The sequence below is a fragment of the Protopterus annectens genome, chromosome 6.part0, assembly GCF_019279795.1.
Source record: "Protopterus annectens isolate FY-2018-M chromosome 6.part0, PAN1.0, whole genome shotgun sequence".
Lineage (NCBI taxonomy): Eukaryota > Metazoa > Chordata > Ceratodontiformes > Protopteridae > Protopterus > Protopterus annectens.
This window is the reverse complement of record NC_056737.1, coordinates 1,421,130,424-1,421,202,512: the sequence shown is the minus strand read 5'-3', so window position 1 is coordinate 1,421,202,512 and position 72,089 is coordinate 1,421,130,424.

The following is a 72,089-nucleotide window of genomic DNA, read 5'->3' as shown; positions in this document are numbered from 1 at the left end:
GTTACTGTTATGGCACAAACCAGCATAGACTGCTCTTCTAGGGTGAGTAAATGTGAGTTGCTGTTATGATACGAACAAGAATGGACTGTTCTTTTGGGGGAGCAAAGATAGGTTACTGCTATGGCACAAATAAGGATATGCTGCTCTTGTTACTCTACTTGTTTTGCATCCTGCCTGTTGTTTGATCTTGTGAAAGTTGTAAAGTCAGAAAATGCAATGTGTATCTTTACTTTCTAACTTCTCTAATGATTTTCCAGTACAAACTTATAGTGCAAAAGCATTAAATTCTGGGCAGCAGAACGGCCTTCTGATATCAGAGGTATAGGATTTTGTGTCTGCCTATTGAATTTTTTGTTAGGTTAAATAGCCAATGGCAGTGACAGACTGCTGCCTAACTGTCCTAACATTCTCTTTGATATTCATAACTTTGTTGAGTTCCGGTAGGAGATACTTCTGAAAGTCACAAACAGAGCTGAATCACATGCAAGCAAGGAAAAGTGGTTATTTTCCAAGGAACATAAAATCATTAACATCCTAGTAAATAGAGTCCACATCCTAACCATTTAATATGAATCTCCAAGCTCATTCTATAAAGACAACGAGACCTGTCATTAATTTCTTATAGCTTGTTGTAGATAGGTAGCAACTTATTAATTAAAAAAAAAAACAGATTGATTGCCAGAAAGATACTTGCATATCAAATATGTGTGTTATGCCACACACATACACACACACACACACACACACACACACACACACACACACACACACACACACACACACACACACACACACACATATATATAGGGTCTATATTATATATTCAAAGCTTCAACATTTCAAACCTCATATGTTCGACAACATATGATCAAAACAATAAAAAAGTAAAAAAAAAAAACTTACCTTAACGCTTTTTGCAGGGGGGCAAGCCCCCTGCACCGCCACAGACTCCCACTTAAATATACCAACTCCAAGACCGCATTTCAGTGCAGAAAAGGGAAATTTTCCCATTCTGTACGTATGGACCTGTTGCCTTTCACCTTCTAACTTTTCAAAGTTCGATCATATGGTGTCGACCATATGACATTCAAACTTTGAAACGTTCAGCAATTTAATAGGGACCCATATATATATATATATATATATATATATATATATATATATATATATATATAGTACAGAAACCTGGGCAGTAAAGGCAGAGAAGATGAAGAAGCTAGAGGTGATGGAAATGAAGTGACTGAGAAAGGTGACAAGATGCACACTGTGGGACAGATGAAGAAATGATGACATAAGAGCAGAAGCCAAAGTAGTTCCAATTGCAGAAAAGGTCAAAGAGAACATATTACAGTGGTTTGGGCACATGTAAGAAAAGCAGAAGACAATCTGGTGAGGAAGACTTGGGACAGACAGGAAGAAGGTAAGAGGAAGTGAGGATGTCCAGCAAAAAGGTAAAGAGGTGGATGGATTGTGTAAAAGATCTGCGACAGTTAACATGAGTGTTGAAGTAGGCAGAAGTGTGGCATTGAATCTAGAAAGTTGGCAACAGTTAACACGATACCCCGACCCCATGTGGAAAAATGGGAAAAAGGGAGCTGATGATGATGATATATATATATATATATATATATATACAGACACACACGCATATATATATATATATATATATATATATATATATATATTTATACATACACAACACACACACATGTATATATATATGTGTGTGTGTGTGTGTGTGTGTGTATATATATATATATATATATATATATATATATATATATACATACACACACACATATATATATATATATATATATATATATATATATATATATATTTATTTATTTATATATGGGATCCATACTATTTAATGAACGACCATTTTGCTGAAAGTGAAATGGCCAAGCACAGTTTTGCAAAAGTGGTTTTCATCGAAAAAGCACTTTCGTGACAGTGCACTAAAAAAAGATAAAAATGTGGGTATATGGCTGTTGCTGAGATCCGTATACACACACACACACACACACACACACACACACACACACACACACACACACTCACACACCAGATATATATATATATATATATATATATATATATATATATATATATATGTGTGTGTGTGTGTGTGTGTGTGTATGTATATGTATAGGGAAAGTGCTACTTTTGTCAAATGGCACTTTTGTTCCCATGGTCGACAGCTGTCATCAAAAGTAGCATATTGGATGATTCTCAGGTGGGAGAATTTGTCCTTTCCCTTAGAACTGTGTAATCTAGGCATTATATATATAACTAGCAGCGGGTGTGTTTGTGTGAGTGTGTGTGTGTGTGAGGGGGGTTGCAGCCTCCTACCTGCAAAAAACAAACAGTAGAATTCAATAAAGCCTACACAGTGGTTCTCCACCATGTATGTGTCATGAAGCAATGCACACATAGGCATGGAACCTTTTAAATTCACTAATCGCCGTGTAGCTGTACTCACCCCTGCTCAAACATGGTAAACAGCATGGCATACTAATTAATAAATACGCAGTTGACTTGCATGATTATCAGCCAAGGCAGCACAATGGACTTATTCAACAAGGTATAAAGCAACTGTGCAAACTCCATGTTAGTGCTACCCATGAATTCCACAACGTTTGAAACACAGCCATGGACAGGAGTCTACACAGACAGAATAAAAAGTAAAATGTGTCAGATTTGTACAGAACTGACCTTAATATGTGACAGTAGGCTGGATGCACCAAAAGGAGAGTAACAATAGCAATGTAAACCCGTTTTGGTGCAATAACACAAATGTAATTTTGGTCCCCCACTCCCAAATAAATAGTACACTTTTAAGTAATGAAGCAGAAGTGTAAAAGTGTGTGCTAATCAAAATAATTATAAAAAACATTAAACAAACTAGACATAGTTACATGTCAGCATATGCAATATGTAGCTGATGAAATGCAGGCATATCATCTTAAAATCAGTGTTCTTGTGAATAACTTGGCTCCCCTTCAGTTTCCCTAGCTACACAGCTGCCTTCTGGTGCAGATTCAGAGCTGTCAGCATGGTGAAGATGCAAATGAGGTCTGAACTCATTAGAATTGCTGAATCCCCAAAATAAAATAACATCCATGGAGGGATGTAAATATAGTGTAGGCACTCCTTCAATATTTGTGTTTAATGGATGGCAACTGCGACTCCTTACATCAGGTGGGTGTGTCAGGTTAGACTTACAAAGTGTTACATGTATGTCTGTGCAGATTGGAAATGCAAGTAAGCAGGTAACAATTCACAGGTTCTGTTTCATTAACGTCCAACTTCCTCTTCATTTGTGTGCAAATTGTGTTGTCTCTGTCACTTTCTTCTTATTATTTTATTATTTTTTGGCCATTGTTTGCGAGATGCTGCACTTAACCCAATCATGGGCAATGGTGGAATAATGGAAGATCTGACTATGCTTATCTTGTTTGCGAGGCACTGTGTGAAGGCAAAAGGGAAACCTTAACAATGACTTATACAAAAGGGAATGTCATGTGACCCTTCCAGTGGCAGCATTGCTAAACTCTGACAGTATTGAGTCAGCGGAATACACCTGTTACTTAACTGACTTTGTGGCAGTGGGTGTTAATGAAGTGATGCATTCCTTTTTGAAGTCAGATGATACTGGGTTTGAATACAGCTGTATCTAATACTTTTAACTACTTTTGCTTTGCAGTTGGTGTACTGTTGTGATCGATGTACACCATCATGACAAAATGCATTAAAGAAAACAAATGGGGAAGCTAGGACAGTGGTTAAATAGGGATGCTAAAGTCTGACAGTTAGTACAGAGTCTCTGGAATACACCCAATACTTAAATGATGCTGTTGCAGCAGGTGTTAATGCAGTGATATGTTCCTTCTTGGGGACAGATGGTACTGGGTTTGAATACAGCTATATCTAATACTTTTCACTACTCTTGCTTTACTGTTGGTGTGCATTGGTGCACAATGTGCAGCATTATGCAATAGTGCATTAAAGAAAAGAAATGGGGAAGATAGGACAGTGGTAAAATGGAGAGCAAGCAGGGGGAAGAAGAAATGGAAAGCAATACAGGAATGTCCAGGAAGGAGGTAGGACAGAACAATAGTAAAAACTGATAATATATGCAGAATGTTAACTGAATTTGGACTGTCACCTCCAGAGGGAGTGGTGACCACAACACAATCATGTTGTATGTCCAACTGGATCTAATCAAGTGTGTCAAGAAGACACTTGTGCAAAAATGGGGAGCTATGTATGGGATATTTTTTTTGGAGGGGGGGAAGGGGTGCTCATTTATTTATTTATTTATTTAATCTGTTTGCGTATTTATTTATTTATTTATTTATTTATTTATTTATTTATTTATTTTGGGAGAGAGAGAGAAAGAGATAGAGAGAGTGAAGAATGCTGGGGAAGGGATGTAGGTATATCTGGGCCTAGCAAGCTGGCTAGATGAGGAAGCAATTGCAAACAAACAATGCAAACAAAACAAGACGCAGGGATGGTGATGGACACAAGAGGTCGGTGGATACCATGGATGGGGTGAGAGTGGAGACATCGAGGACTCATGGATGTCTAGCTGGTTGACAGTGAGAATCGAGTCTTCATTGACAGGACTATAATTACTGTCACCTCACTCCACCACTGGCTGGAACACTTGACATCTCCTACTTCTTCTACTGGTCCTACGTAAAATGAGATAGAGCAGCCCTCCATCCTTCATAGGTGTGCACCAGCAGTGTGGCGCACAAACCAATGTGCCATCCTTGGCAGTTCATCACAGGTGATAAACTCACCTCCCCTGACACTGCTCCTGGAGGGAAGTACTGGCCTATCCTCTGGGGCAAAACTATCTGAGGATGCAGGTTGTGAGGGGGCAACAGAGGTGGTGCTGCCAGGTTGGCTATCAGACATGGTGGCAATGATGGCGAGGCCAGTGGAGTAGGAGCAGGTGAATCCTGTGGGATAGGCCTACCTTGCTGTGTTGTGGAGAATTCCGTGATGTTGTACAGATGGATGACATGGACACATTTTGACAACACATAATAAAATAAAACAAAAAAAGAAAAAAAGAGGTAAGAGTTGAGGTAAGAGAAAAAAAAAGAGGGAAGATTAGCACCTTCATATGTAACATACAATGTGTTAATACATTTATTTGACTCTATTCTCTTAACCTTAACCATTACTCTTAAGAATACTACTCCCAACAGATAACCTGTTACTTTTAAGACTAGCATCTCCTAACAGATGCACAGTGTACTACTGATTGCAGCAAGTGCTCCTTTACATGTGAATATATTGCAAATATGTGTGTTCCAGTTATCCAGATTAGTTTACAGTAGGGGAAGTGTGCCACTGCTATAACAATTTTACTTTAAACCTTTAAGTTACACATAATTATTAACAGTTATTGTATAGTGGGGAAGTGTAGTATTTTAACCCACCAGTTCTAACTAAAGTCTAATATTGTACTCTTGGTTTGTGCTACAGACTAATGTATGCATACTTTCTTTTACAGTTGGAATATGCATAATAAATTTGATACAAATGTATAATATACCAAACAAGTTATATCTGTGCTTCAGACTAATGCATGCTTACTTGCTTTTACAGTCAAGATATGCACACTCAATTTGATACAAGTGTATAAAATACCAAAAAAAAACTATCCTTAACTTTTAATGCAACACTGACACTACTCTTCTGCTGCATACATACGACATACCTTCCCCATCCTCACCAATCTAGTGGCATGGGTCCTAACATTGCACTCACTCTCCATGGCAGCTGTGGAAAAAAACAGAACAGAACAGAATGCCATTATGAATACCAGTCTTGCCTATATTCAGCTTTTAAGCCTTACAAGTACTGTCTGTAGTTGATGCTTGCATATCTGTGCGATGTCCTGCATCCTATATTTCTCAATCCAAGCATCAAGGGTACCCCACTACCTCCTATGGAGGTCATTGTAGTGCTGCCTACATTGTTTTGCGGGGGATATTGGTGGCACTGGTCACAGCCCAGGCCAAACTATCCCAAGCCTCTGACTTATACTGGGAGCCTTAATAGTCCCCTTGCAGCAACCTGGCAATGTGGAGTTTCACTAGGCGCCCAACAAAAATCTTGGACTCCTGGACACCCCATCTCTGAGCCCTAAATCTCACACCCTCTACACGAATGCCTACCATGTCTATCACAGATAAAAATCAATGGAGAATGATGGTCTCTTGCCAATTCAGGTATCTCATTTACTGGGAGTGTGCACGCTGTTTAAAATTGTTGTGCACCACGTACCATCGCGTAAACATGGTGCTCCGGGGTGCACGATGGTAAGAGGTGCACAACAATGGCAATCAATGCAATTTCAAAGTTATTTTATTTCAAGACAGTTGCATATATGTTTGGCAAATGTGAAGATAATGGCAGTCCAGAAGGCAGAAATATCCTTACAAGAATATAGTACACAGTTTACCCACAGTCATACATTTGATAATAAATATGAGAATACATAGATAAATAAATATAGAAATAACTGACAAAGTATTTGTGTCTCAGTCCTCATACATATAAGTAATATCAGCTACTCTGTGCCAAATGCTATAAGTGAGAGAGACTATAATGGGAAGTGGAATAACAGTAAAAGTGTGTAGAATATGCAGTATTTGAATCCAGGACCATGTACATGACAGTTCTACACTAACACATGTTAGCACAAGAGAGTTGAAATAACAGCTGGTCATGTTTCAGTTCATTGTTATAACCTGCAGTGTCACAATAGTAAAACAAAGGTTGCACATGCTGTACTAGAACCCCAAACCATCTGTATTTCAGCCCTATACTTATACTTGCAGTCACAGGCAATAATATTCATTCAATGTATCCAGTTTCTATTTTTGTCTTTATACTTTCTGGGTGGTTTACTTATCCAGTAAAATAGGGAGAAATACTTGAAATGAGGAAAAGCAGTCTATGACATACACAGTAGAAAATGTTAGTACACATGAGATATTTCTACATAGGTCTGAATTTCAACTCTCACTCCAATGCATCTTCACAAAACAGGATGAGTGCCTTATCCCTCTCTGTCACAGAAGCAACTTTGCAGCAAAGAACTGAAGTAATTTTTCACACAACCAACTTCAAAATTATGTACACTGATATATCAAACCATAAACAGCTATTTGTACATTTTTAAATGTATTATATTTAGACGTAGTGTACTTCATGATTACACAACCTGTTACGATTATTACGTGCAAATATACAGTTCTGTCTTAATTTTATGTGTTTCTTGGTCATTCGTCAGTTATCTGACTAGTACACTGACACATGCAGTGTGTAAGACATTCTATATTATTGGTCTTAAAATGTGTGAGGATATTGACTGGGAATAATATGATATACAGTTGCCAATGACTAAAGGACAGATTGGATGGCACAAGCAAGCATAGACTTCTCTTTTGTGGGGGACAAAGGTGAGTTACTGTTATGGCACATACAAGGGTACTCTGTTCTTTTGAGGGTGGAAACAAAGATGAGTTACTGTTATGGCACAAACCAGCATAGACTGCTCTTTTAGGGTGAGCAAAAGTGAGTTACTGTTATGGCACAAACAAGAATGGACTGTTCTTTTGGGAGGGAGAAAAGGTAAGTTACTGCTATGGTGCAAATACGGATATGTTGCTCTTGTTACTCTCCTTGTTTTGCATTCTGCCTGTTGTTTGATCTTGTGAGGGTTGTAAAGTCAAAAACTGCAATGTGTATCATTACTTTCAAACTTCTCTCTTTAATGATTTTCCAGTACAAACATATGGTGCTAAACTGAGGGCATGCAGTGATCTTCAGTACTTTGAAGAAGTATGACTGTGTAAATATTTGATGCCTGAGGCCTACTACTTACTAATGGACACATGCAAGTCAAATAAGTCTCTGGTGTCACATGTTTTTTCTGTACTTGCTTACTGTACCAAGTGATGAAATACAATGACATACCATAATATTATTAAACAATACAATCCATCTTTAGGACTTACATTGTAAATGCAGAATTTGCTACAGTGTTACTCAAGGGCTGAATCTGTCTCATGCAAACAGTACATAGCCAATATGTAGGGAGGTAAAGGTTGTGTGAGTTGTCTGGCATCAATGTTAATATATGTATGCGAGTAGAAGGAAGGTTTTAGAACCCTAGGTGGTGAGTGAGTGTGCTATGCATTGTCTCTTAGCCAATGCAAGGGCATAGTGAGAGCACTTATGCCTGCCTATACCCACAACAGTTGGTGGTTCCACCTCTGACTCCTCATCTGACTGTGATTGTGGTAACCCTGCTATTTGTGGTGGGATGTGTGCCTCTTCCCCTTGCTCATCCTGCTGCAGCTGTTTCCTCAGGATTATGTTGTGTAACATGGCACATACTGTGAAGATTTTTGTACACGTCTATGGATTGTACTGCAGAGCTCCCCCAGATGTATCTAGGCACCAGAGCCGTGACTTCAGCAGCCCAAACTCATGCTCTATGACATTTTTGGTCTGAGTATGTGGCTCATTATGGCATTTTTCTGTGAGTTTGTGTGCATTTCTGATGGGTGTCATCAACCACAGTTTCAGTGCATAGCATGCATCCCCATGTAAATGACTATGTGGGATACCCCCCCCCTAGCAAACATCTGGTATATTTAGGAGGTGTGCCAGATATATGAGTCACGGTCACTGCCAGGGTTGTCAGCACACATGTTTAAGATGATTCCCTTGGCATTACTTGACTTGGCAGTTAACAGAGTGGTAGCCATTTCTGTTAATGTAGAGCCTACCCTGTTCCCCAGGTGGTGCCTTAATTTTGACTTGCGTGCAATATATGGCACCCAGTACATCAGGGAAGTGTGCCACCCAGTAAAACTCTTGCATATTTCTTGCCTTCTCCTCAGAGCTATGAGGAAAATATATGTATTCACTGGCATATTGGAGCATGGCATCCAGGAAATGGAGGAGGATCCCGAATGCTGATGTCTGTGACACCCCAGCATGTCCCCTGTTGGTCTCTGAAAGGTATCTGCAGTTAAGATTATAAGGGCTACACACACCTTAGTTTCCACTGTGATGGCCTCCCCTCAGTTGGCTCTGGCTTTGAGTTGATGGAGACTGAGGTCGCAGAGTTCCTGTAGTGTGTCTCTACCCACCCTGTAGCACTCTATAATTTCCACATCATGTAGGTTGTGAAAAGTTAAACATGAAAACTCTTCTCCTGCTTGGCCTAGGCCAATTGGCAGCAGCAGCATTGGCTTCAGCCTCTAGCACATACAAATGGATTAAAGTAGTAGCAGCCCCCAACATTCTGTCTGTGTAGACCTTCCATGTCTATACTCCAAATGTTTTGACATCTGCAGGAAAAAGCATGGAGTTTACATGATACTTTATAGCTTGTTGAATAGCTCCACCATGTTGGATTGGTTGATGAGCATTCAATTCAGCTGCTTATGCTGTAATTAGCATTTACGAAACATAGACAAAGGCAGGTGCAATCTATTAATAATCTACACCATTACAAAAAGGCAAATGTGTAGCTAGCCAAACTGATGTTGAGTAGGATTGTATACGTTTGGAAGACTGCAAAAATGCTTTTTCTTCAGGATATTTTTGTACAGAGGAGTACTGAACTTCAGCAGGTATGCTTCCATTGTATCACCTATGTACTGCATATGCTGGACTGTATTTAAGAATAATGTGAACCAAAGGCTGTTACATTTTTATCTGTATGCATTAGTTAGGAGTGTACTGATGGCATGGGCATGTTTGTCAAGCCACTTCAGAGGTACACATGATTGACAATATATGAACATGGAATGGTATGTGATAAATATGTACAAATATTTCAGGTATAGGTTCTTTGATAGCACTTTTAGCATTTCAAAGATGTTTTGTTAGCAAAATGGGTTATTTGAGTGTTTTTCTATGGGGGGTGCTTGATAAATATGTACAAATGCTTCAGGGACAGGTCCGTTGATAGCACTTTTAGCATGTCAAGATGTTTTGTTGACAAAATTGGTCATTTGCCTGTTCTTTTGCGGGTGGGGGGGGCAAAGATGAGTTAGGGTTATGGCACAAACAAGAATGGACTGTTCTTTTGGGAGGAGCAAAGGTGAATTACTGTTATATCTATAGAGTGTTTTATTTTTCTCCAGTGGGTAATACTGACTGGCTACCTTTTCTGTTTTATCTGGAAACAGTTATTTTGTAGTTATGTGATATTTATGTGTATTATACTTCTGCTGTCATTTAGGACACCTATATGTATGCCACTCAGGTGTGTCAATCCATGTAGACCCCCTTCACTGATAGGGAAAATCAAGTAATCATGGATGGGTTTCATCAACATGTTGCTTTTCTCCTGGAAACAGGATGGGAAAATATGGCACGCCGGATGCAAATATGGCAGCAAATTGTACAGAATGTAAGTGCCATGGGTGGCCATGGCAGAACATATGAATAGGTGTGTTACATGCCACTGACATGATCACTACAGATCAGCAGCTGCAGTGGGCTGCTGCTGCTGATCTGTAGCAGCAGCTGCAATGGGCTGTGACCAAATGGCTACCAGGGGAGGGTTTGCTAGGTAACTCCCACTAACACCCAATGTACAGTTCCTGGCCAATATAAGAGATCCAGACAGCTCCCAGGTGAGTGGAGGATAGCATGTACTGGATGTGGGCACACCGGAGGCAAATATGGCAGCAAATTGTGCAGAATGTAAGTGCCATGGGTGGCCATGGCAGAACATACGAATAGGTGTGCTACATGCCACTGACATGATCACTACAGATCAGCAGCTGCAGTGGGCTGCTGCTGCTGATCTGTAGCAGCAGCTGCAGTGGGCTGTGACCAAATGGCTACCAGGGGAGGGTTTGCTAGGTAACTCCCACTAACACCCAATGTACAGTTCCTGGCCAATATAAGAGATCCAGACAGCTCCCAGAAGAGTGCAGGATAGCATGTACTGGATGTGGGCACACCGGAGGCAAATATGGCAACAAATTGTGCAGAATGTGAGTGCCATGGATGACCATGGCGGAACATATAAATAGGTGTGCTACAGGGCCACTGACATGATCACTACAGGTGAGCAGCTGCAGTGGGCTGTGACCAAATGGCTAACATAGGTTCATACATTCATAGGTAGGTACTAGGCTATCAACCCAAGGGCCTATGTAAGCCTAGCCAACAAGGTTCCCTGGCCTATGCCACCCAAGAAAGTTATTTTCCTGTGCCACTGTCAGCAGAGACACAGAAGTGATCCCCGGGGTGTATTTCCTATTTCCCATCCACTCATCAAGAATTTTCTTGAAGAGTGCTAATGAAGAACTTTGCTTGACATAGATGGGTAGCCTGTTCCAGAGTATGGGAAGTCTCTGGGACAGGAATCTATCCCTCCAGCATGTCCTGTTTATTGTGGTGACAAGGTTTAGGTCCCTAGAGCATGTAGCTCAGAGGGATTGGGATTTCTTTAAGTGTAGCATGTCCAACAGCTCTGGGTTTGACATAGCTTTATATGTTAGGGAGAGATCACCTTGGAGTAGGTGATATGCTATGGAGTAAAGCTGGAGTTTTTTGAGGTGGTCAGTGTAGGGCATTTGTTTGAGGCCAGTAATCCTCTTTGTGAGATACTTCTGTGGCCTTTCCAGCTGCTGCAGATGTCTTGTGAGGTACTTTCCAAAAGGGGCATTGTACTCTATAATGGGTCTAATGAGTGTCGAATAGATGGGAACAATGACCTCTTTTTTTCATGGATGAGAACCCTTTTATGATGAGGTGTGCCATGTAGTAGGACTTCCTGACTACTGTGGTGATGTGACTGTCAAAGGAGAAACTATTGTCCACCTGGGTCCCAAGGTCTCTTATCACACATTCAGTGTTAAGTAGATTGCTGCCAATGTGGTAGTTCATGGGTACAGAGTTTTTGCCAAAGAGGATGACACTGCACTTTTTGGCATTGAGCTTGAGGCCATGACTGTGACACCAAGCATCTGTCTCAGCGAGGCCCTTCTGTAGGATGTCCACATCATTTGGGGACTTGACTATGGCTCCTAGTTTGCAGTCATCTGCAAACATCATTACCCAGAGGCCTTCTGTGTTAGCCTGAACTTCAGAGAAGTAGATACCAAACAGGAGAGGTCCCAGGACGGAACCCTGTGGTACTCCACTTGTCACTGCTTTGAGGTCAGATTTGGAGTCTCCAACTTTTACAGTGTGGGTTCTGTCAGTGAGCCAGTTGGCAACCCATCTTGTGACATAGGGATCTATACCTAGTTTAGTAAGTTTAGCTATAATTCCAGAATGGGGGATGGTGTCGAAAGCCTTGGCGAGGTCAAGATAGGCTGTGTGAACCACCTTACCCTCATCTACAGCTTTGGTACTGCCTCAAAGAAGTCGATCAGGTTCAGGAGGCATGATCTGCCTTTCACATACCTGAACTGGGTGAGATCCAGAGTTTGGAGGTTACTGATGTCTTTGTTTATGAGTTCCATGATGATATGTTCCATGGCCTTGCAGACCAGACTCATCAGGCTAACAGGTCGATAGTTCCCGGGATCAGTGGTGGCTCCCCCTTTGTGGAGTGGGATAACTGCTGCTGTGTGCCATTCAGTGGGCACAAAGTCTGATGCAAGGCTATTATTGAACATGGTGCTTAAGTGGGGAGCCAGTTTGTTCTGAAGTTCATGTAAAACGCAGCATGGAATGTTGTCCGGTCCCATGGATGCTGTGTTTTTGACTTTAGAGAGTGCAGCTTTTACCTGCGTAGTTGTGATTACAGGGACTCTGCATTCTTCCTGTATAGATACAGGCCATTTAGGGGGTGGGGGGGGGGGTAAAGTTAGCAATGAACCTATCTGCCAGGATGTTGGCAATATCAGTTGGTTCTGTAATTTTCATGCCTTTGTGCTGTAACTCAAAGCAGATCTGGGTATTGCCATTGAGATTCTTGACATAGCTATAGAATGCTTTGTGGTTGTCTTTAAAATTAGTGGTGATTTTGTTTTTGTAGCTAGCTTTGGAGGATCTTATAAGGGATCTCAGCTTCTTACTGAGGCTGACCAGGGAGCTCTTCCACTCATGGCATCTTACTCTCTTTTGCAAAGGTTTCTTCCTTCTGTTGTACAGTTTTTTTTATGGCAGGGGACCACCAGATTGGCTTCCTTTTTTTGGAGGATAGCGTCTTGGTTCTGTTTGGGATAGCATGATCCATGCACTTGTGTAACTCCTTATAGAGTGCATTTCTGTAGGATTCAGCAATTGTAACTGTATTGTCCATCTGCATGAGTGTCATGAAGTTCACCACTTCTGTCTTAAGAAGCATGAAGTTGGCTTTGGAGAAATTTTTTGCCGTGGTTTCCTTAACGGGGGTTGGGGTGGGATGTGGATATCAAGGGTGATTAGCTTATGGTCGGATTGGACCAACGAGGAGCTGACTTCAGGTGTGGAACACCGGTCATTCATGTTGGTAATAACTAGGTCTAGGATATTGTTGCCCCTAGTGGGGGTGTGGATAAGTTGATCCAGGGCATTGGAGTTTATAAATTCCAGAAAGCACTGAGCTAAGGAGTTGGTACACGAGTAGTTTTCCCAGTTAATGGTGGGGTAGTTCAAATCACCCATTATTAGGGTGTTTGGTTGAACCCTAATATTTTCCAGTATATCAAGAAAAGAGAAGTGGGAATCCTGGGCCATGGTGGGGGATCTGTAGCAAGCTACAATTTGAAATGCAGTTTTGCCCAGAGATAGTTGTACTTTGATAACCTCGGATGCATTATGCTGAGCAACTAGCCTGGAGGTGTGGATATCCTTAATGAATATGGACACACCTCCGCCTTTGGTGTTTTTGTCCAGGTTACATGGCCGAAAAGAGTGGTATGAGGTATAGCCTGTTAGTGCAGGGGTGCTCTCTGGAGTCTTGAACCAGGTCTCAGTCATTGCACAGATATCGATGTTCTCCATTTTAAGGAGTGCCTCGAGTGAGTGCATTTTGAGATTTAGACTTCTAGCACTAAGTAGCATTACCCTCAGGTTTTGCTTGACTGTTCTTGTTACGGTGGTGAATTTGTTATTTGAACCTTGCCTAAAAAAGGCACTATATGGGCAGCAAGAGCCTTAGCCAGTATCCGGAATCCCAGGGGAGACAGGTGCAGGCCATCTGTGGCAAAGCATCGTGGTCTGTCGACCATGTCATCCCAAGCAGACAGATGCTGGATCCCCCTTAGAATGATACCAGAAGCTTAGCCAATTGTTGAAGTCAATCATTTTGTCCTTGTACTGCGGTATCATTCAGGATGATGGCAGAATGCTACTCAGGGCTAGGGTCATACCTACCTGGGCTACAAGATCGGAGAGCTCTTCTATGTCTCTTTTCATGTAGTCCAGAGAGGTACATCTCAGGTCATTCACACCAACATGGACAATGACAGAGTCATATTTGCACTTGTTGTGGAGTGACCTGAGTGTGTGGGTTATGTGGCGGATCCTGGCAGCTGACAGGCAGATGACAGTAATCTTCTCCTTGTTTAGCCTGGTGAGTGGGACATCAGTGTGCCTGACTATAGAGTCATCTATGCCTAGTGTGCTGGGTACGTTGTTTTGCCTTATTTGCTGTGGTTGAGTGGCACACTGAGTCTGTGGGCTATGTGTCATATGGGTTGTGTTGGGGGATGAAGGTTGCTTGCGTTTCTGCTTTGGAGGTCTCTGTTGCTTAGACAGATTATTATTGAGAGCCTCCATAAATGGTTTTGTGTTACTATGTGTGGATTTTGGTGGTGCAGATTTAGTGAGACTATGTGATGAGTGTGGTGTGGTGCAAATGTTTACCTTCTCCTCATGACTGTCAAGTTCAGTCTTGGTTGGAGAGAGCTTTACCTCCATTTTGGCTAGATAAGTGCATCTCTCACAGGTTTTAGTGTTGGTGGTAGGAGGAGAGGGTTGTCTGTGTACATTAGGCAATTTCTACATGGCCTCAAGATGCCCAGATTCATCAGATAGACAGGAGAGAATAAGGGAGCTGACCCTTGGACATGCCTGAATAAAAAACTGTTTTCCTCTAGATAAGTGAGGAAAGTGAGTACAAGAGCTGTTTTTCTCTAAGCAAGTGAGAAAAGTAAGTACAAAAACTGTTTTCCTCTAGGTAATGAGGAAGATTGAGTGCTATAGTAATTAGTAGCTTATTTAGTGCTTACAAGTTCTGAACAAGTGCTGAGCATGAATAAGCAAATTTAAGTGCTAAAACTAAGAATCTGTATCTGCACTAGACGACTTACAGGACATAAACAAGTGCAAATGCAGGCTTTCAAATCAGAAAGTTGAGAAAGATGAAAGAGATTGCCCAAATGGCCAATAACTACAATTTCTGGGCCAGAACCACTCCTTATGTGGTAGACAGGTTACCTAGAAGGCTTCCCTCCAACACAGAAAGGCTTGGGGGGGGGTTCAGAAGCTTACATACAGTCCTGGATACAGCAAATCTGTATCTGGAACACTAGTTACAGGAAAGGTAGGAAACAGGCTTACAGTTTTTTTTTTTTTTTTACAGAAAAGTAGCAAAAGCAGTAGTAAAAACAATTCACATGCAGTGCAAGCTAGCACACTTGAGTATATAGCAATATTAGACCAAACACCGTTTAAAAACTGCAATTAAATTAAAAAGAACTAAAAGCAAGTGCAGAAAGAGTTTATTAGGTAGAATGTGATAAAGAGATGGGACTGGGGGAGTGTCCTAGATCAAATCTACAGTGGGGTGGCCAACTGCAAAAAACACCAAATTTAAACTACAAACCAAAAATAGGGTGGGTGGGACAAAACAGTTTCAACAAAGATCTAAGAAACAACTAACAGTACAAACTCTAAAACAAAACAACAAAAAATACTCAGCTCTGTATATTTGCAGATCAGTCTCTCAGAACAGAGAGACAACAGTTTCAACAGAGATCTAAGCAACAATTAACAAACTCTATAACCAAAAGAAATATACTCAGCTCTGTATATTTGCAGATAGTCTGGAAGGCAGTTTCTCAGAACACAGGTTCCAGCAATTAAATGCAGGCTGTTACTAACAGGTCAAATTTTATGGAAGTGATCATTGAGTTAGATAACACACATGCTGTAAAAAAAAGTTATACCTACTGAATACATGGCAGAAAATAGGGGGTGGTGGAGAAAACAGTTTCAACAGAGATCTAAGCAACAACTAACAGTACAAACTCTAAAACCAGAAATCTTTACTCAGCTCTGTATATTTGTGGATCAGTCTCTCAGAACATTGAGACGACAGTTTCAACATAAATCTAAGCAAGAATTAACAAACTCTATAAACAAAAAATATATACTCAGCTCTGTATGTTTACAGATAGTCTGGAAGGCAGTCTCTCGGAACACCCAATGTAGGTGAGGGGAGGGTCTGCTAGGTAACCCTCACTAACAACCAATGTACAGTTCCTGGCCAATATAAGAGATCCAGACAGCTCCCAGGAGAGTGCAGGATAGCATGTACTGGATGTGGGCACAACACCTTCCGAGACAGCAAGCACATCCCAGGAGGAGATTCCAGGTGGGCTTTGTTGTATGAACACTTAAATACTGTTGTATATTAAAAAAATAGAAATTAATAAGTTAATTCTGTGTCATATTCCTTTTTTGGGGGAGGGATTGAAGATTGCTATAGTTATAAGCTTAGGTTGGAGTTGTCAGCCACGTTCTTGTTGATATTAAACTTAATGCACATATAAAGGGGTAAATGTATTACCCTTTGTGTTATTGTTAATTGTCATGATGTTGCCCTTACCTCTTGCTTAACTTCTTCCATGACTGTCTGGACTACAGAGGAGTATCTCATCTGCAGATGGTAAGGCAAACATTTTTATGTCAGTACTGCTGTGCAACTTAAAGAAATATTGTAGTGTGTGTGATGCTGATCCCAGGCCTTGTGTATATATTGTTGTACTGCCTGTTTTAACTTGCAGCACTGCAGGTATTAATTTATTCCTGTGTTTCTTGCATTTTTATCACAGGTGATCATGACAGTGGGAGTGTGGGTCCTGTGTCACCCTGATACCAGGGTATCAACAGACTCTGATGATGATGGTGGCCAAAGTGAGGTACAATCAGGGGTAGAGAGGTTGAATCTGACACCGAGGTTAACATACAGCCATCTCCTGTATTTCTGTCAGACACAGATAGTAGCTCTATGCCTACACAGTCCAGTGAGCCCACAGATATTGGAGAGGTGGAAGGTGAGGGCATTAATCAGCGAAGTGTGGCTACTGCCGCTTCAGTGCCTGTTGAGGTTGGCCATAGCCAATGTGTGGGTGAGCTGCCACACAGGATGATTGATGGGGTGCTCTGAGGGGGCCTGCTGTCCCTCTTCCACCTGGTCCTGGTGCAGGTGTCACTTCACGTGCCACTCATATGTTTAGAGCCATCATGGAGATACAGGCACATTCCCATAAGTGCACCAGATAAATGCTCACGGTTGTGGATGTGGCAAAATCAGACATGCATGACTGCCTCCACCATGTTGCTGATCAGATGAATTACATGTTCGAACTGGGGTGTCTGTGATGGACTGAGGGGTGTCTGTCATAGAATGAGCAGTGTCTGTGATGGAATATCTGCTGGGAGTCGAACGGCATTCTCATGGGCATAGGTAAGCTACATAATCTGCTATCAGCTAAAGTGGCCATGCCCGGACATCCTCCCATAGTTGCAGTACTTCCATTGCTCCATCAGTGTGTGCACTGTCCACACCCAGAAGAAGTAGGCCATAGGGTTGTGGTTACGGGCACCCCCTTCAAGGGAGCTCATCCAGGAGACACCAGTCATGTTCAGGTAGCAGCATTGCATCTGACCTTGGGCATGGAGGTGCCAGTGCAACTCCTGGCAGAGCCAGTTCTCATGGTCTTTGGATGAAAATGATAAACTGCCACCTCTACCATGCAAAGCTCTAACCTGTCTGACAGACCAAGACATAGAGCTAACACACAGCTTGGCTGTGTTCATGCAGGCACTACATAATTTTACCTGGAGGACCCTACAGACACACACACAACAGTTTCTCATTTTGTCTCCCTTGCCATTTGTTGTTATCTCACCAATGTCTGCCTTCTTCTCCTAACTCACTCACACACAGTCACCGACCATTTGTTTCAGCCTAGGCTTCCTGCCCTCCCCTCCACACACATGCAACACTCTGTGCAAGTAATGATAACTGTACCATATCCCTGTTTTCTATCTTTTGGACTCATGGATACAAAAGCTGTGTCTGATGCTCAAGGTTCATAGCTAACTTAGTGTTTAGTATATCTGTATTTGTGTTGTTGAACTGCTCATTGTACCTTTGACTTAAATTGGCCTTGGAAAGTTATATAGTTGATACCATAAAAATTTCACAATTGTATAGTGAATGCTCTTGTAAGGGTTGTGAAGTCAGAAACTGCAATGTGTATCATTACTTTCTAACTTCTCTCTTTAATGATTTTCCAGGACAAATGTATGGTACAGATCATAAGTCACACCATCATATTCAGATCTTAGGATTGTATGCACTGTAGTCACACTTTATCAGAACACTTATACAGTATAATACTCCCTTTTGCATGTACCTCAACATAAACATGCAGAGAGATGCCAGAGCTTTCTCAGCAAGATAACACAAGACCTACAAACCATGCCATGATGTATGTGGATAGATTAAAAGCCATGTCACTATTATATATCTTGTATAGGATGAGGTGACATCTGCCTGGCCTCCAGGCCAGTGTCTGACCATGCCCTGGTGGGATGACTGAATATACAAATATCTGATATAGCTGATGACATCAGCAAAGTCTGTTGAGAATATAGTAATAACAGTGTCCCACATGCTGCGATAAAAGGTTCTCTGTAATGTCAAGCAAGAGCACACAGTTGACTGCAGTGAGAATAGAACCCCTATCTTTCTAACTACACAGGCTACAGAACACAGTACTTAACACAAGTGCCACAGAACAAGTCTGACTTTTTCAAGAATGCAGCTGATCTTATAGTACATGACATCAGCAGGACATGTGTGAGACAAGATGTTGGCAGGCTTGCATAGGTTCATAGCTTCATAGGTTCATATGAGGCTACTTCCATAATGGCCTTAGGTTCATATGAGGATACTAGGCTAATGGCCCTAGGGACTTTTCAAGCCTAGTGAAATTGTACCATTGTTCCCTTATAGACCAAGATATGTAGCCCATATTTTCAAATCCAAGATCAGCACTTGTCTAAGAGTAATATAGGTGAAACCCCTGGGTTAATTTTACAATTTTCCATCCAATGTTTCAAGTTACGCTTAAATAGGGTTATTGATGAGCTCAGTTTCAGATGAATTAGGAGTTTTGCTCCATAGCAGTGGTGATCTCTGTAAGACATATCTGTTTTTTCAGTATGTCTTGTTGATATCACAGGCTAGGTTAAGGTCCCACAGTGAGTGAATCTTGTAGGCCAGGCACTAGTAGCCTGTCAGCATTCTATATGATACAGAGTACAGTGACAGGGCCTTCAGTCTGTCCTTGCAGGTCATGTGCTGAATTTGTTTGATTATTTTGTTAAGAAACCTCTTGGGTCTCTCCAGCTGCTGCAAGTGTCTGGTGAGGTACATGCAAAAGGGAGCATTGTACTTTAGTATTGGACCGACGAGGGATGAGTACAGTGGACTGATAACATCCTTAGATGTGGATGCTATGCCCTTATTTATGAGGTGTGCAACATAAAAGGCCTTCCTTGCCACTGTGGACACACGGTGATCAAAGTTGACATTGCTATTAACCTGCATTCCCAAATCTCTCACCATTGTGTTGGAACTTGGGGGGGGGGGGTTATTAACAGTGTAATTTGCAGGTACTTCTCCTTTGCTGAAATGGATAATAGTGCATGTTTTTTGTGTTAAGTTTAAGACTGTGTCTTTGGCAACTATCATTTATGTATGTAAGACCATTTTGTAGTAGGTTGACATAATTTGGAGATTCAATGATTGCACACAGTTTGCAGTCATCAGCAGACTTGGTGAGCTACAGTCCATCTGTTATGACATGAATTTCTGAGAAATAGATTCCAAACAGTAAGAGGCACAGCACACATCATTATGGAACACCAGTAGTAAGAGGCCTGCTGGTAGAGGTGGAATCTTTAAGTATGGCTGTATGCTTTCTGCTGGTGAGCCTTTTGGCTACCCATCTAATGATGTATGGGTTAATCCCCAGCTGGGTTAATTTTTCATGGATACCTGAGTGGGGGATTGTGTGAAACCCTTAACCAAGTTGAGATAGGCAGTATGTTCTGATTTGCCTTCATCCAGGGCTTTGGTGACACTCTTGAAGAATTCCACTAGGTTTAATAGGCATGATCTGCCCTTAACAAAGCCAAACTGGGTCAGGTCAAGAGTTTGAAGGTCATCAATGTCCTTGTTGATAAGGTCCAAGATGATTCTTTCCATGACCTTAAAGACAAGGTTGGTCAGGCTTATGGGTCTATAGTTCCCTGTGTCAGTTGAGGGACTCTCTCTGTGTAAGGAGAGTATCATTGCTGTTTTCCACTCTGCCAGGACAAAACCAGTACTTAGATTGTGGTTGAAGACAGTACCCAGTTGTTCCGCTAACTCTTGCTTTACACTGTTTAGTAAGCAGCCTGGGATGTTATCTGTTTCCATACAGGCTATGTTTCTGGCCTTGATGAGTGTGTGGTTATGATATGTTCTTTGGAGATAATAGAGAGAACTGGTGACAGGTATGCTTTGGGATATGACTGCTGGAAACAGGGGTGTGAAATTTTTGCCAAACCTATCTGCTAACAGATTGGAGATGTCCTCAGTTTCAGTATGACTGGTACTGTCCACTATGAATTTGGTGCAAAGCTTGGCCTTCCCTTTTACAATACAGGCATAGCTAAATAATGCCTTGTGATCATCCTTAGCTATGGATGTTAATTTAGTTTCATATTTAGCATTAGAGAACTTTACAATATGTCTCATTTGCTTGTTCAAGCTGTGGAGGGAGTTTTTCTGCTGAAACTGTTCCCTCTTATTCCTAGACATCAGTTTCTTTCTCGTGTTGTATAATCTATTTATGCTAGCTGTCCAACAGGCAGCTTGTTTTTTTGTAAGCAAGTTTTGATCCATTCTGGTATGGCTAAGTCTATACACTTGTAAAGCTGTTTATACAGGGCATTTGTGTACACCTTTGTATTCAACTCTTTACTGTCAGTGGTGGCAGGAGGTTTGAAACTATGTATGCCACAGCTTAGGAGGCTATAGTTTGCTTTGGAGAAACTTTTCAACCTTTTGGATCCTGAGGGACGATTGTTACATTGAACTTGACTGATATGGGTCTAACGTGAGGTGGTGTAGCAATCTCCCATGCTGCTGAGTACTAGTTCAAGGACATTCCATCCCCTTGTGGGGTTGCTTACTAACTGTTCCAGAGCATATGTATTTACAAAGTGCAGGAACCTTAGGGTAAGCATGTTTGAGCTCATATATGTATCCCAGTTGATGGAAGGATAGTTAAAGTCACCCATGCCTAGGGTATTTAGCTGTATTATGAGTGACTCAAGTAGGTCCAGGAAGGCACTTTGTAGTATTCATCATTCATGTTGGAGGACCTGTAGCTAACAATGATGTGGAGGGGGTCTTTCCTACAGTTAGTTGGATTTGGAGTTACTCTAGGGTTCATAATAAATCACAGGAAATTACTAGGCTATCGACCAAGAGGTCATTTTAAGCCTAGCCGTTTCAACCCAATGTAATACTGTAGAAGTACTAGTCAATACAAAAGATTGCATTTAGTGATTTATTTATTTATTTTTATTTATGTATTTTACATTTGTTGACTGGGTTTGACCGGCTGAGCTGATAGCCCTATTTCAGTTGAGACCTGGGGAGAAAAGCTCCACAACATGTCCATTTAAGATTTGAACAGTGAAAAGTATGTAAACAAGAAGACTTTAACAGTACTTAAGTTGAAAATATACAAAAGAAAATATAAAGTTCTAAGTTGAGAAAAGTACAATCTGGAAAATATGTAGGGTGATAGAGTTTATGTTACATTTACAATATATAAACAATGAAAGAAAAAGCTATGGTAGTAGATACATCCAGGTGGTTGTAATAAGATAAAATATGCAGGTGGTATATTAGTAAGGGTATTTGCAGGTGGTATATTAGTAAGGGTATTTGAAGAAGGAGTAAGAGACAATAACCCAGTTATGAGGAGGTAGATAGATGGCTCTAAAAGTGACAAGAGCCAGTAAAAGGCTGACAGAGTACTAAAAAAATGAAAGGATGACAGATTAAGGGGGTGAGTACAGTGACATATCCAGTGGCTTTTTAGGTAGTCCTTGCCTGTTGATATGAATACATTTGGTTGTTTAAGAGATCAAATCTACAGTGGAAGTTTGTTCCAGGAGATGGTAGGGTAGTAGCTACAGAGGATTTGACTTTAGACCAGTTTTACTCTTGGGTTTATAGATGTGTAGTAGGTTTTGGTCTGAACTTCAGAGACCTGGAAGGGGTGTATGAGGAAATAAGAGGAGTCAAGCTAGGACAGAAAGATGGTTGGTATAGTACAGCATGGATAATCTGAAGCTGGGAGAGGAGAAGCAGGTGGGGTAGTTCCAGCCAGTTTACGCGTTTTAAAGAGAGACAGTGATGTGATCTGTAGCTTTGATTTACAGCAAATCTAGCCACTTTGATATAAGTATTTTCTAGTTTAGTTAGGTGGGTGGTTTTGAGGTTAGAGAGGATCTGAGAGCTGTACAGTAGGCTAGGTAGGAGACAGGCATGAGAGTGGGAAACCTTGGCTTTGTTGGATAGAAAATTTTTATTTTTATGTAAGAGGCCAAGTTTTTGACTTTATTTTAAATACAACTGTTGACATGCAAATCAAATCAGTTGGCCGTCTATTATAACCCCTAGAAGTTTTGTGTAGGGTTCAACTAAGATGGGTGTATTACCTAGAGACTGGATAGTAAAAGTGGATTTTAGATTATTCAGGCTTTTGGGGAGAAAAAGTAAGAGTTTAGTCTTTTTAGCATTCAGAATTACCTGGTTGTGGGAAAGGCAGGTATCGACAGATTTGAAGGATTTCTGAGTCATGGAATGTAAGTCAGACAGAATATCAGCAATAGCAATGAGAGTAGAGTCATCATCATATTGGGTGAGAGTTGGCTGAGGGCAGGAGGCATAAAGTAGATTAGTAAAGATATTAAAGAGTAGTAGCCCAAGAATACATCTTTGGGGAACACCCATTTTGATGGGGAGGGGAGAGAGCTGAGAGCCATTTTACTGATTGTAGTCCATCAGTGAGGTAGCTGGAAAACCAGGCAGTAGCAGAGGAGGAGAAATTGATGTCCGTGAGGTTGTCCAGAAGAAAGGAGTGAGACATATTGTCAAACGCTTTAGAGAGATCTAGGAATAAGCATGACACCAGTTTATTGTTGTCTCTGGCCTGAGAAATAGTATTGATGAAGGATATTAATGCAACAGTAGTGGTATGCTTAGGACAAAAGCTGTGTTGTGTAGAGGTGAGCAAATTTTCCTCAAGTAATTGTTCCGTGACTTGCTTATGCATGCATTGTACAAGCATTTTTGAGAGAGGTGAGAGGATGGCAATGGGTCTAAAGTTGGAGATTTCAATGGAGTTACCTCCTTTGTGAATTGGTACAGACTTTTTCCAGATAGAAGGAAACTTAGATTCTGTGATAGACCAGTTAATTAGTATAGAAACTGGGAGGGCTATAGAGTGCACCTAGCTGGAGAAAGTGGGGAGGTAGATTATCTGCAGATACAGAGCAGGGTTTTACTTTGCCAAGAAAGATTCAATAGTGCTGGTAGGTATAGGTTTAAGAGAAAAGGTGTTAGTAGAATTTTGGCTAGATGGGGGATCTTGAGGGTGCTAGTTTTAGAATTAGAGGGGGTAGGACTTATCAACTAATTGATGGATTCTATGAAGTAAGAGTTGAAGTTTGATGTGGTTTTGAGGGGTGTATTTGTATGGCAGGGAATGGGAGATGAGGAGTTACCGGGCTGGAGTATTTGATTTATTGCATGCCAGAATTTCTTCAGATTAGAACTTTTTAAACTGGGTGGGTTATTATAGAGGTCCTTTTTGTCTTTATTGACTTGCCCATGTTCTGGAAGATTGTGAGCACTATCCCCGGTAAGAATTTACAATGACCCATCCACTCATCCAGGTTCCTCTTGAACAGTGTCATAGAGGTGCTCTGTTTCAAATGAATAGGTAGCCTGTTCTAGGAAGTTGTACTGCTTAACCATTCTTAAGGTATATTTGTCTTTCATGAAAATGGATATACCTCCTTATTTATTTTTTCACATTCATTTTGTGGTCTGAATGTTTGGAAGGCATTATAGCCTTTCATGGTTGGAGTTGTCTCTGCGGCCCTAAACCATGTCTCTGTGACTGCACAAGCATTGATATTGTCCCAAATAATTAGTGCTGCCATTCAGTGTAGTTTCTGATTTACACTTCTAGCATTAAGCACCATAACCTTGAGTTTGTCTTTTGAGGATATTTTTACGCCAGAAATTTTGTTCCTATGACATTGCCAAAGAAGGCACTATGGGGGAGGCAAGTACCTTGGCCAGAAACTGAAAGCAGGAGGTGACAGATGAAGACCATCCACGGCAAAGCAGCATGGTCTGTCAACTATATCATCCCAGGCTGATAAATAATGGATCCCCCTGGATTGACACCAGTAGCTAAGCTAATTGTTGAAGTCAGTAATTATTTTATTTGTATTGAGGCATGATCCTGGGTGAAGGTAGAATGCTACTTAGGGCTATGGCCATACTTGTCTGGGACAGATAATCTGAGAGCTCAGTCATATCTGTCTTCATATAGTCCAGTGAGGTACCTTCCAAGTCATTAATCTCAACATGGAGTATGACAGAGGTGTAACTGTGCTTTTTGTTGAGAGACTTGAGTGTGTGCATGACTTTGCGGATCCTAGCACCTGACAGGCAGCTGACCATGTCTTTCTCATTGTACAGCCTGGTGAGGGGGACATCTGTGTGTCTCACTATGGATTTGCATATGACCAAAACATTGTTTTACAGGTATTTTGCCTTAAGAGCTTAATGGCTAACACACTGATATCTTTGCTTTTATGTGTAGTGGGCTCTGTTTGGATTGTAATGTGTGCAAAAGGTTTGTATTTGTGAGGTCTCTGCTACTTTGGTAAGCTTTTAATGACTACCTCTGCGTATGCGGAATTATGTGTTTGATATCTGGTTAAGAGCATTTATTCTAGATTTGTTGTATAATTACATCTCACACATACTGTATTTGTAATTTTTATGAGTACAAGGTTGTCAGTATACATGTATACATGAGGTAATAGAAGCCTAGCTTTGTAAAAACACAAGTACCCTTATTAAGAATATTTTGATGGTTGTTGTTAGCAGAGTTATTCTGTGAGCAGCAACAACTGGGCCTATCTCTGGGGGACATAGGTGTCAGCCCAGAGGTAATTTTACATCAACCACCCAGTAGTGAAGGTTACACTTGAACAGGGTCATTGAGGAACACTGCTTCACATGCAGTGGGAGACTATAACAGAGTAGTGTGAGTCGCTGGGGGATATATCTGTCTCCCCTGCATGTTCTGTTTATGTCACAGGCTAGGTTGAGAAAACTGGCCCAAATTACTCCTGACCCATTTTATTTGCAGATGTCCAGCTTTTCCAGTAGGGCAGGGTCTGAGACTTCTCTGTAGGTCAGGCATAGGTCACATCTCATTAGCTTGCAGGAAACTGAGTACAGTGGTAGGTATTGGAGTCTTTCCATGTATGTGATGTTTGGAGGACCTGCATTCTCCCAATCACAAACGTCTATTTTTTTTCTCCAATTGCTTCAATTGTCTGGTGAGGTACAGACAGAAGGGAGCCTTTTACTCAATTAGTAGTCTGATAAGTTTGGAGTACAACAGAGCTATGACTTCCCTAGTCATGGATGTTATGTCCATATGTATGATATGCGCAATGGAGAATGTGTGTCTCACCACTATGGACACATAGTGATGAAGGTGTAGATTGCTATGAGCATATGTTCACAAGTCTCACAACACTGTATTTGAGCTGGGAGGGGTGTTATGTATATCATAATTAGCTTAGATACTTCATTCCCAAAGGGGACAATGAGACATTGTTTGTTGTAAGATTCAGTCTGTGAGTTTGGCATCAATCATTTGTCTCTGTCAGCCCCTTCTGTAATATGTTACCATCAGTGGGGCGATCTACATATATAAGTGTGTCCAATTAACAGTCATCTGCAAATGAGGTAAACCACGGGCCACCTACCATTGCCTGGATAGTAAGGAAGTAATTACCACACAGTTGAGGGCCTAGAACAGATCCCTTTGTATTACACTAGTGAATGGGCTAGTGGTGGAGGTGCAATCCCAGCTTTGAGAGTGTGTGTCCCGTTGGTGAGCCAGTTACCTATCCAGCTAGCAATGTATGGCTTAATTCCCAGATGGGACATTTTCCCTATGAGACATGAATGGGGGATAGTGCCAAAGGCCTTAGTTAACTGAACATAGGCAGTATACCCTGTTATCTGTCATCCTGGTCTTCAGGCTCAGTATGAAAGAAGTCCACAAGGTTTGGTATGCAAGAGCTATTCTTGTCAAACACAACATGGGTCGACTCAAGTGTGTTGAAGGTTAAGTATTCCCCTGTTGATGAGTTCCATAAGGATCCCTTCCCTAGCCTTTCAGATAGGGCTTGTTAGGCTTATGGGTCAGTAGTTGTAGTTCTACATGTTACCAGATTGATGTACATCACATATGGCACAACATTTGATATTACTTTCTGTAGTGTAGGGGATATATGTGTGGAAAAAGTACTGAGACACCAGGGTTGCAGTATTTGTGGGGGTGAGGGGGTCACCACAAGGCTGTATTGTAAATATGTGACATACTGTGAGATGCAGCCTTCATTTTTTAATTTTTCCACATGCAATGTCAAGTCATATACAAGAAATGGACAATAAACAACTCTAATAATTATAGGTATTTTACAATGCAAAACAATTAGCAAAGTGTATATACATGCAAGGTATACCTGTCTGTGCATTGTTAAAGTCAGATAGTTACTACTGACTCTATGAAACACATATGCTACTTAACTGAGTCTGTGGCAGCACGTATTAATGCATTAATACTTTCCTTTTTGGGGCCAGAAGGGACTAGGTTCAAATCCTTTTCTCTCTCTTTTTCTTTTTTTTTGTTTTCTTTTCCCATGTTTGCATGCAGTGTATGACTGTGGATATACTATGTACTATGTTCTTGTAAGTACATTTCTGCTCTCTGGACTGGCATTACCTTCACAATGGACTAACACACCTACACAAGTCCGTGTACATCAACTAAACCTGAAATCGTATTGCTTTCCACTATCACACACTGCCTACCATAGCACACCCCTGAACACCGTGTTTACATGATGGTAAGAGATGCGCAACCTTTTCAAACAGTGTGCACATTCCCAGTAAACGCGATAACTGGAATTGGTGGGAAGCTATTAGTCTCCATTGCTCTTGATCTATGATAGAAAGGGCAGGTTTTCATGGAGAGGGTGTGAGATTGAGGGCTCCAGGATTTTTGTTGGACTCCTAGTGAAAAACCACAGTGCCAGGCTGCTGCAAGGGGCCAATTCTGGGTCCCAATATAAGTCAGAGGCTTTGGATATCTTGGCCCAGCCTGTGACCAGTGCCACTGGTATCCCCCACACTGGTAACCAATGTAGGTACCACTATAGTGACCTACATCAGAGGAAGAGGGTACCATCGATGCTTGGGTCAAGAAATTTAGGATGAAGGACATCCCATGCATGTTTAAGTATCAACTACAGAAGGTACTCGGTATTCATAATGATATTCTGTTCTGTTCTGTTTTTTTCCACAGCTGCCATGGAGAGAGAGTGCAATTTTATGACCCATGCCACTAGATTCGTGAGGATGATGGAGGCGTGGTATGTATGCAGCAGAAGAGTAGTGTCAGTGTAGCATTAAAAGTTAAGGATAGGGTATTTTGTATTTTATACACTTGTATCAAATTGAGCATGCATATCTCAGCTGTAAAAGCAAGTATGCATGCACATGCATTAGTCTGTAGCATAAACAAAGATTATTTATTGTTTATTTGGTATTTTATACAGTTGTATCAAATTGAACATGTATATTCCAGCTGTAAAAGCAAGTATGCATCCATTAGTTTGTAGCACAAACCAAGAGTACAATATTAGACTTTAGTCAGAGGTGGTGGCTCAAATACCACACTTCCTAACTATACAATAACTGTTAATTCTTCAATTATGTGAAACTTAAAGGTTTAAAGTAAAAGCTCTATACCAGTGGCACACATGCCCTGCTGTGAACTGTAATTTGGAAAATTGGAACATGCATATGTGCAATATATGCACATGTAAAGGAGTACATGCTGCAATCTGTAGTATAGTGTGCATCTGTTAGGAGATGCTAGTCTTAAAAGTAATAAGTTATCTGTTAAGGGGATGATAATCTCAAGAGTAAAGTTTAAGATAAAAGCGTCAAATAATTGTATTCATGCATTGTATTCAACATATGAAGGTACAGATCGTATCTCTTTTTTTTTCTCTCACCCCAATCCTTATCTCTTTTTTTGTTTTCCTTTGTTGTTGTTGTTGTTGTTATTTTATTATGTGTCATCAAAATGTGTCCATGTTATCCATGTATACCACATTGTGAAATGCTCCACAAGCAACAGGGTAGGCCTGCCCCCATTCCATTGTCCCTGGCATCATTGCACATCTGTGAGTCAACCTGGCAGCACCACCTCTGTTGCCTTGCACTACCTGCCCCCTCAGGTAGTTCTACCCTGAAGGATAAGCCAGTGATTGTCTCTAGGAGCTGTGTTGAGTTTATCACCTGTGCTGAACTGTTAGGGGATGCAAGGATGATGTGTAGGGTTGTGTGCCACACTGTTGGTCCACACCTATGCTAGATGGAGGGGCTGCTCTCTCTCTCATTTTCATAGGACCAGTAGGAGGATGGAATATGGAGAACTCCAGCCAATGCCGGACTGAGGTGACAGTTATGACAGTCCTGTGGGTGAGGACTTGATTCACACTGTCAACCACCTTGATGCCCATGGGTCCTGGATGTCCCCACCCTCACCTCATCCATGATGTCCATCAACATCTTGTGTCCATCACCATCACTGTGTCTTGTTTTGTCTTGTCTGTCTGTAATTGCTTCCTCACATACCCAACTTACAGACCCAGACATTCCTATGTCCCTCTCCAACATCTCTCTCTCTCTGTCTTTCTCTCTCTCTACAAAAAAAAAAAAAAAAATGAGCACTTGCCCCACAAATTAGAAAAAAAAATTGTCCCATACATAGCTCTCCATTTCACACAAATGTTTTCTTGACACACTTGATTTGGTCCAATTGGCTATGCAACATGATTGTCTTGTGGTCACCACTCTCTCTGGAGGTGACAGTCCAAATTCAGCTAATATTCTGCATATATTATCAGTTTTTACAGGAAATGGATAGCTATGGTTCTTTCCTACATCCCTCCTGCACATTCCTGTGCTGCATTTTATTTGCTCTTCTCCCTGCTTGCTTCCCATTTCAACTCTGTTCTGTCATTTCCTTACATTAATGCATTATTGTGCAATCATGTGCATCCACAACTATGTGCAGCAATGGTTATTCAAAAGTACTTAATACTGTTAAATTCAGTTGTATTCAAACCCAGTACTATCTGGCCCTAAAAATTAACATATTACTGCATTAACTGCATTAACACATGCCGCGACAGAGTCAGTAAAGTAGCAGGTGTATTCCAAAGACTCAGTACTAACTGTCATACTTTAACATCCCCATTTCACCACTGTCCTATCTTCCCCTTTTCTTTTCTTTAATGCATTATTGTGAGACAGTGTGCATTGTGCACCGAAATGCACCAATGATAAAGCAAAAGTAGTTAAAGGTATTAGATACAGCTGTATTCCAATCCAGTACTTCTGGCACCAAAAAGGAACATATCACTGCATTAACACCTGTTCCCGCCGAGTCAGTTAAGTAGCAGGTGTATTCCACAGACTCAGTACTAACTATCAAACTTTAGCAGTGCTGCTCTTGTTTGCCAAGTGATTAGCAATGCACAAACAGGTGTATCTCACATGTGTATACAATTTACTATCAGACATGCAAACCCTCTGCTCCTCGCACTATAGAAATGGATATATTATGCTGTGTTTCTGCTGCTTACTGCCCACTTCCTTTGCATGACATGAAAGTACATGTAGAAACATTACAAACTGAGGGCCCTATCTAACTGTATGTCATATATTTAAAATACATCCATGTACTGGCACCCCTTCAAGTACTACAACCCTGGGATCTCAGTACTTTTTCCACACAGATATCAACCGCACTACAGAATGTAATGTGAAATGTTGTGTGCTATGCAATGCACATCAGTCTGGTAAAAATGTAGAACTACAACTGCTGACCTATACATCTAAAATACCTTATCTGCACAGCTACTGCAGGAATCAGCATTGAGCATATCCACACGGACAGAGGTGACATTCAACACACTTGATCCTACCCATTTTGGGTTTGGCAAGTGTAGATCTTGCTTATTGACCTTTGCGGACTTCTTGGGTACTGATCCCAAATACATAGATGAGGGATAACAGTACATACCACCTATGTTGAGTTATCCAAGGCCTTTGAAACTATCCCCCATTCATGTCTCATAGTGAAGATCTCCCATCTGGGGAATAGGACATACAGTACCAGATGGAAAGCCAACTGTCTCAGCAACAAAACAGGCAACTGTAGATGGCATGTGGTTTACCAAGTTTGCAAATGATTGTTAACTGGACGCACTCATATAGAGTCCCCCAGATATGGTAACATATTACGGCAGGGGCTAACACAAACTGATGATTGGTAACAAACTCATGGAACTGAACTTTAAGCAAACAATGACTCTTTGTCACCTTTATAAGCTACCAACAGTGCATATAAGCTCCTAAACATACAATATGGCCTTCTTCAGTGTATAGGTATAGAGTCCATAATGCAGTGCTTTTAAATACATATCAAAATTATTAATATTAATCATTATACAAACATGTTTGTCAAAGTTTATACAAAGTCAATTACACATATATTTTATAAATGTCAATCAAATGTTATACATCAAAGTATAATATCAGAATTAAATGTGTTAGAAATATAATGTGTGTAGTTGAATATAATACAATTTGTTAGATCAGATATATTTATAAATGTTCATTCAAACCTGGACTAAATAGTGCACCAAGTTTGGTGATCCATTTCTTTTCTTTTATATCAAGTTTTTTTTGTGCCAGCCACACTTATTGGTTCTGTCACCAATAATTTTGTCAATGACTGTGAAGTGAAATTTGGCCGTATTATGTACAAGTGTGTGTTTATATAATGCATTAGATGGTTTTTTGCATCTGATGTCACTGAAGTGTTCAGACACCCTTAGTTTAACTGATCTAGAGGTTTGCCCAACATAAAATGAGTGACAAGTGCAGCTGGCCATGTAGATGGCCCAATCAGTATTGCAATTGGCAAAAAATTGAATGTCAAAGACTTTGCTACTATTTCTGCTTGTGAATTCTTTAGTTTTTATCATATGTTTACAATTCGAACCAATAAGTTTGTCCCCCAAAATAGTTGTCTGATAAGTCTGTGTTAAAGAGGATTCCAAGTGATGCTTGTAGTGATTAAAGTACCCTGCCAAGTTCTTTCCTTTACGAAAGGAAAATGAACATTTTTTGGGAATAATTGTCTTAATTCTAGTATCTGCTTCTAGTATATTCCAATTATCATAATTTGGGTAAAGCTATTTGTGTTTCTTCCATATGTGGTTGTGAATCGTAATGTGTTAGTTTTGGCTCGTTTCTTCTTGTATTTCAAAAGATCTGATCTATGTAAGCCTGAGGCGTGTCTGTGTGCCATTGTAACATATCCTGATTTATAACCCCTATCCTGAAACCTGTTGCACAAATCCTGAGCATGGTGATCAAAACTAATGTTGTCAGAACAATTACGTCTGATTCTGATGAATTGAGACTTTGGGATGTTTCTGGCGATATGTTTTGGATGAAAGCTGGAGGCATGGAGAATGGTGTTATATTGGGGGAATTTTCTGAATACTTCTGTTGTCCATGTTTCTTGTGATCAAAACATCCAAAAATGTTATAGTTTTTTGATCATGTGTAATGGTAAACTGTATTCCCCATTTATTATCATTCAAGTAATCCATAAATTCTAGAAGAGATGAAACATCCGATCTCCATACCATCCAGCAATCATCCAAATATCTTCGCCAGATGTCAATGTCAGGTAAAAACCAATTATGGGTGTCATCATATATCATAATTTCTTCCATATAGGCCATGAATAGATCAGCATAAATGGGGCAAAGGATGCCCCATTGCTGTTCCTCTGATCTGCAAAAACATTCATCATTGTAGAAAAGTCAAAACATGCTCAGTTAAGTTCAGTAGTAAAGTGTTGAATCCTGGTTGATACATATTTGATCGATAAAGCCAGAATTCAATAGCATCCAATCCTGCCCAATGGGGAATATTTGTGTATAGGGAGCATACATCTAACGTGCATAGTAACCAATCTGAATCTAACTGCATGTCGTTGACAATACCCAAAAATCCTGTATTCTTGACCTCACTAATCTTAGTAATGGTTTCAAATGCATAGTTAGAAAATCAGATAATGGCTCAGTTAATGAACCCATGCCTGAAACAATGGGCCTCCCCGGTGGATGCAACAGATCTTTGTGTATTTTTGGTAAAAAATAGATGTATGGTTTAATGGGGTCAGAAATTGTTAAATGGTTTAGTATTTTCATTGATATAGGCAAAATTAAGAAAATCATCTATTTCTTTTTAAATACAGGAGTAGGGTCTAGTGGCATTTTAATCTAACACCACCACTGCCCTCCTTGTCTGCATTGATAATGACCAGATCCTTGTTCCTTACTAGTTCTTCCAAACAAGTCCTTTCAGCATCAGTGATATTGTTAATCATTGGTAAGCAGCGATTGTACTGGAAGTGTAATTCATGAAGTACACTATGTAAAAATAAGTTCACAGTTGGATGCATGGGTGGTTTGAACAATGAGGTATGATATTTGAATGACTCTGTCTGTGGTTGTTCAACTTCTTTTGTGTCCTGAAAAAATAATTTCAAATTAATTAATCTACAAAATGAAAATAAATCTTGCGTGAAATTCTCCTCAGACACAAAAAAGCCTGGAATGAAAGATAAACCTTTATTTAACAATGAAATTTGGTCATCTGTGAGTACAGTTTTTGAAATATTGTATACATTATTTATTTGTTGGTCAGTATTTCCATCAGATTGTGTAGACTGTACCTGATGAATTATCATAGTCGGTTGATTCATAACTACTGCCTTGTCCCTTGAGTATAGAGCGTGGGCGTTTCCTTTTGGGATTAGGTGTGTATTTATTTTATTGTATCCATCCTGAAATCGCACATGTCTTACATTTCTAAAGGGTTGACCCTTCTCATAATCAGAAGTGTCACGTAAACATTTTTTGACCTTTCTTTCCTTCAAAATATTGTCAAAGTTTAATAGTTCCATGCTTAGTTTAGATAGTAGATCTGGAAAAAAAAGGTTCATGTTGATAGTTATTGCATTCCTCAATAGATTTTGACACTTGACTAGTTTCTTTGTCAATAATTCTAGTGTAATAGTCTGATAATGAGCTTACAAACTTCATTGAGCATTCCTGCTGAATGGAAGACCATTCACTAATAAGACTCTGATCTGGGTCTGCCACTAATGGTTGAATTTGGATCTTAAATTTTTCATATTTTTGTTAAGATCAGCAAATTGTTTTGAACTCACTGGATTATTACCAATACCAATAATTTGACAATAATGGCAATGTATTGGTGGTTCATATACAGAACAATGATGGTATTTAAATCTATAATATAATAGAATATGAATGTGTTATAATATTAAGTTGTATAAAATAGAAATTAGTTGAATAATATACTATCAAAGAATATCAAGTTAAACCAAGATTAGAAATCATCCAGTTCTTGGTTTAACCTGAGATAAATATTCACATGCCAATGATGACTTATAATATTATATAAATTATTTGTTATATATCTAAATAAGTTACTGTTATTTATTAAATATAGTAATCAAAAACACAAGTATATCAATTGTCAGTGTTATAATAAACTAACCAATTGCGCATCATGGAGAAAACCATCTGATACTATCAAGCCCCCCAAAAATGGCCAACACAGCAGCAGCCACACCATCACATTTGCCAACCTTACTTTGAAGGCTTTAAATTTGTGTCTTCACCAATCCGCTGGATACCAATTATCGAATGTCACCTTTGTCAATGATGTAGCCCTGTTAATTGTGATATAGATAGCACCCCTAAGCTCAAACACAGTGTTGTTAGACTTAGGAAGACATAGTGATAGCAATCTACATGTACATCACTATGTGCCCATAGTGATGACCCACACAATCTGCATTGCACGCATCATACATATGGACATCACATCCAACAGGGTAATCATACCTCTGCTGTACTCTACCCTTACCATACCAATAATGGAGTACAATGCTTACATCTCTCTGTACAGGTACCTGCAGCAACTGGAGAGAACACAGGGTTGTGCCTGAGAGACTCTCAGACCTCCAAACATGACATAAAAGAAAATACTGACATACCTGTCACTGTACTCTGTATCATGCAGGCTGCTGAGAGGTCACCTGTAGCTGCCCTGCAGAGCAGTCTCAGACCCTGACCTTCTGTAAATGATGGACATCTGCAATTCAAATGGGACAACTATAATTTACGCCAGGGTTCTCAACCTAACCTGTGACATAAACATAACATGCTGAGGAGACAGATATATCCCACAGTGATTCATACCCTCTGTAATAGGCTCCCACTGCATCTGAAGCAGTGCTCCTCAATGACCCTGTTCAAGTGCAACCTTGACTACTGGTTGGGTGATTGTAAAGTCACCCCCAGGCCAGCATCTGTGTCCCTCATGGACAGGACCAGTTGGCACTGCTCACAAACATGGTCTGTTGAAATGATCATCCAGCTATGCTCAATAATGGTACTTGTGTTTTAACATAGCTAGGCTTCTAAAGACCCTAGTGCTATTATGCTAGTACCTCATATGAACCTATGAAGCTATGTGCCTATGTAGGCCTCATAACCTATTGTCAACCACATCACCTGCACTCTTGCATAAAACAGACTTGTGCCATGGTGCTTGTGTAACATACTGTGTGTGCTCTGTAGTCTGTGTAAACTTGTAAACTTAGATAGGTAGAGGTTCTGTTTTCACTGCAGTCAACTGTGTGTGTGTGTGTGTGTGTGTGTGTGTGTGTGTGTGTGTGTGTGTGTGTGTGTGTGTGTGTGTGTCTAGACAGTAGAGCAGATGTGTGTATCCTACAGTTATTTATCCAATTACATGGATTGCCAGTATTTTGATACTTCTCTTGCCTACACTACCATTTCATAAAGGCCTCCCAACATCTTGTCTCCCACATGGCCTCCTGATAAGTTAACCTACACTCTTGTATTAATCGGACTTGATCTGTGGTGCTTGCATTAAGTGCTCTGTTCTGTACTCTGTGTACATAGCTAGGGGGTCTGTTCTCACTGTAGTTGACTGTGTGTGTGTGTGTGTGTGTGTGTGTGTGTGTGTGTGTGTGTGTGTGTGTGTGCATCTAGAGAGCACAGCAGAAATGTGTATCCTACAGTGACTTTTCCAATTACATGGATTGCCAGTATTTTAATACTTGCTCATGCCTACATATCTGTTTCATACAGGCCTCCCAACCTCTTGTCTCCCACATGGCTTGCTGCTGTCATCTACTATAAGTTCACCTGCATTCTTGTATACATCAGACTTGTGCTGTGGCACTTGCATAATGCACTGTGTTCTGTAGTCCATGTACTTAGATAGGTAATGGCTCTATTCTCACTGCAGTCAACTGTGTGTGTGTGTGTGTGTGTGTGTGTGTGTGTGTGTGTGTGTGTGTGTGTGTGTGTGTGTGTGTGTGTGAGCTGTTTCTTGACTTTAGAGAGGATATTTTACACCAACACATGGAACACTGTTATCTTCTCCTCAACAGACACTGATGATGTTATCGACTATAAATGTCTGACAGACTCCAAATCAGACTTCAACTGTAGTGTTTGCATAAAGTACTGTGTTCTGTAATCTGTGTACATAGATAGATAGGGGTTCTATTCTCTCTGTAGTCAAGTGTGTGTGTGTGTGTGTGTGTGTGTGTGTGTGTGTGTGTGTGTGTGTGTGTGTGTGTGTGTGAGATCCATTGCTTGACATTACAGAGAGAATTTTACACCGGCATGTGAGACACTGTCATCTTCTCTTCAACAGCCACTGCTGATCTCATCAGCTATGTCACATTTTTGGCTATGCAGTACTTCTACCAGGGCAGGGTCAGGCAGAAGTCAATTCATCTTATACAATAAAGTTTACAGTGAAATGACTTTCAATCTATACACATACATCATGGCATGGTATGTAGGCCCTGTGTTATCTTGCTGAGAAAACCCTGTGGTCTCTCCAGCTGCTACATGTGTGTGGTGAGGTACACGTAAAAAAGAACATTATACTTTACTAGTGCTGTAATGTGGTTTGCCTACAGTGCTGACAAACAATCCTAACATATCAATCTGATGGTGTGACTTGGGGATGTGCACAACATAGGCTTTCAATAGCAGTGTGGACAGTTTTGTTCAAAGTTCAGATTGCTATCTAAATGTGCTCCCAGTGCTTTCATCACTGGATTTCTACATAGCATGACTGTTGTCAATGCTGTAATTAACATAGAACTCCACTTTGCAGATGGACAACATTACAAAAACACATTTCTGCATTTATTTGTAGATCATGTGCCTTTGTCACCATTCAGTTGTGTGTGTTAGCTCCTCCTGTACTATGTTATCACTATTGACAGACTCAAAGAATGCACATCATATGCAAGAATCAGCAAACTTGGTAAGGCAAAGGCCATACACTTTAGCCTAAACTGTTGAGAAATAAAATTCAAACAGTGAAGGTCCAAACATAGATCCCTGGATTTTGCCAAAGGTGACAGATCTACTTCTTTAGGTTGATTCACCAACTTTAACATGATGTGTTCTGTCAGTGAGCCAGTTGTTTATGCATCAATTGACATTTGATTTCATGTATTGATTTTATTTTTATTTTACATTTGTTGATCGGGCTAGTCCAGCTGGGTATATGTCCATTTTTGGTGGAGGCCTGGGGAGAAAAGCTACACATACATCAAAATGTTTACAAATACAATGGCATTTACAAAGACACTGGTACATTACAAAGCTTAGGCATACATTATATTTCACAGGATTTAGCATTTGAATACATAAAATCCTAGTTTAAACATTTTTGGATATTCCTAATAAAATATGTCTAAAGACAATACTAATTATAAAGTCACACACACAAATGTTACACAAAAATGCTATTGTGTAACTGCAATGGATATTCATACAAAATATGTACAAGGACACTCTTATTCTGTAAAGTCTCACCAGAAGTCCTAGTGTAAGATGGCTATGAATAATTATTAAAAATATGTACAGGACATTAGTCCGCTGTATAGTCACATTAACTTTATTATCAATAGAGAAGACACAAGATTATACTCATAAGAAAATAGGTGTCTAGGGAAGTGTTTGGTAGTTAGTCTGGGTTGACACAGGGGAATAACCAGTGTGATTTAAGGTAGAGTTTTAGTTTGCTTTTAAATAGGCTAGCTGAGGCTAAGGAGGTTAGGTGATTAGGGAGGCTGTTCCAGGTTTTACCCACTGTATTAGGGAACAATGCATCACCAGCTGATGTATTGGTTTAGCTATTTGTACTAGTAGTTTGTTAGATGAGCATAGGGTTTTTGAGATTATTATAGGGGGTGACAAGGGTATTGAGTATTGGTGAATTTGTAGGTTGATACAGGATCTTATGGACTATTGTTAGTTGGTTGAAAAGTATTAGATTTGGCAATTCTAACCAGCCTAGTTCATTTAGATTGATACAATGATGGGTCCTATAGGAGGACCCAGCTGCAAATCTGGCAATGTTGTTGTAGGAGGTAGACAGTTTACTCAGGTTGCTTTTACATAATTTAGTATAGATAGGTGAGGCATATAGTAGGGTGGAGATAAGATGGGTACAGGCTGTAGTGGTCTTGGCTAGTGGAGTCAGAAAGGTTTTGATCCTGTAGAGTGAACCTATTTTTTTGTTCACTGTTTTTATAGTGTTAGTAATATGAGGCTCAAAGGTGAAGTTGTTATCAATTAGTACCCCAAGTAGTTTTGTAGTAGGATCAGGAGATATTATAGTTCTATTGCCAGAAGTTACAGTAAAGTTAAGTGGGGAGGCTCTACGGGTGGGGGTGAATTTAATCCTCAGCTTGGGGTTTTTTTCAATGATACTTGCGTGTGTGATTGTGTCAAAACCTTAGGCCGGATCACATTAGGCAGTATGCACTGTCTTACCTTCAAACAGGCCTGTCACACAGCATCACAGTTCAACACACCCTCCACATGGCTTATGTTCCCATACAAGGGTGTGGGTCTATATTAGCAAATCAAAAAACCCTTTACATGAATACCCAAACGTCAACACCTATAACATGAACTGCAAAAATCCCGAATGCACAAAACAGCAAAAAAATAAAATAACGAACTGTCATAGTCGGCCAACCCCACCACCCGCTACATACTACCTACCCAAACAAAATAAATAAACCACATACATACACTAACCAAACCCTACTTCAAACCTAAAGTAAAGCACCAAAACCCTACTTCTATCCCTATGCTAAACCCCACATACACACATAACTATGCACTATCCTTAACCCCTCCCTAACCCTAAGGTCCATAACTACCGCACACTTCACCTACAGACATAGACCCAAAAAAATAAATAATACACATACATACAGTTAAATAAAACCCTACTCTTAACACTACACTAAATGTTACATACATTACCTATCTATTAACTTACCTTAACCCACATCCTAACCCTAAAGTCCTATCTATCGCAGACTTACCTTATGGAGATCTACCGCAGACAGGCCAACCATTACACTTTGACATTTAAATTTTTGCTGTTTTGGACATTCGGCATTTCTGTATTTCGCTCTTTTCATATTCGTGATTACGGTCTTTTGATTTGGTAATAAGAACCCCAAGGGTGTACATCAACATGCATCCACATGAGTTGGGGGGCAGCACCTAATGCATGTATGTATAGAGACATCCTGACTCTCCTCGACTGTGAGATAGACTAGCATGTCATTATAGACCTCCTCTACAAGTACACTAGTAGGATTCCAGGTGTGTACAACAGACCCATATGAGTTATTGCTGCTGCATCAAGTCCATCATCAAGGGGCATGGATGATGACAGTAGTATCATCATGTGGAACTTGAACAGGTTAAGGCATTTGACAAAAATACACATTGAGGTATTGAATCAACATTGTCATATGTGGCCATAAACAGCTATATCACCAAATGGGTTATACAGACAGTATCAACACATACCAGTGACTGCTGCCGCATGCATGACAACACCTGCATTAACATGACACGTGGAGGGATTTGTTGAATCAGGAAACAGACACATCACCCAAGTATAATGTGGACATCACACCCTATAATTAGATCTATAGGTATGTGACCTGTGTCCTTGGGTAGAGGGTAACTGGGCCATTCACCAGCATGTGGTCACAGTGCTGACTACTCCCTTAAATGTAACATAAGCACTGGGTATGTGAAGGACATGCACATCAAAGGATATAATAACTTCATGGTTACCAGACTTCATCACACCAGCTACTGTGTAAAATGCACCCTTTTCATGTACTTCCCCTACATATTTTCCAGTGATGTGTAACAGAAGTGTACCACCTTTTTCACAGTGCAGTTTCCCACAGATTATTGGCCATACCTAGGTATTTTTTCTGGGGAATATACATGACTGTCTGAAGGTGCGGAACAATAATAGGCTCATAGGTGTTTACTAGGCTAATGACCACAAGGCACATTTTATGCCTAGCCATGCATCTCAAATCTCTGACAGGTTCTGATACCCATGATAAGTGTAAGCAGGGCTTGGGAGATGAAACATTTACAAGCTTGGGCCTGGGGGATGAAGCACTTACAGGTTGCCTGTGTCCATTAGAGACATAGGTGTCAAACGAGGAATGAATTTCCTGTTCCCCATCCAATTGTCCAAGTTGTACTTGAATTGGGTTAGGGAGGAACTCTGCTTCACATGGATGGGGAGCCTGTTCCAGAGATGCAGTAGTCTCTGGGATACATACTTGTCTCTCCAGCAGGTCCTATTTATATCACAGGCAAGGTTTAAGTCTTTAAAATGAATAATTCTGGTGCTGTTTGTTTTGTTTAAATGCAGGGGGTCCATCAGAGTGGTGTCTGAAAATCCCTGTATGCCAGGCATAGATATCCCCTCAATAGCCTGAAGGAGACAGAATCTAGGGATAGGACCTTGAGGAGGTCTCCATGGGACATTTTACTTATGCCCTGTATGCTTTTAGTGAGGAACTTCCATAGATGTTGCAATTGTTGGATATGCCTTGTCAGATACATACCAAAGGGAGCATTGTACTCAATTATAGTTCTGATGAATGTGGAATACAGTGGAACAATGACTTCCTTGGACTTAGATGCCACGCTATACCTTTATTTATAAGTTGCACAGCATAAAATGATTTCTTCACTACTGTAGACGTGATGGTTAATGGCTAGGTTGCTGTCTATGTGTGTCCATAACTACTGGCTCACCTCTAAGGGGTGTGTCAATATGATATTAACCTGGGGTGGATGATTTCCTGACAGACAGTATTATGTATTTCTTGCCATTTAGTTATAGTCCATGGCTCTGACACCATTTGTCTGTCTGTGACAGCCCTCCCTGGAGAACATTTGTGTCAGTGTGGGATTCAATGAAAACTCCTAATGTGGAGTCATTTGCAACTGTAGTCAGCCAGAGACCATTGACATTGGCCTTGACTTCAGAGAAGTAACTGCCAGAAAGGAGTGGTCCAAGGACAGATTCCTGGGGAACTCCACTTGTGACTGCCCTCTTTGCAGAGGTAGACTCCCCTGTTCTAACTTCATGGGTCCTGTCTGTTAGGTAGTTGGCTATCCACAGGGTCATATATGGGTTTGTACCTAACCTCTTGAGTTTGTCAGCAATGCCCAAGTGGGGTATTATGTCAAATGCCTTGGTCAGGTGAAGGTAGGCAGTGTGAACCATTTTTGCATTTATCCATTGCTTTGCTGACCTTCTCAAAGAAGTCCATCAGGTTGAGTAGGCATCTCCTGCCCTTGACGAAACCAAATTGAGTTGGGTCCAATGTCTGAAAGTTTACTAAATCCCTGTTGATCATTTCCATGATAATTCTTTCCATAGCTTTAATATATAAGACTAGTGAGACTTATGAGTCTGTAGTTTCCAGGGTCTACAGATGGGCCACCTTTGTGCAGAGGGATGATTCTCCAAATCCTGTTTGGAGGCTAAAGTTAAATAGCAATTCCAGAGGACCTGATAGATCATGCTTCATGCTATTTAGACAACATCCTAGGATATTGTCGAGGTCCATTGATGCAGTCTTCTTGGCCTTACAGAGTTATTATACCAGATGCATGTGTACTACCTGTACAGCTTATACACACACTGCATACATAGGTGTTTGACAACATAATGGCATGTATATTATTCATGACAGTGTGGATTGTGCCATAGATATATGCCATGCACACAAGTTAAATAACCTGTATTGACCATTCTGTCACATACAGGTATAGCAGTGTCCCTCCTAACAACTCCTGCAGACATTACAGTACCAAGAGAGTGTGCATGGTTGCCCTCATAGAGTGTGGATGTATCATAATAGCTGTCAAGTGTGTGTGTGCAGGCTCATCTGTTATCACTCATCACATATGTTATGTCAGAGGCATGGGGTTAGTGGTGATATTATTCTGATATTGTCCATGATTGTGGTTGGTTCTTGTAATATTTGCCATAATCCTTCACCTGTGGCCACCATGCTGGAGACCTCTGCTGAGACTACACTCATATTTAGGTATTTCAGTTTGCACAGATTCCAGATATACACCCTAGCCCAATTGTATGTTAGATTCTTGATAAGTGTCCTCTGCATTGTTCATGTAAGGATGCTTATCTCACACAGATATCCTCCCCATTATGTCAGCTTGTGTGACAGTCACAGACAACATGTTTTCACTGTACAGTCTGTACTGTACCATCTAGATATGTGTTTGGTGTTGCTGCTATAGCCATCTTCCAGGACATTCCATCCAGTGTTGTACATTTGGGAGTTTCACCTGTACTCTTTCCCTGTGTTCCCTTCTGCAATTCATCTGTGTGTCCCTATTCAATACACACACTTCCCCTGGGTGATCGTTTTACATGGCAGTCCCATTTCCTGTTACAGATCATTAACATAGCTTCAGTACAGAATGCCATGAATGGGATATCACAATACTCTGCACTGTAGATACACTGTCCTGCACTGTGTTTTGACCATATACTTCATATTCATACCTTTCAACTGTCCAGATATTCCCAGGATGTCCAGATGTTTTCCTTAATGGATATATGGCTTCCTACCATATCACTGGGATGATCTCTGGACTGATCTGATTCAATATTACGTACATTTGAGTGCATACCTCTCAACTGTCTTGATCTGTGCAGAATGTCTAGTTTTTGTCTCATATTTATGATCTTTTCCTCATAACATTTTTTTTCCTGGCAAATCACTGGCATGTCATTGGACAGTGCAGTCAGAAACTGATGGCTGACATCTGAATTTCAAACTTCATGCTCTTCAGAAAGTTCATGCTAATGTACAACCTATATATTCTATCAGATTCCTAAGTTTACAGTGTAATATTAAAATTCTGTCCCTATTTCTGGCCCTTTATCCCCCATTATTATGGCTTTGTCCACATATGGCACTTTAAAAGGTTGTGAGTGTTAAAATTCGTACACAGTTCTATGTGACATCTATGCCAAATATCTCCCTACTTCTGGTCATTTGTCCTCTCATAAAGTTGGCCTCTGTGCAGATGTGTTGCACTAACACAATGACAGCTATTTGTAAAACCTCTGGTGATCATTGTGGCATTGCGCAGAAATCCGCTCACTGTAGGTGCTCTTCCTTACAAGGAATTGCTGTCCATGTTCGCTGACAAGGTTTCACTATATGTAAAGCCCTGGTGAGCCTTGTTGTATTCTGAGCAAATCTGAGCACTGTACTGTAGATGCTCTCCTTTACATGGAATTGCTATCCGTGTTCGCTTAAGAGGTTTCACAGCCAGCAACACTGTTGCAAGCCATGTAATGTAACTTAGGCAGGCTGTGCCTCATTAATATGCATTGCGCACCGCCGTCCTTCGTCCACCATAGTGCAAACATGTAAACTCCGTGTAGGCTCTGAACAAAGTCTACATGGAGTTTATTAACTCCTGGAGAATGTTTTCTTTCTAATTTTGTTTTAAGGTTTTTGCATATGGCAGTATTGATGCTCAGCACATACTTAGTACTGTGTTGAACTGCATAATGTCGATTATTTGGTCTCAACCTTATTCACACTGATATTAGTATCATTTATATATATATATATATATTTGTTGATTTATCTTAATGGTGTTTTCTACTTTAATTCCCACAGAGGTATAGATTTTGTTTTAGTTGCTGCTCTGTCATATACTGATGTGACTTTTGTGTGAACATTTTATGCTGCCGTATGTCAAATGCACTACCAATCACTTCAAACAGACATTGTCAGAGATATTTTATTGTTGAACTATCTGAGAGACCAGGGAATGACCAAGTTTAGGTAGAAATTTCTGTCTCAGGTGTCTAGCAATGATAGACGGTGGCATTTGTATAGCATCTAGCCACAGACCATGCTGACCATGCATCGGAGTGGCCAGACTGTTGACCAGAATGTTTATTCTTCAGATTCAAATAATGCTTTTGTCATGAAATATTATTTCTTGGTTCTGTGCTACCACATTGGAAAGAGAAACAGTGATGCAGAGAAATAGACAGAGAGAGAGAGAGGAGGGAGAGAGAAAGAAAGAGAGAGACAGAAGTAATAAGATTGTATTTGCACCACTCTTCTGAAACCTCACTGCAGTGTTACATAGGCCCAGTTCTCTGTTCATAATGTAGTGCTGGAGTAATTTATTTTCTTATTTCCTCAAAAAAATAATGCATCTTGAATGACTGATTGTACTTGTCTGTTAACGTGACCTGCATTGCTGACCTGTGGAGAATGAGACAACAAACCATCACAATCTATTGCATCTGCAGGTTGCTTGATTGAACATGTATTGCACATTGTACTAGCTGCATTCCCTTCCTTGTAGAACTGTGCCAGAAGCATTGTATTCATTGTATGCAGACACTAGTTACTGCCTCATGCTGTTCTGTGTCCTGCACCCATCTGTGTATCAGAGAAAATTGTGTTTAACCATATCATTGCATTATACACAATTAAATGCAGTTACTTAACAGAATGCTTATACAAGTAGATTTTTCTAGGTGTATGTCCAATTTATAGGAATTATTACTTCAAACTGCATTAAGTTATACTTCCTCATTTCTCAACCAAGGACTAAATCCTAACAGAGCTTACTTTTCACCTTCCTGGGTACCACATCATTACCAGTCATCCCCTGATACCTGAAGTTTTTCCTTTGTATTGACACTAAGAGATTTATTCTAAATGTATGCCTCACTAATATTCTATGAGCACCTTATCAGCAGAATACCATGAAAAACATTTTTCTCTTTGATCATTCCTCTAAGTGCAGATATTTTGTTACACACCAAGCCTTTTTTGCATTGATTTATTGCTGGCAGTTGTTGCAGAGGCTAAGGCTGCATACTGTAGCTCCTTCAGTACAAGGTTTTGTTATCTCAGCCTTCATTTGTATACTGTGTGGACTTCCGTAAGTCACTTAAAGAGATGTTGCTCCAGGGTCAACCCTGAAAATGGACTGTGTGTCCAGTGGGCCTACATGGTTAATACATGGCCAGGACAGGGACATTCGGTGCTGACTTTCTAAACATGGGCTAAACTCTTGGCTAGGCTTATAAGGGCCTCAGGGCCAATAGCCTAGTAACTTCCAATGATACTATGATCCTGTGATTATTATCTATCCCTTTGTCCTTCCCTGCTAGGATGACATATAGTGCCAAATCTTCCAGTTAAGAACACAACCTTTGTAAGAAGATATGCCTGGTTTCTTGTTTATGCTTAAATCCTTTCTTATGACTAGTGAAAGGAGTACTAAACTAGTTGCACATTTATTTCAGTTTTAGTTTATTAGAAACAAACTTAATGTTGTTATACAATATTTCAGAAATGCCTTATTTTTACTGCCAAAGCTGTAATGAGTCCCTTGACCTGTCTTTAAATATTTTAAAAATGATGTGTCCAAAAAGTGCATGTATTAAGGCAGAAATTAAAAAAAATAATAATTTATGTATTTGTTTATGTATTTGTTCATTCACTTTATTTATGTCGGTATGAATTTAATCAGGATGGAACACTGATCCAGGTTCATCCTGGGGCTACAGATATTGAAAACAGAGTAGCAAAAGACTTGTTTACAGCAAATTCATCCCACAAAAAGGCAAAATGTGAAGTTTAATGGTAAAGAGATGGTATAATGATGCATTTCACACAGTTACACAAAATCCCAACTCTTTTCCCAAAGTCTGTGAGCAATATTCAGAGCATTACAGGTCAAATGAAGTTTAAGAAGAAGAAATATTATATACTGTTAGACAAAATCCTGACACCCACTCACAAGGCCTACACACTGTACGCAATATTTACATGGAAAAAGTAGATAAGAGCAAAGGGAGAAAGAGAGGCAAAAGAAAAGGGGGGGGGGCACAGGTGAATTTGGATGGTTAAGTGAGATTACGTAAACAGTATGAAGGGATTAAGTTCCATTTATTGATTTAGACAAGAATAGTTTAAAGAGACTACTGGAGAGTAATGATTTTCTTAGAAATGATTTTATGTTATATGTTATAAGTCCATTTTTTGAAGCATTTCCACTGTATGCCTTAAAGCAGGAATATTTTGAGATCATGTCAACATTTCTGGTAGTGGTACAGTTTTGATGCATTGAAGGAGTGATTCCCAATTGTTTTTTTTTTTTTTTTTTTTTTTTGGAACTAGAACTGTGAAGGCATTGTCAGTGAAGTGGTACCAAGCTGTACCTTGATATGCCTTTTGTAAAGGAAGAACTCACTTGTGAGCTAATTTCTGCTATTAGCAGGGAGTCTACTAGGAGAGCATAGTCCATCATATCAAAGGTTTTCATTAGGTCTATGAACAAGAAGTCTGTTATTTGTCCTTTATTCATGTTAGTTAAGATGTCATCTTTGAGTGAATATATAGCTGTCAGGATACTTCTCCCCATCTAGAAATTGAGAAGGAGTAGAGAGTAAATGACATATTTATGTATGTATTCAGTAAGTTGTTTGCAGTCTAGTTGTAAGTACTATTCCAGCTTTAAAGGATGAGTTTGATATTTTAGGTAATCGTTTAATTACTACTAATTCCACTGATCAGGTATGAAGCTTTTCTGAAGGCAAACCCTGTATAGGTATGTTAGCAGTTGTAAAGTATAGTCTCTACATAGCAGGAAACATCTAGGCTGTCAAGCATCTACGACCAAGAGTGAATCAAAAAGATTTTTTCCAAAACAATCTCTGACTCTTAGGCTTTGTTTGAAGTAGAATGTGGGTGGTCAAGCATGATACTGAAGGATGGAGGAGAGAACTAGGACATATTGAGATAGTGGGAGGAAGGGCAAAACATTCTTTGAGAAAGATGAGTGGTCAATGGCCCTAAGATAGTACCAACGATCTGTTCTTTTTTGAGGGACCTTTGCTAGAATGCAAGCTGTAATGTTGTTTACAGTGTGTTAGAACTCTGTTTTGATTATTCTGGAGTGAGGCCTGAGTGATTTAGAAAGTCATTTTATGACATTTTTGACAGATTTCTTAGTAGAACAAATCTTTCTATATTTAATGTTTTTTTTCCCCAGATGGACCAACAAGTGTTTAGGCCTTAAAGTTCCTTGGTAAACTACTGATACATATTGGGTTTTAAGAGACTGGATAGTAAGGGAAAATGTTTGTTTACTAGATTAAGAAGTGTGTAGGACAGGAAGATAGTTATTGTGGAGGAGTTTTTGTTCTGCTGTCAGGGGCTCCCAGTTGGTCTTGAAGAGGTAAGTTTAGTTTACGAGGCTTTAATGGTTTTAGTTTTTAGACAATTATTAATTTGGGTATGGGCTTGTTGGTAGCCCATTTCAGAGTAAAGATAATTGGCTGATAGTTATGCCTGGGGGGAAGGATAGAGTGAAATTTGACATGATTATAGGGTATTATTTCTTGAGACAAAATGTGGTCTAGTGGATTCCTTACCTATCTGAATAGGGTCAAAGGTAGAAAGAGTATCTAGGACATCAATATTAGAATGATTGGGAAGGTTAATATTAAAGTTACAAATAATTATTATATTTTTAAATTTCTCCAAGTCTTTTGAGTTTCTAATACCATGACAGGAATAAACCCCATTATAAGTCAAATTATGATTAAAGTCCATGAAATTAGTATTGTTTCAGTCTTTGATGTTAGCCAGAAGTACTCTTTACAGCATCTGCAACGTGCACAGTAGACTCCTACAATTCATATGGAATTTCATGTATTGGTAATATATCTAATTACAATTGTAAATTCCTTTTTATAAGACCCATTGCTTCTACTACTATTGGAACTGTCTGGGTATTCTTCCACATTGTCATTGTTTCTGCCTTTATATCCTGGTATTTAATGACTTTGTGTCTCTCTTTGCATAAGACACAGTAGTCACTGGGTGTAGCAATTTCAGTGATCAATGTTACTTTTGTCTTCTTTTCATGGACTACTATATCTGGTTTTCTTGCATCTATTTTTTGAACTGTTGGTAAAGGATGATCCTATGTGATATAAAGTTCATAATTTTCTATAATGCTTTGTGGTTCATGTTTCCAGTGTTTTTCAGCTACTTCATTGTTATAATGTTTGTACTATCTGCAATGCAACAGTCTTGCCACATTATTATGCCTTTCAGTATGCAGTCCTTCTGCCATTGGTATATTACAGCTAGCAACAAGATGTGTGACTGTTTCCAATTCTGTTTTACAAAACCTACGCTTGTCTGTTTCTCCCACATGTTCAATGGATATTGTAAACCAATGTGCATGTACTCCACGATCTTGAGCTGTCAATATTAACCTTTCTTCTTTTGGTTTAAACTCGCCTCTCCTTAACCATTCCTACAATTGATCCTGATCAGCATGAGGTTGTTCCAAGAGTTTTCTATACTTGCAACTATATTTATGCATTTTTCACATTTCTTGCCTTCTCATTTGATCCTTCACTTTATATTCTTTCTTTTTTTTTTGGGGGGGCACATTCAACTGCTGTCTGAGTTTTATCTACTTCTGGTTTGATTTCCATTACCGCTTGATGCTGATATACTTTTGCTAAACTAAGCAGAGAAGTCAGCTTACACTTATTCTCCTCATGTTTTAAAACTTTCTTGTACATTTGGGTCTTGTGAGGTTAGCAGATATATATGCAGTCCTACAGCTGCAGATTTATACATATAATCAATTTTAAGGAGGCCCATACCTCCTTCAGAATGGGAAATGTATAGTCTTGGTATGCACTGATTTTTATACATCATTTTATGAGCATGAAGCATCCTACTTGTTTTCCTTTCTAACCTATACAACACCTTTTGGGCACAGTCAACCACTCCAAAACTGTACGTTAGGATAGGAATAGCAAATTAGTTTATAGCATGGACTTTGTTCCTAGATGTCAATACTATTTTCAGTATTTCTAAAATAGCCCTTACTAAGTTTTATTCACATTTGTTTATGTTTTATTGTTGATCATTCATCAGTTCTGAAATATTTATACACTCTCTCTTATTAAATTTCTTTTATATTGCATTCCTGTCCCAAACTGATGTTTCCTTTGTGCTGCAACTTTCCTGCTTTAGAGGTTGCTTTTGCACATTTTTCAAGACCAAATAACATTCTTATATCATCTGAAAAAGTTTTGAAAACTTGCAGTTGTGCTTTGGGTTCTTCATCTGATGAACAATACAGTTTTAAATAATCTCAAAAAGAAGATGAGAAGCCTTTACACTTTGATGTTTTCTTGGAGTCAAATTGCAGCCATGCCCTAATCTAAGTAGAAAGCTTAATTGGTTAAGGGCAAGACAAAAGAGCAGTGGTGACAAAGAATTGCCCTGGAATATCCCCCTTTGGATTTTTATTATTTATTTACTTATGTATTATTTATCTGCATTTGTTTACCAGTAAGTTCTGCTGGGCCAGGTGAGCCCATTCTGATTGGAGGCCCAGGTACTAAAGCTCCATAAGGTTAATCAACAAACATAATATGAATCATATGGCATTAACAAAAGCAATGCAAGAGTTTACATGTAATGTAATCACTAGGTAGAGGTAACACACAACTGATTATTTACATTTATAATATTTGCAAACAATAAAGGGTATGCAGTGTTATGTAAACACTAGTTTAAGATAGGTGCATTAGAAGTTTACATTTATGGTGATATACGGCTCATAAGAAATGGGTAGGTTGTAAATGAACTAGTACAGATATAGCAATATGATCATTATGCTGTATTCAAGTATTCAAAATATATTACACAGTCCCCCAGATTTACTATTCTTCAGTGCAGGACTAGCTTAGTCCTGCATGGAAGCAGCCGTTTAGGAGCAGGACGGCAGCGCGCGATGCATATTAATGAATATGCAGTGCCTGAGCTCCTAATCTTACACGGAGTATGTAAGAGTGCAGGGGGCATGTCTGAGAGCAGAGCTCTCAGAATATACATGCCCCTGCAATGAAGAACAGCAGAAAGCCCAAAAAGAATTAGCGAGACTGCTCATAGGTGTATCCATACCCCCAGCAACATCCCCCCATGTGTACAAGAGCAATAGTAAACACAAAAAATATAAAGATACTTTATTTTTTTATGTAACAGATTCAATTTAAATGTAGGAGCATGGGTTTGCCCATTGCTTAGCTGTGGTTAATGCAGCTTAAATGGCAGAAGAGGATAAAAAGCAAGATATATGCAAATGAAGCAGTATAGCAGTAGTGTAGTGGGCAGAGCATTCACCTTACAAGAAGTCATTCCTGGTCTGAGTCCCACTGCAGCACTTTCCATTTTCCATGTCAAATCACATTATGACCAATATTTTTAGTTGCATAACCTACTAAATAACATATATTTGTGAACTGGAGTACTGCATTAAATGCAGATGTGAGGTGTCAGTGTCATAATGTTGCAAAGTCCACAGATAATCACATATGTCCCATACAGTATATGCACACAGGAATCAGGGATACAAATCGAAGGTAAAATGTGTAATGAATGATAACTCCATACAGCTTCCAAATCCCCACCTTACCAAAAACCAATAGACATTACTGTCTAAATTAGTGCAGTGGTAAGTGGGAGTAAGCACTAGTAAGCAAGTGTAAGCACTATTAAGCAGTAGTAAGCAGGAGTTAGCATATGTAAGCACTAGTAAGCAGATGTAAGCCCATTTGCATGGGGGTAAACTACGCGCACACAGGTTAAGCAATATGGAAGCTAACTCTCTGTATGCATATTTAACCGAAGGTTCGCATTGCTTACCCTCGCACAAACCCACTTACAAGTGCTTAAAAGTGCCTTAATCACTCTGTATCCAACAGCCGCTGTTCTGGCCAGCAAGAAAAGAAACAGCCTTGAAGGTCTTGAACCCAGGACCCTATACACTATAGTCACAGTAGTTAACCACCAAGCCATAACAGCAGTACATAAGATTGAGGTATCACCAAACAAATCCTCACTATAGTAAAATCAAACTGAACATGTGAAAGGAATCAGTATAAAGTCATATGTTCTATAACCTACTACATAACATACATATGTGACCTGGAGTACTGAAGTAAGCCCAGATGTGAGGTGTAATTGTAATAGAGTGTTGAAGTCCCCTATTAAACACAAGGACCCCATACAGTGTATGTACACATGAATCATGGATACCAAACATATATATATATATATATATAACATGTAATGAATAATAAATCAATGCCAAAAAGCAAATATAATGCAAAGTTAATATTAACCAACGCTAAGCATTGCACAGGCCAGCTCAGTAGGTGTAAGCAATGTGTAGGCCAGCTAACTCAATTTGCCCAGTGGTATACCCCTTTAAACAATGCCAACCTTAGGTAAGCAGGTTTGCCCATAGCGTAGCCTATTCAAAACCATCCAATCATAGCAAAGTGTGGGAAATCAGCCCTACATAAATCCAACAGGCGGGAATACATCTCAAAACCGGTTGTAGCTTCCCCTTGCAGGCACCATGTCAGGAATGGGAGAGGGAGTGCACTTTTGAGCGCAGCACTGGGGCATCCAGGAGTCCAGAGTCATGGCAAGACTCCTTGTCAAAGACAATGAGCAGAGACTGCTGCAGGGCCAGTACCAGGGTTCCCAATATAAAGGGAAGCATGGGACCGTCTTGCCTGTGACCTCACCAGTGCCACTGGCATACCCCGAACTGGTGAGCAGGACAGGCATTACTATGCCGACCTGAAGCTGTGAAAGGGGGATCGCTTGGATCAGTGGATTCAAGAGGCTAGGACGACAGGGCAGGTCCCAGTAGTGTGTAAGTATCACTCCACTATCTGTTTAATAATTGCCAACTCATGTATATTATGGATAGGTATGGCTAATTATTCCTCTTATGTATCTCATCAGGTGGGAGGTTAGCATAATGCTTAAGGAGTTTACCTTACAAATACAATGTGCAGGGTTTGACTACCACAGGGAGTAATTGGCTAGGCTTAAAATAGCCCACAAGGGTAGTTAGCCTAGTACTAACCTATGAACCTATGTCCTTCACAGCTGCAAGTGAGCGGGCTGTGAACCAGGAGGCCCATGGCTGTTGCTTGTTGAGGTTGAGACACAAGGCAGGTTAGTAATACTCTTGCATGTGCTGTCATAGGAAATAAATCTAACAGTATTAGTAAGTCAGTTGCCTGTAAAAAAACTGTATTGTTTAAGGCAAGTACTGCATACACCAGAGAATATGGCAGGAAGATTCTCATATAGGTTGTATGTAAAAGCATAATAGCCTGACAATGAATGTCTAACTGCTGTACTGCATGTGTTTACTCCAGTATCATATGGTAATGTAAAACTGCAATCACTTAATAGTACTGTTATATTAAGCACTGTAACCAACACTCTGCAACAGAAATAAAAAATGTGTAGGGATGTCTCCATATGACTGGTGTAATCCGCAGTGGTCAGCTAGTACAACTGGGAGAGACACAGAGAGAAAATAGTGAAAAGACGGACAACAAAATCCAAATAGCACACACAACTGAGACGTGAACTGTTGTATTTTTAGCACACACAGCCATGGTTCAAATCCTTGGAGTGGTAGAAGTCTGCATACAAATCATACCCCACAACTGTACATATATGTCCAGAATGTCCAGTAATTTGTCCCATATCTGCTGCCTGTCACCCTGTCCCCTGGGAAATCAGTGGAGTGATCCCAGATGTTTAGACAGCAGACAGGAAATACAACTGATTGTCACACATCTATAAAAACAAACCTGTCACACTATCAACTCTCCAAAATGTTATGAGAGTGTTAGGCCAAGTATGCCCCATCTACACCCCCATGTTGTCAAGCTGTTACCAGAGTGTGTACAGTAACAGAGTGAAATGTAAGTGCATAATACTAATGTGAAATCTAGTACTTTGTGTAGCAACAGTCAGGTAGTGCTAACAAACATTGTTCCCACAGGTATGTCAGATACGAACATGGTGCTGAGAAATAAAAGCCTGATACCCTGTCCTGGTACTGTCTACTCTGGTATCTTATGGCATTGTGAGTGTTGCAGTTGCTCTGAATAATAAGGTATCACTGATCACTGTCACCCACACTGTGCTTCATAATATAACTGTCTAGGAAATCCTGTATAAGAGTGTTGTAAGTAACTAAAAGTTGATGAGGGCAATAGTCTACATATGTTCATAGGTTCATAGGTTCATAGGTTCATACTAGGCTATCTGCCCTAGGGCATTTATAAGCCTAGCCAGAGTGTGTTTGGCTTTCGCCACCCATTTTAAATTAATTTTGCTATGCCTTTTTTTGAGGTTAGTATATTGTGCATCTGTCCAACAGTGACACAGAAGTGATATCCGGGGTAAACCTACGATCTCCCATCCACTCATCAAGATTCCTCTTGAAGAGAGTCAATGTGGGACTCTGCCTAACCTGGACTGGGATTTTATTCCAGAGTGAAGGGAGCCTCTGGGTTATGAATCTGTCCTTCCAGTATGTCCTATTTATTTCAGTGCTGAGGTTCAAGTCTCTCGAGTGCGTAGCTCGATGGGATTTGGATTTTCTGAGGTGCAGCATGTCCATTAATTCTGGGTTGGACATGGCTTTATACGTCAGGCACAGATCGCCTCTGAGCAGGCAGTATGCCACTGAGTAGAGCTGGAGTTCCTTTAACCGGGCAGCATATGGCATCTGTTTGAGCCCTTTGATCCTCTTGGTGAGGTACTTTTGGGGTCTTTCCAGTTGCTGCAGGTGTCTGGTAAGGTACATCCCAAAAAGGGCATTGTACTCAATTATGGGCCAGATGAGGGATGAGTAAAGAGGTACGATGACCTCCCCTGATCTAGATGTGAATCCCTTCATGATTAGGTGGGCTATATAAAATGTTTTTCTAACCACTTTGGCCACGTGGTTGTCAAATGAGAGATTGCTATCAACTTGGGTCCCCAGGTCCCTAATGACTTCTTCTGTACTTAATGGATTACCACCTATGTGGTAATTTGTGGGCACTGATTTTGCCAAAGGGATGACTATACACTTTTGGCGTTTAGCTTGAGGCCATGGCTCTGGCACCAGTTGTCTGTTTCTATGAGGCCCTTTTGGAGGATGCTTGTGTCGGCTGGAGAGTTGATTATGGCGCCCAGTTTGCAGTCATCTGCGAACTTGGTCAGCCACAGTCCTTCCGTGTTGGCCTGTACCGAGAAATATATACCGAACAAGAGAGGTCCCAGGACTGAGCCTTGTGGGACGCCACTTGTAACTGGTTTGGAGTCTGACATGGCTCCAGCAATTCTAACCATGTGGGTTCTGTCCTTGAGCCAGTTTGCAACCCATCTAGTGACATAGGGGTTTATATTTAAGCTGATGAGCTTATCTATAATGCCAGGGTGGGGTATTGTATCGAAGGCTTTTGCGAGGTCCAGGTAGGCTGTGTGGACCACCTTCCCCTCGTCAATGGCCTTGGTGACTGTTTCAAAGAAATCAACCAGGTTTAAGAGGCAGGATCTGCCCTTAACAAAGCCAAACTGGGTAGGATCCATTGTCTGTAGGTCCCCAATATCTTTATTTATGAGGTCCATGATGATCCTTTCCATAGCTTTGCAGACCAAGCTAGTCAGGCTTATGGGCGATAGTTTCCAGGATCCGTTGAGGCACCACCTTTGTGGAGAGGGACCACTGTTGTTATGCCACTCTTTGGGTACATATCCTGTAGTAAGGCTAAGATTGAACAGTAGTTTTATGTTTGGGTTTAGCTCTTCTTGGAGTTCATGTAGGGCGAGCCGGGACACCATCTGGTCCCATTGATGCTGTGTTTTTGCTTTGGAGAGGCGGTTCTTACCTGAGCATCTGAGATGTCAGGGGCAGCACTCTGTTGGGATAGATATTTGCCCTTTGGTGGGGAGAGGGAGAAGTTTGCGCTGAACCTGTCAGCTAGGATTTTGGCAGTGTCTGTGGGTTCGGTGTATTTTTGTCATTTTGGACTAATTCTGAGCATATCTGGGAACTAAAGAAAGCCTTGTGATTATCCTTAGTGTCCTGTGCAATTTTTCTCTTGAAGCTGGCCTTAGACGGTTTTATGAGTGCCCGTAGTTTTTTTGCTAATTCTGATCAGAGATGCCTTCCCTTTTTGGGATTTTGCTCCATCATGTAGTAGCTTCCTTCTTCTATTGTATAGTTTTTTTATGGCTGGGATCCACCAGACAGGACGTCTGCCTTTGGAGGATTGGATCTTGGTTTTATTTGGGATTGCATGATCCATGCATTCCTGAAGGTGTTCATAGAATGCGTTTATAAAGGATTCTGCGGTCTGGGCAGATTTTCCACAGGCCGGGGCTTTGAAGGATTTTGCCTCGGTTTTGAGGCGTGTGAAATTTGCTTTAGAGAAGTTTTTCACTGTGGTTTTCTGGGCAGGGGGTGGGGTCGGGATGTGAATATCCAGTGAGATTAGTTTATGGTCTGATCTTACCAGTGAGGATACACTTCTGGTCTGGAGCATAGTGTCCCCATGTTGGTGATGATCAGGTCCAGTATGTTTTCCCCTCTTGTGGGAGTGGTAACAAGTTGTTCCATAGCATTTGAGTTTATAAATTCTAGGAACCTTTGGGCTAGGGTGTTAGAGCTAGAGTAATGCTCCCAGTCTATGTTTGGGTAGTTGAAGTCACCCAATATAATGGTGTTTGGAGAGAACTTCATATTTTCCAGTATTTTCAGGAAGGCCAAGTGGGGTTCCTGTGTTTGGGAGGGTGGTCTATAGCAGGCTATAAACTGGAAGGCAGTTTTACCCACAGTTAGTTGCACATGGATAGTCTCTGATGCTTCGTGCTGTGCCACCAACCTGGAGGTGTGGGTATCTTTGTTGAATATTGATACTCCCCCTCCTTTTGTGGTTCGGTCCAAGTTTTGGGGCCGAAAAGCATGGTATGAGGTATAACCTGGTAGTGCTGGGGTGCTCTCAGGAGCCTTAAACCAGGTTTCTGTTACTGCACAGATATCGATGTTCTCCATGCTAAGGAGAGTTTCGAGTGAGCGCATCTTGAGGTTTAGACTTCTGGCATTGAGTAGCATTACTCTTAGTTTCTTATCCCTTGTGATACCTATGGAGGTGGGTTTGTCTTTTGAGCCTTGCCTAAAAAAGGCACTATGGGGGTAGCAAGAGCCTTTGCCAATATCCGAAAGCCCAGGGGTGACAGGTGCAAGCCATCCCTAGCGAGCATCGTGGCTTGTCGAGCATGTCATCCCAGGCTGACAGGCATTGGATCCCCTTTGAATGACACCAACACTTAAGCCAATTGTTGAAATTGATCATCTTGTCTTCATATTGTGGCATCATTCTTGGTGAGGGTAAGATGCTACTCAAGGTCAGGGTCATACCGGCCTGGGCTACATGCTCAGAGAGCTCCTCTATGTCTCTTTTCATGTAGTCCAGGGAGGTACGTCTCAGGTCATTCACACCAGCATGGACAATGACTGAGTCATATTTGTACTTGCCTTGGAGTGACCTGAGTGCTTGTGTTATGTGGCAGATCTTAGCGCCCAACAGGCAGCTCACCGTGACCTTCTCCTTGTTCAGCCTGGTGAGCGGGACGTCAGTGTGCCTGACGATAGAGTCACCTATTACAAGTGTATCAGGTGTGTTGTTTAGCCTTAAGGGCTGTGACTGTTCGGCACACTGGCTTTGTGAGTTATGTGTTGCACGTGTTTTGTTTTGGGGTAGCGGTTGCTTGGGTGTCTGCTTTGGAGGTCTCTGCTGCTTAGGCAGATTTTTATTTAGAGCCTCCGAGTATGATTTTGTGTGTTTATGTGTTTGGTTTGTTGTCGTGGTAGGTCTATGTGAGACTGGAATTGTAGTGAGTGTGTTCCAGTTCACCTGCATGTGGTCAAGACATAGCCAGAGTCTGTGCAAAAAGAGATGGACAGGTATGTGCATAACACCAACCTGGAATCTGAGAGTATGAGTAGAAACAGTTAGTGTTAACAAACAATTTCTCCACAGGTATACCAGGTAAGAGGTGTATACTGCAGGTAAAACCAGTCCATGTATATAGTGGTCGACAGCCATATCGCTGTCCAAACTAAGGCAATAGGGTAGTAATACTTGTAAGGTACAGATAACAGCACTAACTAGGAAAGTAATGCAAACTACAGCAATATTCTAGTTGTTAATTGACATCCTCCTCACCATATCTCCAATAATACACTAAATACCCACCTCAACTGGTACATAATGACTCCAATGTAATTTTGGGTCATATGTCCTATTGTTTGATAATTATTTAAATCTGTTTCTATGCATATGTTATGTTGAAGTACTCCAACATTGGTGGCATGGTGGCATCAAGGTACCTGCATGATGTTGTTATTACCACTGTGGTCCCATATATGCATGTGTTCTGTTTGCTATGCAACTGTTCCATATCTGGTATCTTGGTTAATGGGAATATCTCTGCATGTTGTTATACCTAATCCTGGAATGTGTTGACTATTACTAACCAACATATGTTGATAAACCATAAACACCATACCACGTATGGGAATGCGGGTCCCAGCAGACCCACCTGTCCCACCTCAGCTGGCCGTGGCAACAGGCACCAGCATGTCTGGGGCCCAACCCAGGATCTCCTTGATCGTTGGTCCTGTACCACATTCCAGTAAAACCGCCTCAGGGGATGGGGCTCGCCTCCCCAGGAGTGGGCACGGAGAGGGACCTGTCACCTGCCACCAGGTCCGGGTCATGGTGCATAGCGAGCTCCGCAGGGAGGTCGGAGATCTGCTACGCCAGCTCAAAGGCCATGTATCGCAACTAGAGGGTCAGCCTGGCTCTCTGACTCAGCCCCCAGCACATCCACTTTCGCGGCTGTGAAAGTGCAGTGGTGACTGCCCATGGGTGGGGACCTCAGCCCCACTGTTTCCACTAGGGGGTTCATGGGCTTCATATTTCCCAACACCCCTCCCCATCAAGATGTTTACCCCCCACATGTGTCATATACCGCCCCTGTATGCATCTTGTTTGTCTTGTCTGTTAACCTACCCAACCTACCTCCCCAAATATACCTACTATCCCTCCCCAACATCCCACTCTCACCTAAAAATAAAAATAAAAAGCAATCTGTACCCCCCCAAAAAAATCACCCCATACATAGTTGTCCATTTCACACATGTGTCCAGTGGACACATTTAATCTAGTTTAATTGCCATCACAACATATTATTGTTGTCCTCACCCCTCTCTCAGGGGTTTAAGTGTCAAAATCTCCCTCCAAATTCAGTGTATATGTACAACTGTTGCTGTAGAAGAAATGGGCAGCCATGATCCTTCCCTACACTCTCCTGCACATCCTTGGCTATTTTCCCTACTGCCTTTCCCTCTTTGTGCCCCTTTTTTACCACTTTCCTATCAACCCATTTTTTTTTTCTTTTAAATAAATGAGCACAGGGGTATACGGGAGTAAGCACTTTTAAGCACCTGTAAGTGTGTTTAAGCTTGTTTGCACGGAGGTAAGCAATGCCTACACAGGTTAAGCAATGTAGAGGCTGAGTATAAGAAATTGTAATCGGAAGTTAGCAGTGCTTACCTCTGCGCAAACCCACTTACAACTGCTTAAAAGTGCCTTAAACACTCTGTATCCAATGACCCTTGTTCTGCCCAGCAACAAAATAAACAGCCTTTGCAAGTCTTGAACCCAGAACTCTGCACACCATAGCAAAAGTGATTTACCACTAAATCATGCCAGATATACATAACCCTGATGTTTTCACAAATATATCATCCGGCCCAGTCATTCAACAGCACAGGAAATGTATTTAAACATGTAGATGTATGTGTGTGTGTACATATATATTATATCTAAATAGATATAACATATCTATATATGTATATATATATATATATATATATATATATATATATATATATATATATATGAACATATATACATACATCTATAGATATAAATGTCTACATCTATATGTCTGTATGTATATATATATATATATATATATATATATATATATATATATATATATATATATATATATATATATATATATATATATATATATATATATACAGCAATATATATATATTTAAGCATAAATATAGATCTATATAGGAATATATAGACATATACCTATAGATATAAAAGAGAACATAACAAAAACATATATGTCCACATGCACAGTTAATAGGGGTGAGTGGTCCCAAACAACATACGTCTTGTACATATAGATATCCCCCCCACAACCAAACACGTCTGCCCTGCAATACAATACCAACTGTTGCAAATCCCATAACCAGGACCTGACATAACATGGGCACAAGATGTTAACAGTACTCCATCCTACCTGTATGGTGTCAGGCTGGTATCAGTAACATATCATGTGATACAGTCTGGCTACCATAAGGAATATACAATGTGGAAGCAATCAGCATTCCTAAGATACATATACACATGCACATATATGCTAATACACACACACACACACACACACATATATATATATGTATATATATATATAGATATATATACATACACATATATATATTTATATATATATATATATATATATATATATATATATATATATATGATTCTACCTGACTTCGTCGACAGCTCGACAACATGTAAGACAACGAGTGACCCGCGATGACAATAGGCCGTGGATAGTGACGAGGGGGAAACGCTGTGTGCGAGTGGTGGTGGTAAGGAGAGTTAGGTGGTGGGTGAGCAGGTGGGCTTAAGTGAGTTAGGAGTTGGGAAAGGTTTTGTATGGGGTTTCGTGTACCGCCGTTGGGTATTGTCGTTGTTGTTATGGTTTTGTGTTTATGGACTGTCGAATATGTGGTGTCGGTGATATGGGGTTATCGGTGTTGTGTGGTTGAACCATATATATATATATATATATGTAACTACACATACACATATATGCATAGGATGATACATATGTAGAAGGGGCACACAATGCGGAACAGCCAGTATGTCTACAGTTGCCACCTGACCAGCTGGACACTGTATGAGCCACCCATACAAATGACAATTGTTGCCTGCAACATATACCCACAGAGAGGTCAAAGGATATAACACCACCCACAGGTTTGCATACATTGGAAAACTTTATTTGTATACAATTACAGTTGTATATGCCATGTCATACAGCTGTGTAGACTCTGACATACATATCAACAGAGCAATGCAACTGTGAAACAGTTATATTAATACAGTAGTCCGGAAAGGTTGACATATGTTGCTGTCCAGGCTGAGGCCTTCAAGTAGTACAATAGTAAAGACAGACTGGGCCACAGGATAACATGCAATCAATAGTAAGTAATGCAGATGTATAGTCCAGCAGCCTCTAACTACACTCTGTACACAATCCCTACGGGGTAAAGACCTCAGCTGACACAATGGGATGTATCTGTTACATAACAAGGCATAACTGACACCATCACAAACACACTGACAAACAGAACAGTCTGTATGGCAGAAAGCAGTAGGCCTGCATTTACCCAAGGTGAATTGTATGGTAATGTACATCCAGATACCGTAAGGCAGTTTACCCCTGATACCCCTACATGTAACAGCCTATGTTAGTTATGGTGCATCCCACCCATACACTGAGTAATACAGGGCTATATACCACTGTTATATACTGACCTCTGGAGTGCATAAGGGCACACATGTATCGTGTAGGTAAAGCCAAGACATATATGGACCCAACCCCACAATATGTGTGGGGCCATAACAGCAGTGAACTGATGGCAGGAATGGGAGCATGACATACTCACAGCCCACTACATAACAACCCCTGTCAGCATGTCATATGTACAAAGCCTGGTATGTAGGTGGAGGACATAGGCTGGAACACAGGCCGATATCTGAAATACTGTTATCATACACTAAGCAAGTCGGTCGTATTACAGGATAGTCTGCAATATACCCTTAGTCAGGAATATGAAGTTAGAAACAGACATGGAGGTAGCCATGTACTGACAGCACTCAACACACACACTGTCAGTGATATATCTGACACAAGACCTGTGTGGTGGACAGAAAAACATAATGGGCACACCTCTGGCCATCAAGTGGATAGGCCCACAGATATGAGTTATGCAGACATAGTGTATTCCAAGTTAAACTAGTATGAACACACAAACACTGTAACACCATTGCTATACAATGCACGCAACAACACTACTCACACTCTGTATGTAATTCTAGAACCCCCTACAAATATGTAGAAGGCCTGAGTGTGCATGTTCTCTTGTAAGAGATATTGCTAGTTGCTGTTTGTAACACTGCTGCCCACAAACAGGAAGGATGTCCACCATACAGGAAAGGTAAAGGGACCATGCCCACATGATGTAGGGCTTTATAGTAGTTGGTTACCATGACAGTGGTAACTAGAAGTATTACACAGCATGCTGCATGCAGGTAGCAAGTGGAGGACACTAATCGGTGCAGAGGACATCTCCTGATCATGTGCATCACCTACAAAATCCATGCTGCAGTCTATTCAAAGCAGCTCAATCAATTTACTGGAGGGAGAGAGAGAGAGAGAGAGAGAGAGAGAGAGAGAGAGAGAGAGAGAGATTGAAAGGCAAAAACAAACAAAAAGATAAAAAAGGTATGCAGCAAACTATCTAGAAGAGACTTAATTCTTAGAACAAGTATGTGAAGTATATATGCATGTAATTAACCGCAGTACTTGGTCCATCATAAGGGGATAGATGATGTGAAATAATTTATATGTGTCATCAGGTATTGTTGTTGCAATGATGTTCAGCTGAACAACCGCTAAGGACAATAGAGTCTGTCCCTGTGGGTAGTGGGCCATATCCGTCAACCATGCAGAGCAGCACTGACTGATAAGATGCAAGACATCATAGTATGTGCTGTGTAATGGGAAATATGTATAGTACTGTGGCCAATACCTGGTGGTGGAAGTAATGCCATAATGATGGACACGTGGGTTCCACAGCCAACCTCTTGCAGGATACTCAGGTTAACCTGTATTGCAGCATGCAGGAGTGCCATAGGTGTGTAATAGGGTTACCTGCAATCTGGCCCTACATATATCCTCCTTATGTCAGGCTGTTTCCATATGTGGCACCTGTCTGTGTTGCAACAAGGCAGAACAGTGCAGCTGTGCACAAAGGTGTTGTGAGATTGTGGACCTCATGTCAGAATGTACCCCACATATAGGTATGCATATATATATATATATATATATATATATATATATATATATATATATATATATATATATATATATATATATATATATATATATATATATATATATATATATATATATATATATATATATATATATATACACATATATATATATATATATATATATATATATATATATATATATATATACATGTATGTCCACAAACATACAGATACTCATGTGTAGACATATATATATATATATATATATATATATATATATATATATATATATATAAATAAACACATATATATCATATATATATCTACACATATATAGATATATACCTATATGCACATGTCTACATATATACAAACACATGCACAAACTAATATGTATGTAAATACATGTCCCCTATATTACCACCACAGTGCTGCATGCTATGTGTGAGGGAACAGCACACATAGCAATACACACAGATATCTACAGCTGTCAGTGTGTGCAACATGGACGGGTATGTCACATGTGAACCCCTTGTTTGGACCACATTGCCTTTGTCTGTGAAGTATGGAATGGGAATATGGGGAAGTATGGCAGGTATAGTTGTGGAGGTGGTCAGGATTGGTAGATATAGAGGACAGCCTACAGGGGTGGTATGTGACACATGTGGTGGGTAAACACTCTGGATGGTGTATGTGGTCTGTAATGTGGACGCCCCGTGGGCCCCAATATGGACACAGTGGGAACAAGCCTCCCACCCACTGCTACTCACAACAGCAGTCTACGTCCCAAAGGTGCCTGCCCTGGAGGCTGAGCAGGAAGAGCATGTGGACCCCGTGAATGCATACTGGGTGCCTCAAGGTGATGTAGCACATCCCACATGTGTTTGTGGAGCCCGTTATGGAACAGACCCTGGACCTGACCTCGGGGAACAAGATCATGTCTGTGTGTGCCCCCGGGGGGGCGACAACATCCCCTGAGTTGGTTCCACCTGAAGGTATTGCTGGACCAGTACATGAGGAGGTCCCAGGGTGGGTCACACATATGATGTGGCCTGGTAACATGGGCAGATGAGTTTGAAGAGGTGGTTCTGCTGGCTAAGAGTACATATACATGCTATTGTATCACTGTTTTAAAAAATATGTGGGTAGTAATAGTCTACACAATCCTGGAACATGCCCAATAGCATGCATAGATATCCCCAATAACACAGAATGTCTGATATGCAGCAACCACATAGCAAGCATACCACAGGCATATATGGAACCATAGTGGCCCTGACAATGGCATGCAGGTGAATAGTCTGTAACAGGCCAGCAATAATAGTGTCCACACAGGGAACATGGCTACAAACACATTGCACAAAGTGTGGTACAATGCAATATCTGCCCCACTGCTGTAGCCATACCTATTGAGTTGTGTGTATAGTTTGTTGTTACTGATATGATGGGGAGGGTGACAGTGATGTGTATTAAGAACTGTGGTAACCTTGCTGCATGACTTGCTCACACCTGTGTCCATCTTTATGTCTTTCAGGCAAGATGTCCCATGGAAGGCTTCCGGCATACTCAGCTGCTGAGAATGACATTGTGGTAAACCACCTAATACAGCACTACCCTGTCTTGTTTGGCTGGGCCACCCCTAATCAGCAGGAGTGGACTGCCTTGTGGAAGGACCTAGTCCACAGGGTCAATGATGTTGGACTGCACAGCTGCAGTTATTAGCAGGTCCGGCATCCTTCCTCTGACCTGCTTCGCAATGCCCGTCAGTGTGCTGTTGCAGTATGGGGGGATCAGTCACCACAGTGGGGGCCATGCCATCCATTCCCTCCAACACGTGTGGAGGAGCTCCAAGCCAGCCTCATGGCACCTGCCCATCCGCATAGCCACGAACTGCCAGACACCTTTGTGGAGGTGGGTGCTACCCACACACACCAGCTGAGGAGCATGCAGGTAAGGCCACACGGCACATCAGTAGACCACTGTTACATATACATCCACATCTTTACAGCTAGATCATGCATATCTGACATGTCATAGTTTGCTGCTGCATAGTAGTGATAAACAGATGTGCATATGTGGTAGTACTGTGGACATGTACTGTTGATGTATTGTAATGCTGCACCCACCCTGTAGCAATGTCACAGGTGTGGCCACTGACTTTGCATCTGTCACCCTCTTATGTAAGTCCCTTCAGTATACCACCAAGGCAGCAGCCTGTAACTGGTGAGCATGGTTTATGTAGATGCTTGCCAATACACTGGGCATGTAATGGCTATGGTATATTCCATGCACATATCTAACACACCTACCCTGAATGCATGCTGTACATGTGCACGCATTGTTTCTGTTAAATGCATGGCATCACAGTGGTGACCATGATGGGGTATTGGAAGGGTATGTCAGACACCTGCAAGATAACTAACATCCTGTCATTGTGGAATGTGTCCACAGGGAGTAACATAATTGTGTGAGACATGGCCTACAGTAGGAACATGTTCAGAACAACACCCGCAGACAGTGCAACACCAGTGTATATACCTGTAGGACAATGGCAACTGTTGGAGAGTTACACTATGGCATAACGTATTACTGTGGTCCACATTATCAGCTGGGACAAGGCTGTAACATGTGGTGTTTAGTGTATGGGACACTGCAAACTGACACACATGTGTAGGCCTTACTTGTCAAGCATCTGCAAAAAGGCTGAAGGTGGTGGGGTGTCAGCATGACACACCAGTGCACTGCAGCAGGGATTCTAAGGCTGCTAAGAATGGGTGTATCTGTATATAGTCAGGTTCAGGAACTGTGGCAGACATAACCTTACCCCCACAGCAATAGTGACGGCAGTGTGTGAACACCAAGGGATGTGCACATGAGTAGACCTTGCAATCATGCAGATTAGGGGGACATGTGTAGGGCAGACTGAACATACACTGGCAAATGCAGATGGCCCATGCTAGTATACCCCTGCCAGGAGTAGTGACTGCTGTAGTACACATAACAATAGGTGCAAAAAACCGTCATGATAAGGGTGCACAAACATATGCCCACATGGAGTGTATGCATTGCAGTCAGCATCCGCACACCTAACACATTCTGTAGACACTGCATGTAAAAGTACAGAACATATGTCACATATAGGGCTCAAGTACTGGTTCATAGGTTAGTACTAAGCTAACTGCCCTTGCGAGCCATTTTAAGCCTAGCCAATTATCCCTTGTGATACTCAAACTCTGCACCTTGTGTTTGTAAGGCAAACACCTTAACCATTAGGCCACCCTCCCAACCCTATCTGTTAATATATGCGGTGATGTGGGCCCATGGCAGATCAAGGAAGGGTGCATCATATCAATAAGGGTGTGCAGACCCCACAGCCATGGTATGCTCTGATGGTTGTCAGTGTAATAGTACTGGATTGGTTATACATGGTCCGCTGATGTTGACAGCTGTAAATCAGACATCAGGCATTCACAAATGACATCTGTCCACAAATCATCCCAGGTATGTATTGCTGACATAGGGGCTGTGAGCATGAAAGCTGACATAACTGACACAGTATTACACATTCAGCAATGGGTTGTACACCTTTGGGGTGTGGTGCACAGTACATGGCAGAGTGCAGAACAGGTGCACAGCAATACTGTGTACATGGGTGCAGTGGTATCCAGGGGAAGGGGCATTACCTAGTGACATAGCACATGCATCTCACGCATGCATACTGTTGCTAGCATGGATTGACTATAGCTGCACTGCATGCTGTTGTGTACCATATGTTATTCATGTTGAAATATCGGTAATAGGAGGACTGTGTGTACTATCATTGTGCATCCTCACGTGTATGCGTATGTGTGCATCCTGGTGGGCAGTTAGTTTGTCTGTAGGGTCACTCTGGTGAAGTGGAGGGAGGTTGATGCATGTAGGATGTGTGTGAGCATGTGTGTGTGTTTGTGTGGGTGGCCATGTATGTACATGTGTAATTGTGGGGTTCTTCATACAGCAGTACTTCCCTTTGGGATCATGCAGTACATGGACATGGACTGCCATATTACACACCAGGAATACTTGTCATGTATGTAATCACAGGACAGCTGATAGTATAATAAGGTCTGTAGCATGGAACAGGCATTGAGAGGGGAAGGTAGACACCAGGTATACCCTTAATATCGCATTAAGCAGAGAGGTGACCAACAACCCACATATGCAGCACTACAGATGCATTGGGGAATTACTAGTCAACACCAGGTAGTGTATCCATATACTACAGTTGTCACATGATAGGCTGATTGAGCAGCATATCTGCCATGTACTGAGCAATATATACACATGACACTCCAGTGCGTGATATTATGGAGTGAATATAGTAGCCCCCACATATAGGAGCCATGCTCATGATGTCTGGACATACACAGAGTGAACACTGAATGACAGCAGTGAATCCATCTAAAACCACTACACACAGGTCAGGCAGGTAATATAATAACAGGTCTTGTGTTGTGATCACTTGTCCAGGTATTTAGAGGACAGATACATTAATGAGTGGTATCAATGAGTATGTTACCAAGTGTGATGCAGGATGGGGAATGCATGGAAATATACATGGGACTGTCTGTAAAGTCACAGACAGGTAGGTATTAAGGTGGTGTGTGTGTGTGTGTGTGTGTGTGTGTGTGTGTGTGTGTGTGTGTGTGTGTGTGTGTGTGTGTGTGTGTGTGTGTGTGTGTGTGTGTGTGCGTGCGTGTGTGTGTTTGTACTATTATGCAATGTTGCATAGGTTTTAAAGTGCGCTTATTGTTTTCCCCCACAGGTGGCGAGGTGGTTCAGGGTTCCTCCTTCATGCAATCTGATGTTGGTGTCCATACAGACACCGACAATGATGATAGTACTGTTGAGGCACAGGTGGGGTTGTCAGGGGCTGAAGCAGCTCCATCATTTGACATCCCCCTTTTAGCCACCCCAACCCTGCTCAGTGCCTATACATACCCCATCACCAGTGTCCACAGTGGAGGGGCAGCTGGCATTTGGTGGCAGTGCACAGGAAAGTGTGGTAACCATGCCTACTGTGTGTGGTCGCAGCAGGCATAGCCAGATGTCCAGCAGGGCACCACATAGGCAGATTACCCAGGGTGCTCATGGTAGGGCTGCTGCTCATCATGCCCCTGGCAGACGTGACACAACTGGTACCAGCAGGTGCAGGTTTCAGGCTGTCATGGTGGTGCAGGCATGTATGGAACATTACACCAGACAGGGCATGAGGCTGCAGGGGGCTGCTCTTACATCTGCTAGTGACAACTCCCACGAACTGTCTGGTGCCATCCATGCATTGACTGAGCTCATGGATAGATGGTCTGTGAGATGATGGCCCTCATCGACTGTGGTCTGTCCGTGCTTGAACATGTGGTGGGAGTGCAGCGATGGCCACGTGGACGTAGACCAGCAATGCCAACAGCTGGCAGTCAACGTGGACATGCTAGGACACCAAGGGGCTCCCGTAGTGGCAGTATCAGCCCCGGTACTGTGGGGGGGGCACTGTCCAAACCACACCACAGCAGGCCACGAGCACATGGTCCTGGCCAGTCCCAGGAAGGACCTAGTTCCAGTGGACATTTATCATCATCAGGTGAGAGTAGCACATTGAGGCATGCACCTGGATGTGTCCATGGAACCCCTGGCAGGTACAGTCCATGTGTCCATGGCCGGACGCAGTGAACTGCACACCCTGCCAGGTATGGTCTGCAGCTGTCCATAAACACCTGTGTAGGGCAGTCACATGGCAGAACTGTGTGCATGAATACCCATATACTATACAAACACACCTAGGGCAACCCCATACCTACACACACTGCATCACCATGCCCAGTTCACCTCATTACACCCATCACCCACATACATGGTATCAAATGTATGGCACTCCCTTGGCCTTTGGCAAACCAACAACACACCCTGTGCATATGATGACACTTGTGCCACATCCGTGTCATCCATACCATCAATGCAGGGACAGGCTAATATGGTTCTGATGTACACGCTAACTGTACTACAGTGTACCACAGTACTGCAGTGTAACATGTTGTAAGGAGTAAAGTGTAATGCATATATGTCAGGTAGTGTAGCCATCCAGCAATGATGCATTATAGCTGTTAGTAACACTGGTTGATTGTGGTCTCTATAATGTTATCCATTTGTGTTGTAGGTGCACATGTGGCAGCACGATGATGGTCTACAGTCATATTCCACAACTGGGTATGGCACTGTGGTGACACCATTGCTGTGACATATCTGGGGTACAGCTGAACACATGACAGGTTTGTATAACAGTTATTGCCTGTGCCACATGGATAGGTGTCCCACTGGGCCATGTATAATCTGCAACCTGATGTAGACCCAACTACATACATGCACACTCTTACTTGGCAACACTGGCACTAGACCCCTACCTAGGTATGTAGTGATACTGAAGTGTGTGGCTTCCATTACACACACCACACTGCGTTTAGGGTGAGGTGTGTTCCAGGTTACATGTTACATACAGAACATTCCCAGACATGTACAGTATGCTAATGGGGGATGTAATGAGTGTATATGGACAATACATAGTGTGACATACCTTCATATACACATTAACAGACACATAACATGCAGACACACTTCAGAGAGACCTGGGCCTATCGCTGCTAACTAACTTAACTGTGTGTCCAATATGATACAGGAAGGCTGCACACAGCACATGCATAACTGGCCTGGATTGTGGTATCAGTTACCTGTATGGTTGATGGTGGCAGTGGTAACCATAACGTGGTACATGGGACTTATACCAGGTGTACCTTGGTGTAATGATAGTGTACACAGCACACACATCCCCCAGTGGATATTGTACTCCCTGAAACCCATGATGACACTCTGACATATCTAATGCAAATGCCACACCCATAGTAGAGTGTTGCATTGTCATGACTTACCTATGGGCAGCAGCAACACTATCTGTACTACTGTGTGGCAATGGGTATTGTAATAGGAGTATGTGGCCTCGGTATGCTGTACCTGCAGATATACGGACATGCGCACATACACACACTTGCCAGAACACAGTGGGTATCCCATGCCTATAAACCAATTTGTACAACACTGTTGTGCTGGTACTGCACGGCTCATGTAGCCAGTATGGGGAGGAGCTTAACAAGGTACATGTAATGTCCCATACAGCAGCAGCCACAAATGACTATGGCAATGGGTGTTGCAGTGGTTGTGATGGCCCTCATGGAATTCCCAAGTACAGATGTGCTAACACGCAGACACTGCTATAATCAGTCATGCACACATACACATGTGTCAGTACTCGGTTGCATCGCTGCAAGTGATCATAGCTGTGCACCTAGCTATTGTCCAAGGAGAGATGGGTTGTGTAGGCGGTGTGTGTACAGTGGTATGCTGCCACCTGCCACGTGGCAGCAGGCAATCTATTGACAGACACTACTGTGGTGACCCTTACAGTGAGAGTGACATGCATCAGCCAATCCTCCAGGTGCCTCCTGTACATGGCCATTGAGGTGATCAAGTTGACATGTATGCAACATACATTACAACACATGGTTAGTGTCTGTGATTGAGACCTGTACCCAAGCATGTTCTGTTGACTGTAGTAGTGTAGTGGAGGTACCCATGGCATGTGGTATATGCAGGGTGTTATCTCCAATATGTGCCAGTTCTTACACAGCTGGGCATACATGTCAGAGTCAATCAAGCTTAGGTTGTCTGTACATATCCCAGCTGGATACCTGCCATCTGCACATCTATACAGGGGCTGACAGTCATCAGCTTGGCAAGTAGCTATGCAGTAGGATGAATGTGTTGACAGATAGACGTTTGACAATAATACGTATGCCATAACTACATGTCAGGAGCCCTCACTAACATGTGCTGTACAGACGGTAGTCTACAGTTACATTCCACATGTCGGATCATTACCCAGTAGGGGTTATATACTGTGACACAGTTCACACACCAGGGATACAACAGGGAGGTCTCAGAGTCCAGTTATGCCTGCAGATGTGCCTGTTATCAGTACTATATTTAGCACTCTACTCTTGCCTGGGTAGGCACTGTCAACAGTAGTACCACCATGATACACAACATGCCAGTGTGACAGCACATACCCTGGGCTACTACCCCTGTATGTAACACATTCACATGGATAACAGTGCTGTACAGGCCTCATATACATCTGTGTCTCACACATGACACTCACACGCCTTGCTATTGTAATGACAGCACATAGGCAAATGTATTGTACATGGCATTACATGAACTTATTACAGATGTCATTACCCTGCTATGTTATCAGACTGGGTGGTGTGAACTGGTTACCAGAGCTAAGCCATGCTTAACAGGTATCAGCATTGCTACAATATAACAGCTAAGCTGATTTGTGCACTGGTAAGTGAAGAATACACTGAGTAAGTGCCCGTATGTTTACCCGTAGCTTAGCACTGCTTAGCTTCACACAAACCAGCGCAAATGCACTTAAAGCTGCTCAAAACTGCCTTAACCACTCTGTATCTGACATCCTTTGTCCTGCCCAGCAACAAAATGAACAGCCCTTGTAGGTCTTGAACCCAGGACCCTGTACACTATAGTCACAACACTTAACCACTATACCATGACCACTGCGAAGACAGCTGTTGTTTTTCCAATATAATTGTCAATACCCATATTGATTAGTATTGAAAAATTGCCTTTACTTCCACAATGGTGTAGCACTTGTTATTAATATGACTGCTGCATCACATATGTTGTTTTATCATAATGTACACATAGCAGATACATACGGTGAGATACATCTGGGAGGGTATACACAACCGTGAGGTTTACAAATGCAGGATTATGGATATATGCATATAATAAGTTGATATATGTCTACATGTACATACACATGTATATTCGTAAATATGTCTGTATACACATCTGTATAGTGCAACATATATATATGGCCATGTGTACATCTCTTCGTGATATATAGATATATGTATATTTAGATATATGTATATATAGATATATATTTATGCACATCCTATGTGTACAGATATGCCTATTTATGTAGATATATATTTGGATATCTATAACTATATATGCATACATATATATTCTGTTATACCTATTACTGTCAATATATATGTCGATATCCATATGTATATGTGCATATGTATCTCTATCTGTATATGTGTAGACATATATTGCTGTGTATGTATATATATGAGTGTTTATATGTATGTATATATATATATATATATATATATATATATATATATATATATATATATACATATATATATATATATATGTGTGTGTGTGTGTGTGTGTGTGTGTATGTATATATATATATATATATATATATATATATATGTGTGTGTGTGTGTGTGTGTGTGTGTGTGTGTACATATACATATCCATCTATGTATGATGATATGTATATGTGTATATATCTATACAGATATATGGATAATTATATATACATATATGTTCACCATATGTCCTGAACATGGAGTGGAGCCCTATCTCAGCCCCAATAGTCCCAACCTCTTAGTGCAAGGGGATGTCAAGTATGTATTGCAGGTATATATGTAGACTATTACTACTGTAATAGGGTCTGTCTTCACAGACATGTTGT